This window comes from Pelophylax lessonae (assembly GCF_965119305.1).
Source record: "Pelophylax lessonae genome assembly, chromosome: 2".
In the NCBI taxonomy this organism is placed as follows: domain Eukaryota; kingdom Metazoa; phylum Chordata; class Amphibia; order Anura; family Ranidae; genus Pelophylax; species Pelophylax lessonae.
The window spans coordinates 461,617,872-461,675,126 of NC_138769.1; the positions used below are offsets into that span (position 1 = coordinate 461,617,872).

Consider the following 57,255-nt stretch of genomic DNA (forward strand, 5'->3'; position numbering starts at 1 on the left):
ACATTCCCCTCTGGGTGATTTATGTACATTACAAGGATTGTAACAAACTTTGTTGCAGATTCATACCTTTTGTCATTCTGAAGAAATCATTGTTTGTTCCTTTTGTGCCTCTGTGCTGAGTGGGTCAAATGGGAGTGGTTTCATAACTATCTATCAGCTGTAGCAGTTGCAGGACTCAAATGAGGAAAGCTGCTGGGCCTGCATCCCTTTAGACGTGTTTATATTGGGAGTATCTCAGCAAAAATGACATTTTTGTTGCAGAGGATGCCAGAAATCTGACTTGTATCTTAGTGCAGGCTTCTGGGAAAATTGGTGAGCCAATCACACAAGCAGGAAATGATGTTTCCGGGGGGTGTTTAGTATACATTCTGTGTACAGAACACCTCCATTTAGCCATATTGCATTGTATTTTCAGAAACTTACAACAGCTGCAGATTGAAAAGGAATGGTCATTTTTAATAACATCCAATTACAATATAATTTGTGTCGCAATTGTATGTGCTTTATTGCTTTTTTTATTTATTTGCTATTTTTATTCCCCCACGAAAGTGGAGTTACCCTTTAACAGAATGCTGCTTTTCTTGAAATAGAGATTAATCGTACTTTCCCATTTAAATCCAGAACTACCACGCATGTTTTGCAATTCCATAATTTTGTTAGAGGTTTGTAGAGTATGATTGCCATCATAGATAAAAAAATGAAAAAGTCACTAAATATATCTATATATTATATATATTTGTAAACGCTATACTTTTTTCGCAAACCAATCACTATTGGTCTTATTGGGATTTTTTTTTTAGTAAAAATTTGTAGCAGAATACATATTGACCTAAATTTATGAAGAAATTAGATTTTTAAATTGAATATGTTTTTTTAGCAAAATTAAAAAAATATATACTGGTATATATTTTTTTTTAAAAATTGTAGGTCTTTTTTTGTTTATAGTCCAAAAAAAAAAAAAAAAAAAAAACACAGAGGTAAACAAATATCACCAAAAGAAAGCTCTATTTGTGGGAAAGAAAGGACCTCAATTTTATTTGGATACAGTGTCGCACAATGGCACAATTGTCAGTTAAAGCAACGCAGTACCGTATCGCAAAAAATGGAAGGGGCCAAAACCTTCTGGAGCTAAAGTATGTTTTTTTGTTGTTGTTTTTTTCCCACTACTATTCCTTTATATTGGCTTTTGAAATTTACAAATGTAGCAATTTAGAACTAGGATCAATGATTTAGCACTGGGAAGCACTTTTTGAAAGATAAATAGTGCATTTTATAAACAACTATATAGATCAGACCAAAATAAGGGATACATGAGGAGGAGAGACATTGTTCCAAATCAAGGACAGTCCCTCATAGTCAGTGACAGTTGGGAGCTATGCACTTGTAGTCACTTCTTCCAGCCCCAAAACAGAAGGTCTGTTCCTCCATACAGATTGGGGCTAGTGTTATTCACTGATTGCCTGTTGCAAAGCTCTGCAGCTTCCTAGGCAAAAAAAACAAAAAAAAAAAATGAATTAATGCAAATTTTTAATGTTTGCAATATATATGCATCATTTAATATATTATAATTCTTTTTTTTTACTAATAGCAAAAAATGTATTTAACCACTTTACGACCGCCCGCCGCAGTCATACTGCGGCAGGCAGCTGCTCCTGTGCAAACCACCGTAGATATACGTGGGTCGCGCGCAGGCAGCTAAGGGGCGAGCATGCACTGCTCGTCAGCGGGGAAGCCGGTGCTCGGGCCGGCGGCTCCAATTGCCGCCTGACACCAGCGATCGTTCCCTGCTGAGAGAGAAGAATGGTCAACTGTTGTAAACACAGCCGACCGTTCTTCTCCCTGGAATGATCACAGAGTGCCTGTGATCCTGCTATTTAGGATCACAGGTCTCTATGATCATTTCACAAGCCACGCCCCCCACAGTTAGAGGCACGCCCCTAGGTACACATTTAACCCATTGATCACCTACAGTGTTAACCCCTTCCCTGCCAGTGTCATTATTACAGTAACAGTGCATATTTTTAGCATTGATTACTGTAGTAATGTCACTGGTCTCCCCAAAAGTGTCAAAAATGTCAGTCAGGGGTCCGATCTGTCCGCCACAATGTCGCAGTCCCGCAAAAAACAGCAGATCGCTGCCATTAATAGTAAAAAAAAAAAAAAAATCTACAATAAAAATGACATAAATCTTTCCCATAGTTTTTAGACAAGATAACTTTTGCACAAACCAATCAAAATACGCTTATTATGATTTTTTTTTTTACCAAAAATATGTAGCAGAATACAAATTGGCCTAAAATGTTAAAAAATGTGGATTTCTTTTTTTTTTTTGGGGAATGTTTTATAGCAGAAAGTGAAAATGTTGTTTTTTTTTTTTTCTCAGAATTGTCGCCCTTTTCTTGTTTATAGCGCAAAAAATAAAAATCGCACACGTTTTGCAATTCCATAATTTTGTTAGAGGTTTGTAGAGTATGATTGCCATCATAGATAAAAAAATGAAAAAGTCAGTAAATATATCCCATAGTTTGTAGATGCTATAACTTTTGCGCAAACCAATCACTTTTGGTCTTACCGGGACTTTTTTTTTTAGCAAAAATATGTAGCAGAATACATATGACCTAAATTTATGAAGAACTTAGATTTTTAAATTGAATATGTTTTTTAGCAGAATGTAAAAATATATATATTTTTTTTTTTTTTCAAAACTGTCGGTCTATTTTTTAGTGTATAGTTCAAAAAATAAAAACAGCAAAGGTGCTCAAATACCATCAAAAGAAAGCTCTATTTGTGGGGAAAAAAGGACATCAATTTTATTTGGGTACAGTGTCCCGCGACCGCGCAATTGTCCGTTAAAGTAACGCAAAATAGGGCCTGGTCATTAAGGGGCAAAATTTTCCGGTCCATAAGTATAAATATTATTGATTTTTTTGGGGTTTTTTTTTTTTTTTTTTACTAATAGTAAAAAATGTATTTAAGGACCAAAATGAAAACAGAGGATGACAACTATCCAGATTATAAAAAAAAAAAAACTTAGCCCCACATTTTAGCACTGGTAAGCAGCTAATGACAATTCTCTAGCTACCAATAAAGCTGTGCAATGAAAAAAAAAAAAAACGGAATCTGAGGAGGGGCGGGTTGTGAACGCGCACGGCCGCCCCTGACGTCAGGTAACAGTTCTGTTGCTGGGTAGCTGCGTAGGCATTGTCACGTGACCGCGCGACTACTCTGTCTGTCGAGAACGAGCTGCGCGTGCGTGTTGAGTGTGTAGTACCAGCGGGAGCTGCAGCCTGAGGTTCCATACTCCCAGTGTGATTTGAACACCTAGTGTCAGCACTCTGCTGCTTAGACATGGGCTGTGCCTTCTCTAAGAAAGCCAAGAAGAAGGGGAGCGCCAAGGACTCGGGACCCACAGAGCAACAGCAACAACAGGGGGAAGAGAGCAAGCAGTACAGCTGGGACAAGAGGGAGAAGGTGAGCGCTGTGATTGGTGATCTACCTGGGATTATGAATGGGCTGTGCTCTGATTGGATGTGTACATCCTGGATGATCAGACCTTCCCTACCCTGCCTAGGTGCACACAGATTTCTAGGTGGGTCCTGATTACTCCAGATTAGGAAGACACACAGTGCACCATTGTATGGGAAGTGTCTATATCTAGCCTGATAATCTGTGTGCTCATAGTGTTTATCCTCAAATCTGGACATCTGTGTGGGAGCACCTACAGAAAGTCTATCTAAAGCCCCCTTCTTTTCTTTCATAAGACTTGGATAGACTGGTATAGAACCCCCATCAGGTTTTCTTTGCAGGTTGTGTCCCCGATAGGAAGATTTACTTTACTTGTGGTGACCACCCTCATCAGGGAAGAGGTGGAAATGTTAATATGGACCTTTCCAATGAAACTGGGGAAAAAAGGGCAGGGGACTGAAACAGGACGATATCAAACACAGTCCATGCTTGTGTACATTATTTGATTTCATTAATCTTCCTGGTTTTCTTTGAGCACTGGTGACATCACCAATTCTGCCAGCTGTCCTGTAGGAAGGCTGCATCACTAGTGTCTTCCAGCTGTCTTCTGGGAGGGTTACGTCACTAGTGTCTTCCAGCTGTCTTCTGGGAGGGTTACGTCACTAGTGTCTTCCAGCTGTCTTCTGGGAGGGTTACGTCACTAGTGTCTTCCAGCTGCCCCCTGGGAGGGTTACGTCACTAGTGTCTTCCAGCTGCCCCCTGGGAGGGTTACGTCACTAGTGTCTTCCAGCTGCCCCCTGGGAGGGTTACGTCACTAGTGTCTTCCAGCTGCCCCCTGGGAGGGTTACGTCACTAGTGTCTTCCAGCTGCCTCCTGGGAGGGTTACGTCACTAGTGTCTTCCAGCTGCCCCCTGGGAGGGTTACGTCACTAGTGTCTTCCAGCTGCCTCCTGGGAGGGTTACGTCACTAGTGTCTTCCAGCTGTCTTCTGGGAGGGTTACGTCACTAGTGTCTTCCAGCTGCCCCCTGGGAGGGTTACGTCACTAGTGTCTTCCAGCTGCCTCCTGGGAGGGTTACGTCCCTAGTGTCTTCCAGCTGCCCCCTGGGAGGGTTACGTCACTAGTGTCTTCCAGCTGCCTCCTGGGAGGGTTACGTCACTAGTGTCTTCCAGCTGTCTTCTGGGAGGGTTACGTCACTAGTGTCTTCCGGCTGCCCCCTGGGAGGGTTACGTCACTAGTGTCTTCCAGCTGTCTCCTGGGAGGGTTACGTCACTAGTGTCTTCCAGCTGTCTTCTGGGAGGGTTATGTCACTAGTGTCTTCCAGCTGCCCCCTGGGAGGGTTACGTCACTAGTGTCTTCCAGCTGTCTCCTGGGAGGGTTACGTCACTAGTGTCTTCCAGCTGTCTTCTGGGAGGGTTACGTCACTAGTGTCTTCCAGCTGCCCCCTGGGAGGGTTACGTCACTAGTGTCTTCCAGCTGTCTTCTGGGAGGGTTATGTCACTAGTGTCTTCCAGCTGTCTTCTGGGAGTGGTTATGTCACTAGTGTCGTCCAGCTGTCTTCTGGGAGGGTTACGTCACTAGTGTCTTCCAGCTGCCCCCTGGGAGGGTTACGTCACTAGTGTCTTCAGCTGTCTTCTGGGAGGGTTACGTCACTAGTGCCTTGCAGCTGGCTCCCTGGGAAGGTTACGCCACAGTTGCCTTGCAGCTGGCCCCCTGGGAAGGTTACGCCACAGTTGCCTTGCAGCTGGCCCCCTGGGAAGGTTACGCCACAGTTGCCTTGCAGCTGGCCCCCTGGGAAGGTTACGCCACAGTTGCCTTGCAGCTGGCCCCCTGGGAAGGTTACGCCACAGTTGCCTTGCAGCTGGCCCCCTGGGAAGGTTACGCCACAGTTGCCTTGCAGCTGGCCCCCTGGGAAGGTTACGCCACAGTTGCCTTGCAGCTGGCCCCCTGGGAAGGTTACGCCACAGTTGCCTTGCAGCTGGCCCCCTGGGAAGGTTACGCCACAGTTGCTGTGCAGCTGCCCCCCTGGGAATGCTGGGTCACCAGTACCAATAGACACTGGTAACGTCACTAGTGTCTTCCAGGAAGATCTTGTGTAAAATACAAGATTTCAGGAATTTTTTTGTTGTTGTTTATACGTTGCCATGGCTGCAGAAACTTGAGTGTCGGGTAGCTTATTGATACACATGTTGCTGAAGCCTTGGCAATGTATAAAAAATATCAAAGTACACTAGATCTCATACAGCATGTACTTGAGATCTGGCGCTTATGTCACTGGTGGGCTGGCACAAAAAACACAGAAGAAGATCCTGTTCACCAATGACATCTTCTGTCTCATGGTCTAAAGCTGGATACACATTATCCAACTTTTGTGGTTAGATTTCCTTCAGATTTACCTTTTCTATGTAGTGCACGGGCCTGCCAGATTGCATACAAACTGAAAGTGTTTAGGTTTGACCTCATATTATATGGTTTTGGTAAGTCTAAAGGAAAAAGTCTTCAGAAAATCTTAGTGTGTATGGCCCATTAGTTGAGGAGGTGGAACGGAGCATTTGCATATGGGATCACTAAAAGAAGTGAGGCAATGGTGGCGGTTTTATGTAAGAAGTAGGAAGGGAAGGTCCACTTTAAGTTGTCACAGCAATAGAGGGGAAATATTTTGTAAATATTTTGATGACAACTACATCACAAATGGGACTTTTATCATGTCAAAAATAATCTAAACAGATTCCATACACTATATTGTCAATATTATTGGGACACCTGCCTTGACACGCACATAAACTATAATGGCATCCCAGTCTTAGTCCATAGGGTTCAGTATTGAGTTGGACCACCCTTTGCAGCCATAACAGCTTCATTTCTTCTGGGAAGGCTGTTCATAAGGTTTAGGAGTATCTATGGGAATGATTGACCATTCTTCCAGAAGTCCATTTGTGAGGTCAGGCACTGATGTTGGACGAGAAGGTCTGGCTTGCAGTTTCTGCTCTAATTTATCCCAAAGGTGTTTTTTTGGGTTGAGGTCAGGACTCTGTGCAGGCAAGTCAAGTTCCTCCACCACAAACTCACTCATCCAAGTCTTTTTGGACCTTGCTTTGTGCAGTGGTCCAAATTATTTGGTGAAGGGGGATTATGGTGTGGGGTTGTTTTTCAAGGATTGGGCTTGGCCCCTTATTTCCAGTGAAGGGAACTCTTAAGACGTCAGCATACCAAGACATTTTGCACAATTTCATGCTCCCAACTTTGTGAGAACAGTTTGGTAATGGCTCCTTCCGGTTCCAACATGACTGTGCCCCAGTGTACAAAGCAAGGTCCATAAAGACATGGATGAGCGAGTTTGGAGTGGAGGAACTTGACTGGCCTACACAGAGTCCTGACCTCAACCCAATAGAACACCTTTGGGATGAATTAGAGTGGAGACTTCTTTTTTTTTCTTTTTAATATTTTTTTTTCTTTTTAATATTTAGGGCCCCTTTCACACAGTGAAACTATGAGTTTTTTTGGCGGATCTGAACGGTCCCCCCCCCATGCATTCATATGGGGCATCGGATGTCAGCAGAGACATGTCCGCTGACATCCAATCCGTCAAATCTGGACGGAGGGAAATCATATTTTCCATCCGTCCAGCAGATCGGATCGGATTGGATGAGAACGGACCGACAGTCCGTTCCCATCCGATTTCCCCATAGAGATGTATGGGGAACTGACAGCTGTGTCTCCGCACACAGAGCGGAGACACAGCTGTCATCCTCCTGCTCAGCGGGGGATCGGCGGATCGATCCCCCACTGAGAAAAACGGAGTCCGTCCAACAGACGGAGTGTGTGAAAGGGGCCTAAAGCCCCATACACACGTACCGATCGTCGGCCGACCGATCGGCCGTCTTTTGTCCCCGGGCTGTCGTGTCCGCTGAAAAGTGCAAAAGACTGCACACGAATTTTGTCCGCTGACTGCAGAAGTGATGTCATGTGATGGTTAACTTTCCCTGTGTTTTTTCTTTTCTGAGCATGCCCAGTCTTGCTAATCTGCTGTCTGTCGGCCGAATTCTGTACTGACTGGCGAACAATCGGCCGTTCTGGTGTCGGCATACAAAAATTTTAATGCCTGCACGACAGATTCTGTTCGGCCGAAAGTGCGCTGTCGGAAGCACCATACTAACAAGCCGAAAATCGGCCGATCGGTCGTCGGCCGAATCTTTTCGGCCGACAATCGGTACGTGTGTACGGGCCTTTAGGCCCCTTTCACACATACGGTCCGTTCAGTTCATCAGTTCAGTCACATCAAAATGTATCAGTTGTTCATCAGTTTTTTTTACATCCACTACCAAAGCAAAAACGGATGAAAAATGGACCGTTTGTCCGTTTACATCAGTTTTTCGTCCGATCCGTTTTTTGACGGATGAAAAATAGGGCATTCATCATTCCAAAAAACGGGACGGTGACGGAAGCGGATGAAAACGGATGTTAACGGATGATCATCCGTTGTCATCCGTTTTTACATAGAGATGCATTGATGTCCGTTTTTCATCCGTTGACAGATGGATGAAAAACGGACAAACGGACCGTATGTGTGAAAGGGACCTTACACTTCAGGACTTATTGCTTTTCACTTGCACTTTATATAACCAGAGACGGTGTTACTGCACTAATATTACACTTTAGGAGATGTCCACTTTGGATTACATGTTTAATATTTTTAAATAATTTTACCACATTATATGTTATATAATTTTGCATTCTATTAATGTTTTCTATATTCATTTTGTAAGTGAATTGATTTATGATAGTGCTATCGTATTGTTTTGTACCAATTGTTTAGCTTTGCTAGAAACTGCCTGTTTTTCCTTGCTATCCGGCTGTCATCTCTAAGAACTGTATTATATAGGCAATCTTTACCTTGCATCAGGATCTCCAAGAGACCACTTGTCAGTCTATGAACTCATACCCTTCTTTGCGGAGCCAGTGAGATGTCATTCCCTCACCGTCTTATTGCTGGAAGGGAAAGACTGGGCATGCTTCATTTCTGGTGCCCTGTCTGCATCAAAACCACACTTATTTATTTATTGTTCTAGCTGCTGATCCCTTCTAGAACGTGTTGTTGTTTTATTTTTTTAACTTCCTTAAGTCCCGGTTCACATTTGTGCGATGCGGGAACGCTGCGAATATGCAGCGTGATCCCGAATCGCATCAGCACCCCTGGCAGTTCACACTGCCATATGCGATACGCAGGGGGTGTAAAAAGTTAACGACACCCCCAGTTGCGATCGCATATCGCAGTGCGATCTGCAAGTTCGCACAGAATCGGATGGCACTAGTGTGAACCACTATGCGATCTGATTCTGCTGCGGATAAAAAAAGGGTCATGTGCGTGTTTAGTGCGGATGCGGTGCAAATTCAGCCATACAAACTGTGGCTGAAATTTGCACCACACAGAGATCGCATGTAATTTAGGAGCAGTGCGCTCCAAATTACATGCGATCTCTGTGATCGCACTAATGTGAACCGGGGCTGAACAGACAAAGCTGTCCAGCAAAAGTGACAATTAAAGGTTTGACAAACCATTTTAATGTGTGCCCTATAAAACAAGTTACCCCTAATGATAATATCAGGTCTGAAAACCTGCCATGTATTTTCCAACTCATAGTTTTACTGATGCTGGAACCTACAAACAGGACAGCCATCAGAAATGTTGGGGCCCCTTACACAGCTTTAGGCCTGGGCCCCCCGGGCCTGACCCCTTTATTCACAGTTTACCCCTTTAATTAGGGTCCTCAAAGCTCCCTCCCTTACATCATGTTCCCCAGAGTCCTCCTCCTTTCATCAGTGTCCCCAGAGTCATCCCCCCTTACATCAGGATCCCAAGCGTCCCTTCTTCTTATATCAGGGTCCCCAGAGTTCCCCCCCTCCCCTTACATCAGGGTCCCCAGAGTTCCTCCTCCTTAAATTCGGGTCCCCAGATTTCGCCCCCTTACATCAGAGACTCCAATTTCATTAGGCTCCCCAAAGTCTTCCCTTACATTAGGATCCCAAAGTCCCCCCTTACATCATGGTCCCTAGAACCCATTTCCTTTCAATAGGGTCCCCAAAGTTGGAAGGGAAGAGCAAAGTGGGTTAAGGAGAGTGGAGAGGTTTAAGAAAATAGTTGGGGTAGTGGAAGGGGAGGAGGGAGCATTGTGAAGACCCCAGCTTACATCCGGATCTATTCCTTCTCATTGCAGCAGTGGGCTACAGGACAGGTAGACATTGGAAGGCTGAGCACTGGGACCAGATAAGTTTGGAGGAGGAACTTCCTCCTCCTCTGAATACTGGTGCCTGGAGGAGGGGCAAGCTCTGATTGCTGCACAGCCTGTGGCAGCAGGGACACTGACTGGGTATTTGGCAGGATGCTCTGGTGGGGTTTGGACCCAGCAACAACTGGTTGGTTGTGCCTGGGCCCCTTGGGACGTCTGGGCCCCCTACATGTGCACGGGCTGTCCCCCTCTGATGGCAGCCCTGCCTACAAATAGCACTATACTTTGGCACTGCAGGGATGGAGAGCTGCAGCTCCAACAATGAATGATTCTGTCATCTGCCTTCCTTTTCCTCTCTCCTCATCCATTCACAAAGCCTTGTTTCTGTTGAAGGCGTTCTTCAGCCCGCTGTCTGCTGAAAACGGGTCACACTGCACTTCTGTGATCCACTGATGAAATACAGCCAAACAAGCTTTGGCTGCACGTCTCTTTTAGAACTACACAGCAAGAACCCAGACCTGAGTTTACTATCATTAGTGTCGCCGTACATATTACAATCATTTTTAGATTTCCCAAAACTATGAGGACCTAACTAAACTATCCAATCAATCTGTATCCAGTCAGGCAGTTCTGTGAACTACATAGTAGTGGTTGGAGCTAAAGGAAATTGGAACAGTCATGTTGTAATGTGCATAGAAAACTATAGAAATGACATGTTTTTAACAGAGCACAAGGTAAAAAAAAAAAAAAAAAAGGTGGTAATCTGCACTTCTTTATAGCAGGGGCACGCATGCCATTATAGCAAAAGCCTGTTTCAAATCTCACAAATGCGTGTGTATAGTCAATTCTCAAATATATGCTTCAAAAATGTGCTTTCTTCCAACCCTTTTTTTAAGCCTCAGACCACAAAAAAAAATTATTTTAGATTTCAGGAAGATAAGTTGCTACATTTACAGTTCTGCTTTTGAAAAGATTGTTCCTCCCAGAAAAATGAAGTGAATATTTAATAATGGCTTAAAAGCTCACTAGTCATATCCTGTTAAAGTTCTGCAAACGGCAAAGGTTGTAGGAACAACTGCACTCAAACAAAGAAACATTGTTTTAAATGTTTTAATATTAATAATTAGTATTGAGGTTTTTCGTTTGTGTGTGTGTGATATATATATATATATATATATATAATATTATATCTATCTATTGTGAGGGTTAGCTCGGTGGTAGGTGTGGATGATCCCTTGGGGGGTGCGTTTTCACAGAGAGATAGCCGAGAAGTGCTTGCAAACAACAGTTTGGTTTATTAATGCATTTTCTTCACCAGACTGCAAGCGTCAAAAACAGCAAAATAAAATAAAACACCAAAATAAATCCTTGCCTCTGTGGGCAGCTACCTTCTCACACTGGAACCTACCTAAGAGTCTGTCCCCAACCTACTGCTGGCCAGACTTTCTTATCCTACAGCGGATACTCAACAGTCCATGTTTTATCTTCCCACAACAAATGTCCATTGAACACGTCCCTTTACTCTTCACAATGAGAATGTCCCTTTGCTTGTCTCTTCACATGGCAAACATTCCTTTATTTTTTCCACATAGAAATAGTTAGTTTTCTCACCTTGAGAAGTCTTCACAACTGGTTACCCTCCTTAGCGCACATCACTTCAGGGGGTCTTCTCCCATGCCCACACAGCTTGTCGGGAGGCACACGTCTGACTGTCCTCCTCTCCCAGCCCACACGGCTTCAGGAGACAGCTTCCGGAGGCAGCAATCCTTAGACTTCCTTTGGACAAATTATAGAGGCCTTCATTTCCTCATTCTGAACAGCTGAAGTCTGTTCCACGTCTTTAGACATTTCTGCTGGCTTCTGCAGCCGACACCCTATAGTAATTGGTGAATTGTATCTCCCATCTGTGACAACACTCACAGATTTACCTGACTTCCTGTCACATTTACTTGACGTCCTGTTATATATATTGTATGTGTGTGTATATATATATATATATATATATATATATATATTATAAATAATCAGAAATCGCAATACACTGATGTTCCCAGTAATGAGCTGTTCAGGGGGGTTTCATCACAAATCTGACCAATAGGGTACAGGCAGGCTGTGCTCTCAAGTAGAATGCAAAGAAGAAAATTGATGCTGGGATGGATGTGTTCCATGCCAGGCGTGGTCATTTGAAAATAGGAAGACAGGGAGACTAGCAGGATCACCAGGTATTTTACACAAAAGAAGCAATGAAAAGAGAAACAGATACTTTTTAGCACAAGTACATGGTACAACAGACACATACCGTGTTTCCCTGAAAATAAGACCTATCATAATTTTCTAGGATGGCTGCAATATAACTCCTACCCCGAAAATAAGCCCTATTTGAAATACTTGTAAAATCGTGTAATCTACACTGTAAAAGTATTATATTATATCCAGTGTTTGTCTGTATGTAACATGATTGCGGGAAATGCCTTATTTACAGCTGGTCGCTCATGTGACCCACCAGTGTTCTCCACCTTCTCCCGGCTGACGTCAATGGCCCCTTCCCCTGCAGTGCTCGGAGAAGGGCTGACGTCAGCGGGGATCCCGGCATCTCCCTCAGCAGTGTTTGGAGTGGGAAAAAGAGCTCTGGTGGGTCATGTGAGCGTCCAGCGACGCTGTAAATAAGGTTTTTCTATAACATTACATAAAGACACACACTGTATATTATATAATCCATTTACAGGGCAGTTTAAATGAGTTCCAGCCTAATCACACACTCACCTGTCCAACGGTCCAGCGATGTGGCCGCCCGAAAGCCTCGCTCTTCTCCCTCTCTGCTCTGCGGCGCCGGCATTACTGGTGTGGGCACCTGGCTGTGACAGTTTGCGGCTTCACAGCCGGGTATGCACTGCGCATGCGCGAGTTGAGCTACGCGCCGTGATTGGCCGGCAATCTTCTGGGACCTCTGACATGTCCCAGAAGATTGCAGGGAGGGAGGGGGAGAGGAGAACTTCCGCTCAGGGCTCCACGGCGCTCCGAGCGGAAGTGGGAGCGGGTACCTGTCAAAACTAGGTACCCGCTCCCCCCCCCCCCCCCCAAAAAAATGACATGCCAAATGTGGCATGTCAGGGGGTTAGAACTCCCTAAAGCGGAAGTTCCACTTTTGGGTGGAACTCCGCTTTAACTAGAGTTTATTTTGGAGATTAGAGATGTTGACTCCTGAGCTGACAGGGAGGCAGAGGGGGAGAGAAGACAGAGAACAAATAAGACATTCCCCGAAAATAAGCCCTAATGTATTTTTTGTACCTAAAATTAATATAAGACCCGGGCTTATTTTCGGGGAAGCATCGTACCAGAAATATGAAATGTTGGGGAAACATACATTTTATAACAGAATTCCAAGCAAAAATCAAAATTTCAGAATGTTTTCTTTTTATTTTACCCTTGTTGCAGCAAGCATCCGCCGTATGCACATTTGAACAACCTTCACTTGAAATCCTGGTTTTTGTATCTCCTCTCAGATGGGTTACCATAGGAAAGCATGGACTTCCACAGCTTCTATAAATGCAACATGATCTATGAATCGGAGGATGGTCAATTAACTAATAAGTCTGCCCCTTCCATTCATAGATCACGGTTGATTCATAGAATATGTAGTACTATGAATGGAAGGGTTGGTAGGAAAAGGATGGGCGTAGTCAGGGCCTGCCACAACGACTCAGCTCTTAGAACATTGCTTCAGAAGATTACAGCGATGGGGGTGGGGGGTTACAGAGGATAACAATTTCAATGGGAGCAGGAGCCTGCAACCCAAGGGACAAGTGATCAAGAGTGAGTAGTGTCCATTGTGTTATTATTATTATTATTATTATATATATTTTTTTTTTTTTTTTTTTACTAAGCCTGGGTATTAAAGGTGATTCGTAACTGCAATCTGCAAAGTAGCTGCTTTAAAAAATGCAGAACTGAGTTATTTTTGATTCATTTTTGATGTAGTTGTGACTTGTCATATGATGAAAGATATCTTGACCAACATTTTTACTGCTCACTTCCAGCCAGCCATTGACACTCCCTCTTCAGTATATATATATCACAGCATTTATAGACAGTGTGAGAGCAGTCACTCTGATAAGGGTTCATTGTAGTCATATGATGAACGAATTCTTGCCCAACATCTGTACTGCTCACTTCCAGACGTAGATACTCCCTCTTCTGTGTATGATAGATTATATATATATATATATATATATTAGGGCTGTCAATCGATTAAAATATTTAATCGCGATTAATCGCATGATTGTCATGAGTTAACTCGCGATTAATCGCACATTTGTATCAGTTCTAAATGTACCTTAAATTAATACTTTTCAAGTTTTGAATACATTAATCAACATGGGAGTGGACAAATAGACGCTTTATGCAAATGCATGTTTATTATTAGTGAAACCATACTTAACATAGGATGAAGACTGGACATCTATCAAAGGGACCATAGTATCAAAAGTCATATGTTTATCAAAGAACTTGTTCATGTCTATTATACACATGAAAAAACAACAACATAGAAATAAACGGTTCCCATTACTTCTCTTTCTTTACTCAATTTACTTACACAAACCTTACATTTTTGCACGATAGGGCAGCTTAGTCAGCAGTAATGTTTGAGGCTATTAGTGTGTAACATAGACAGTTTATTGATAAATTAAATATATTGGGGTTTAGTAACACCCGTGCAAGATAAGGTTGTTAGTGAATACAATCAGTGCATTAATAGGAAACAAGACAGACATAACATAAAGTGACAGATAACCGGCCGGCATATACTTCAAGTGATATACATATATTAATCACAACATGCTTTAATAGCCGTAAATGTTCTTGAAGGGGCTCCTTTTGGGCAATCGGTCGTCGATTTTAATTGGTGACTGTGTATGGGCAGTTGTTCTTATTGAGTTGCTCCGAGGAAATCGTTTAGGGGTGGTTTTATCTAAGTATTGAAAGCAGGGCTGTAAGAACTACCGCTCAAGATTTCCTTGGTTGGGACAGCAGAATATGGCTGTATTGCCGTTATTATATAAACGTCGGTTCAGTACCGCATATAAGTGGAAACAGTGCTCCGATGGCTAAAAGCCATTTCTTCACCCCTGTGTGGTGAATGCTTTATTATGTACCTTTCTGCCGATCTGTAGGTCAGTGCGTCTGCTTCCGCTGTCCGCTCTCGTGCTGTCATCAGTCTCCGCTCTTCCTCGTGGTTCCTGGCGTCCGATGCTTGCTTGGAGCGATGAGGGGGTGTGCCGCCAGGCTAACTTGCGTAGCTTCGTCTGGACGTCGTAGGCCACGGGTCAAACAGCAAACAGGTGATGCGCGCTGCATTAATCGCGCGTTAAAAAAATTATCGCCGTTAAAATGAATCTGAGTTAATGCGTTATTAACGCGCTAATTTTGACAGCACTAATATATATATATATCTATCACAGCATTTATGGGCAGTGCCTGAGTGGTCACTCTGATATTGGTTTAATTGACACTCTAGGCAATTGCAAAACACTTTTAGGCCCCTATAACACGAGAGATTTGATCAGTTTCATCTGTTCATTTATCAAGCAGACCCAATTGGACCCTCCATTCTCTTCTATGGACAGTCGTATGTAACTGACTTGCATCAGTTTACACCTGGCTACCTCCAATCTGAACCAATCTGGCAAAAACAAATAGAAGGAGATCCATTCCTCTCCATCTTGCCAGGATTGGAGGGCAGCGGGATGAAAATGGGCTGACTGCCCGTCACTCATAGGTGGAGTGGGACACTAACCTTTCATCCGGCAGCGCCGCTCAGTTTAACAGGGGATTGGTGGAATATTCCCTTGCTGAGAAAAGCCTGATCCGGCATGGGCCTTAAGGGAAACCTATAGGAATATTAATATGGGAGCAACCATTGCTGACATTTATTCTTTTTGGCTAGTTCGCGGCATATGACGAAAGAGTTCATAAGTAGAGGTTACCTGAAAAAGTTGAGCTTAGCCCCACATTTTTATGTTCTAAGAATTTCTATTGGCCAGTATGGCTACTTATCAAACAAGTATATCGGAGGGGTAAGGGAATTTAGATTTTTGATGAGCTGGTTTTCCTCATTTACCAAACAAAAACAGACCTACCTAGGTGGACGCAGTATAGATCTGATGCTACATCTGTCCCTTGCTGGCTCTGCAGTGAGAACTGAGCTATTAAACTGCTGATTACTCAGTTCTCCCCTCTGCTCTGAGCAGAGAGCAGTGACTATGCAGTGTGTGTGTGTGTGTATATATATATATATATATATATATATATATATATATATATATATATATATATATATATATATATATATATATATATTTCAATAGACTCCGGCATTGTATTCCTTGCAGCTGATGTTGACCTTGTACCCTTCTGCACCAAACTCCTATCCCCCAAGGAGACTTTTTCCTGATCCTCATGTTCATGTGCACAACTGGATCTCACACATGCGCAAACATACTGCGGACCTTTTTTAAGTCCCAAATGCTTGAATTGCCCTGGAGTGTGTGATAAATTGTCCCTCACTGAATCTTTTCCTCCTGGGATCTGTGCAGTGGACCTCTCCGAAGGTGTAAGCCTTGTAAGGCCACGCCACAATTAGGGCCATTTCACACAGGCATTCCGCATGTCCGTATATCATCCTATTTTTTTTGCGGATGATATACGGACATAATGTATGTCAATGGCATTGCGGATGTCAGCGGATGACCATCCGCTGACATCCGATTTTCATCCTTTCAGTTCTGTTCCGTTTTTTGGAACGGAACAGAACCCTATTTTTCTTCCGTTTAAAAAATGGAACGGATGCAAAATCGGATGTCAGCGGTGTCATCCGCTGACATCCGCAATGCCCATAGACTTACATCATGTCCGTATATCATCCGCAAACGGATGGGATGATATGCGGACATACGGAGCGGATGACACAAGTGTCATCCGCTCCGTGAAAAAAAAAAAAAGAAGTGCCGGAGCGGATCACAATGCGGTCCGCTCCGTGTGAAAGAGCCCTAAAGGTATTTACTCTGCCTAACATAAGACAATTTGCTACTGTTTGAGAGGGAGAAGCAGATGAGAGGAACTCCATTTCATGGGTGAAGGTCCACTTGAATTCATACAAATAGTATGTGCATAGCCAGTTTGGGTGGCTATCTAGGGCAGTGGTCCTCAACCCTGGTCCTCAGGGCCCACTAACAGGCCAGGTTTGCAAGATAACTGAAATACATCCCAGGTGATATCATTTGCTGCTCAGTGATTGCAGTACTCTAGTCTGCATCTCCCCAAGGTAATACTTAAAATCGGGCCTGTTAGTGGGACCTGAGGACCGGAGTTGAGGACCACTGATCTAGGGGACTGTTAAGAAAAATGAGACCTGTACTGGCACCTTGTGCTATTTAATATTGGGGGTTATTTAATGAGACTGGAGAGTGCAGCTCTGCAGAGAAACCAATCAGCTTCCAGGTTTTATTGTGAAAGCTAATTAAACAAGCTGAATTTAGAAGGTGATTGGCTATCATGCACAGCTGCACCAGATTCTAGGAGTTTTAGTAAATCCACCCCCATGTAATCAGCTCAGCAAGACTGAATTTCATCATTCCAGAATTACATAATGTATTATGATTTTTGTAATTGAACAAAGCTGTTTGCTCAAATACTGTAGGGACTTGTGTAACATTTTTATTGTTGGCTAATCTGCTATGAAAAGACGAACTTTTCAAAATTGGTGTCTTCCACTAGTGCAGTCTAATAATCAAACTCTGTAATGTGCATTAGCTCCGAGAGAGTCTGAGAGTTGTGCTGAAACACTCGTTTTATTGTGCTTCTGTGTTCTTATTTAAATATATCCTTTCCTATAAGGTAAGCTTCTTCTTGTATTCACATTTATGTAAATACAATTTCATTTATTCAAGCTTGCTTTACAAAATACTGCAGGGTTGCAAAGCACAAGAATGACTAAAATAAAATGGCTTGCATTATATTATTGGCATGTAAATACCAGGCATTTGTCATGAGTAATTATCATTTAACTACAGGCAATTAGGGTGCCTTAAACACCAATTACAAACAAGTTAAGGTATTACTACAAATATGCTGAAAATGGAGTACAATAACCTTTGGTTGTGGAGTCATTTTAGTGCTGAACTTGTCGCTGCACATGTCTCTAATACTGTAATGGCAACATGCTGATGGGACAACCCAGCCTATGTAAAAACCATCAGCTATTCCAGCTGATACTGGTTATCGATGTATGATGTCACTGGCTTTGGCTCCTCCCACTCATACCCATTACGCCCCCCTGATTTGGCTTCCTCAGTAGGCTCCCCATCCCTGACCCTAAAATCAACACAGGCCCTGGCAGTGACCAGGAAAGCATTGCATTATCTACATTGACTGGCTGTTTGTGAAGATGGTGAAAAGTATCCTTGCAGAATAAATGCAATGTATATCTATATCTTCAATTACAGTAGAATAATTGAATTATGCTTTGATTTCCACTTAGTCCCTCTGCAAGGTCCCACAAATACTTGTTAATCCTAGCAGTGAAGTCCACCTAATGAATCTTTCTGTGATGGAAAGGGGGGGGGGGGGGCGACAAAGCTGCACTGCTTCTGAATTTAGAGCACCATTGCCACCCTGTAGATTGTCAAATAGTACCTGGTCACTCACACTCCTAGTCTGCCCACTACTTTCTGGGTTGACCGCACTGCCTCTGTTATGAAAACCCTCCCACGGAGTTGAAGTGTCTAGGAGTGGAGAAATGGAGACCTAAATGAAGGATGGATTTAGTTTACTTTATTGGGCTAGTATAAGCTGGACTTGGGACTTGATTAGATTGTCATGCAGCAGCCTTTAGATCTTCTATCCCTGAAATAATTGCTTAACTGGTCTGTCCTTTTGACATATGTCACTGTTGTGCAATTATATTTATCAGCTATCACACTGAGATGATGCATGGTCCTGTATTAACCACTTACCCACTGGGCACTTAAACCCCCTTCCTAACCAAACCAGTTTTCAGCTTTCAGTTCTCTCACATTTTGAATGGCAATTATTCTGTAAAACACTGTACCCATATGAAATTTGCAACCTTTTTTCACACAAATAGAGCTTTCTTTTGGTGTTTTTTTTTTTTTTTTGTTCTATAAAAAAAAAAAACTAAAAATGTTGTTAAAAAATGCATTTTTCTTCATTTCGGTTTTAAAATTTTGCAAATTTTGTAATTTTTCTTCATAAATTTTGGCCGAAAGTTATACTGCTACATATCTTTGGTAAGAATAACCCAAATACATATATTATATTTGGTCTTTGTGAATGTTAAAGTCTACAAGCTATGGTGCCAAACATTGAAAATTGATCTCACGCCTTTCTCATTTCTTGAGACACTAACAAGCCAGGAAAGTACAAATACCCCCAAAACGACCCCTTTTTGGAATGTAGACACTCTAAGGTATTTTGTAAAAGTCATGGTGATTTTTTTTTTTTTTTTTTTGAAGTTGTTATTTTTTCCCACAATTCTTAGCAAAATAAAGATTTTTTTTTTTTTCACAAAATTGTCATATTACCAAGTTACTTCTCACACACTGTATAGGCATACTTGCAACTACACCCCAAAATTCATTCTGCTACTCCTCCTGAGTATGGCGATACCACATGTGTGAGACTTGCACACAGCCTGACCACATACAGAGGCTCAACATCCAAGTAGCCCCTCCAGGTGTTCTAGGAGCACAAATTACACATAAAATCATATCAATCACATAAAAGCGGTAGTAAACCAGGGGTTTTGTAAAAAAACAAAACAAAACAAAAAACTGCAATGCATTGGTTTAATGTGCTTGTATGCGTCGCATACTAGCACATTATGAAATATACACCTTGGAACGAAGCCCTCCAGCGCTGTGCTGTCACTGTTGAGTTGGCTGAAGTCTTTCCCTAGTCTTTCTTCCAGGTTCGTGCACTCCGGCCATGTGATTAGCTGGAGTTGTGATGATGTCATTCCCGCACATGTGCGCGAGAGCCCTTAGTTTCGGCACAAAGCTCTGAAGTTCCGGCAAGCTATGCTGGACCTTCAGAGTGCATATGCCAGTGACGTAACTGGCTACATCCAGGGTGAATATCTCAAATGGTGCATGTTAGGGAGGTATTCATTTTACCTACAAGTAAGCCTTACTATAGGCTTACCTGTAGGTAAAAATGACCAAGCGGGGTTTACTACCACTTTAACTGTGAATAATGGCCCTAGAATAATTTCTCACTCCAGCATGTGCAAGGATATAGAACGTGTAGTGCAATCGCCATTTTCATATACAGGCTCCCCAGCTCATGCATTTATGTATGGGAGGGTGGGGATAGGGGCTTAAAAAAAATCACTTTACCTTTTTTTTAATTTTTTTTTTTTTTTTACATCATTGTATTGGCATTGCATAGGGAACCAATACCCCCCCCCCCCATGTGATAGCATTTAGGTTGTGAGGGGTTTTCTTTATTGGGATTTCAGGGGGTCTATTAGATTCCCTTCACTCCATTGCAGCTAATGGAGGTGGTTGTGGAAATGATCAGACAGCTTTACAATCACCTGAAAGACTTCATATGAAAGATGACAGTCCGCTTGACAAAACTGTGTTTTAAGGCTATATATTTATTTTTATTCACGTATTTTCTGATTTTGAAAAGTCACAGCATAAAGGGGTACATAAAATAGAAAAAAAGGGGTAACCATTATCAAAGTAGCACAGAGCAGCACCACAATTGACAACATATCCTGTAAATCCAACAACTGGTGAGTAAAATCCAATTTAAAAAAGAAAAAGTAAAAGAGCGAAAGAGTAAGGAAATTTAGAATGAAAGGAAAGAAGAAAGTAGATGCAGCATCCTTTATAACAGTACAATGAAGTTTGTAAGGGTTGTATTCTCACAAGGAAAGTCTGTCCAAGCTGATGCACCTACAGTAGCTATGAGTCTAAGAAGGGATGGAGACAACTGAGGAAGTATCGTAGTAGGGCATATTCTGGTTATTAAGTCTCTTAGGAGTCTCTTACAAAATTTATCGGAAGTGGAATAATGGAGCCAAACATACCACAACTTATTATACTTTTCCCACGTGTCCATTTCTCTTGCCTACATCTCTTCCATGAGCATGGTGTTGTTAATAATATCCACCCACAAATTTAGAGGAGGGGTGATGGCGGTTTTCCACAATTTAGTAATGAAGTTGACGTGCAGTCTAAAGGAAGAATCTGAGCAGGTTTGTTTTCTGAGATTTGACTAATTTTGGGAGGATAGATAAAAGGGCAATTTTGGGGGAGAAAATGAGACTCGCCATAGATTTCACTATAAATATGGAAAATCTGTTTCCAGAAAGGGCTTATTCAGTTACATTCCCACCATACATGCAAATATGTTCCTCTCGTTCCGTCACCGCGCCAGCAAGTATCCAAGAAGTCTGGAAAGATCTGATTGATGGAAAACAGGGTCTTTATGTCAACGGGATAGTAATTTATAGTTTTTCTCTTGTGCATAACAGGAAATCAAAGATTTGTGTGTAAAAATAAAATGGTGTGCCAATCTCCCAACTGCAAAATGCAACTAATTGGATTAATTGAAAGCAGGTCATTAACATGATTGGGTATAAAAAGAGCATCTCAAGCCTGGTACACACTTTTTTTTTTTTCTTCCGCTCAACCCAGTGGGTTGAACGAAAAAAATTCTTTCCGCTCATCAGCACAACAAACCCCCCCTAAGCTCTTGCGTTCTGAAAGGGGGATGCCGCGCCCCCTGCCAGAACACGCCGATCATTGGCTGAAAGCGCTGATTGGGAGTCGGTCGGCTGCTGGTGTTACAGCATGCTTGTCCAACCGAGGCCAGCGTCAAGACTGGCTTCTGTCAGACCAGCTGACATAGGCATGGGCCGAATGTTGACCAGTTTTTATTGAACATTCGGCATTGGGCATTTAGCCCATGTGCACAGGGCTTTAGAGAGTCAGTGTCTCAGAAGTAAAGCTAGGCAGAGATTCACCAATCTGTGAAAAGCTGCATCTAAAAACTGTCAAACAAGTTCAGAATAATGTTCCTCAACATAAAATAGCAAAGACTTTAAATATATCATCATCTATAGTACAGTTCATAATATCCTCAAAAAATTCCAAGAATCTGGAGAAATCTCTGTGTGCAAGGGACAAGGCCGAAATGCAGTATTGGATGCCCATGATTTTCAGGCCCTCAGACAGCACTGCATTAAAACCAATCATTTTCCTGTGATGGGCATCACTGCATGGACCCAGGATTACTTCTGAAAATCACTGTCTGTGCCTTGCCATCCAAAAATGCAAGGTAAAGCTCTATCGTGCAAAGAAGAATCCATACCTGAACATGATCCAGAAACGCTGCTCTCTTCTGTGAGACAAAGCTCATTTAAAATGGTCTGTTGCAAAATGAAAAACTGTTCTATGCTTAGACGAGTCGAAATTTGACATTTTTTCAGCAACCATGGGCACCACATCCTCTGGATTAAATAGGAGAGACCTTCTGGCTTGCTAACCACGCTCCCTTCTGAGACTGCATCTCTGATGGTATGAGGGTGCCTTAGTGTGTATGGAATGGGCAGCCTGCACATACCATCAATGCTGAAAGATATATCCAGGTTTTAGAACTGCATATGTTCCCATCCATTCCTTTCTGGGAAAGCCTTGAAAATTTCTGCAGGACATTGCTTAACCTTATACTGATTCTATGTCCACAGCATGGCTTCGTAGTAGAAGAGTCTGGGTGCCTAACTGGCCTGCCTGCAGTCCAGGCCTTTCACCAAACCTGAAAATGAATATTTGAATGAAAATATTTGGCGAATTTTCAAAAGACAAACTACAAAGAAGACCCAGGACTGTTGAGCAGTTGGAATCCTATATCTGGCAAGAATGGGACAACATTCCTCTCCCAAAACTCCAGAATTTGGTCTCCTCAGATCCCAGACAGTTACAGAGTATTGTTAACCACTTAAGCCCCAGAAGATTTTTCCTGACCAGGGCCTATTTTGCGATTCGGCACTGCTTGACTTTAACGGACAATTGCGCGGTCGTGCGACGCTGTACCCAAATGAAATTGACGTCCTTTTTTTCCCACAAACAGAGCTTTCTTTTGGTGGTATTTGTATAAAAAATGTAAAAATCTTAATTTTTTAACATTTTAGGCCAATTTTTTTTACCATATGTTTGGTAAAAAAAAAATCGCAAAAAGCGTATTTTAATTGGTTTGTGCAAAAGTTATTATGTTTACTAACTAAGGGAAAGATTTTTGTCTTTTTTTTTTTTTTTTAACGAGTAATGGTGGCGATCTTTTTTTTTTTTTTTTTTTTTTTGCGACATTGCGGCGGACAGATCGGACCCTTGACTGACATTTTTGACACTTTTGGGGGTACCAGTGACATTACTACTGTAATCAGTGCTATACATATGCACTGTTACTGTAAAAATGACACTGGCAGTGAAGGGGTTAACTTTATTTGAGAAGGAGGGGTTAAGTGTGTCCCTAGGGGCGTGCTTCTAACTATGATTGGATGTGGCTGTGTGTGTAACAGCAGAGATCTACGGTCCTACATAGCAGGACCGTATGATCTCTTCTGTTACACAGGGGAGAATGACAGGCGGCATTGTTTACATTAGCCGCCTGCCTTTCTCCCGGTGTAACAGGTGATCGCGAGTGACCGGCGGACATCGGGTCTGCCGCTCACACCCGCGGGGGGCGTGAGTGAGCGGGAGCGCGCCTCCGGTGGCGCGCGCTCGCTCGCTCCCTAGAGCCTCACAGGCTAGCGACGTCGCTTTGCCTGTGAGGGGCTGGCAGCCGACGTAAATAGTCGTTAGGCAGTCGGCAAGGGGTTAAAAGAAGGCATGCAACAGCTGGCTGCTCCCACCCCCTCCACAGCTCAGTGCTCCAGAGAGCGAGGGTGGGGGGGCAGGATAAGAGAGCTGTGAGAACCGAGCGATCGGCGATGTTTGATGGATCGGTTCTCAGTGTTAGAGGCTGCATCCACCTAGGTAAGTATGATTCTCGTTGTTCGATTTTCCTTCAGATTTACCTTCAACTATATAGTTTTTTTTTTTCTTTTATTCCCCCCCCCCCCCCCCCCCTCATGTATTGAGCATCTAGCAAAAGACATTGAGATGTACACAAATGCCGACGTATATTCAAAAACCATAAATATTGTTATTCCCCAGTGTTGTATCTCATCTAGTCCAATGTTTGAATAATCTTTACTTATGAAGGAATGCATCTGGTCTAGTCACAACTCTGAGTTGGTGAATGTTGCCTTTGTGAAAGTCAATCCGGGCAGCTGAGACTGAGCACAAAACACACAGTTGCTGTTACAGAGCTCCCATAGCTTTAACCTGAGTGTATATAAGGAAGTTGGCAGCCAAATTTGCTCAACAGTGGCTTTCTTGTGTCTAAACCTCAAGTTTACAAACTTTCAGATGTCGCCTTTCTCTGTTGAACGAATGCATGAAATAAGAATTTTTATGGGAAATAACATACAAACTGCCTAAATATTTAGCAAACCAAATTAGGTGTTTTTGTATGTGGCACAAAAATCTCCATACCTTCAGGTTTTCATTAACTGGAACATAATTAATATTATAGATATCGTTTTGTTTGTATATATTTAGAACAATTTACACTTCTCCATGGTAGTACATAGAAAAAAAACTGAACTCTAGGCAGCTCTGCATTTGATGCAACATTATCTTTTTTTTTTTTTTGTTATAGTTTTAAGCAGTGTAAGTTCCTAAGTTTAAAGAGTTATTGAACCCCCAGCCGTGAAATCAGTCTATATAAAGTATCCTGTTATACTCACTGTGGAACCTAAGCTCTTAATCTTGTGCAGTGTTTAAAAAGAAAAAAAGCTGTTTGATCCTGTCTTTTCTCTAAACATCCTCTTCTTCCATAGTGCCCAATCCATCTCCTGATAGTACAGTACCTTGGGGGCACTCTGCACATGCTCAGTTTGGGGTGTATTGCTAGGGAGTTTTTATTTTGGGAGGGTGCATGTGAGTGGCACAGGGCCAATCAACACTGTCCAGACAGGGTCAGGGGTCCTGCAGCCTCATAGAATGCTCATAGAAAAATGAAAACTTCTACAGGCTTTAAATAGTGCTCGGCCAGACACTGATAGAAGTCGCAAGACTGCTCTATACTGCTGATGAGAGAAGGTATTTAGCAGGGTGGACAAAAATCAATGATTCTTTTTTAAAAATATCTGATTTTTTTTTTTTATTTATTTTCATCAGATTTTATTTTAATAAAATGCTTTTGGAGTAAAAATCTATCTAAAGATAGTTTTCTATTTAGTATTTTTAAATTAGTTTATTCAGCATGAAATGGAGCTTAGTTATGTTGCATGAGGCTGTATATTCTGCAATATTTACATTTTTATTTTTTCTTCAACTTATTCATTGAGTCCAAGCTCTGCAAGCTAAGATAACATGCACTGCATTAAAGCATTCACACAATTTCACACTACAGTAAACCCCCACTCCACCGCGGCTCAGTTTTTGCGGTCCCGGTATATTGCGTTTTTTTCTGTAATGTTATTTTACTATATAAATCATTGAAAATTTAATATTTTTGTGTTTTCCATTGCTCTTGCTCTGTCTCTCAGTATCTTTTATGTGTTTAAATGAGTTTCTTTTGTTTTTAAAAGTGTGTTTAAAGACCTTTAAAATGCTTTTAAAAGTACAGTGAGAGTAAAAAAACATGTCTGCAGTGTATTTTATTAGAGTTTTTCTATTTAGTGGATTTTCACTTTTCGCGCGTGGGTCTGAAACGTAACCCCCGCGATGGATGGGGGTTTACTGTAACTACCAGCAAGAATGAGTTCTTAAAATTAAAGAGCACCTGTCATTTCATATCCGTCCTGGTAGTGCCTGTTAGCGGGCATCCACTCACCTGCTGCCACCATGTCCCTCACCTTGTTGTCACTGCCGCATCACCAGCCCTCCCAATAAAGGGAATGGGACTGTTGGTGAGTCAACAGCAGGTCAGAGGAGGAGCCGCTGCAGGATAGAGGTGATAGTTTCTCTTTAAAAATTATAATTTAAATCAAGTTGATTTAATTCAAGCCTTTTTACTAGTGGTTTAAATCAACTTGATTTAAGTCAAATCCACCCTGGTATTTTTAGAAGTTTATATTTACTAAAATAATTGCAATTCCATGTTGTGTACTGTGAGAGACCAGATATAGTGAATGCAGGGTCCTGGGTTAGTAACACTTTAACTTGATGTCAGCCTTGTGCAAACCAAGAGGAGAAGCAGAGTGACTGGCTGAGCGATAGATGAGCTTATTCATTTGCTGCTTCTCCTTTCACTGTCCAGTCAAAGCTATGAGAGGGACAAGACCTGTAAGTGTTACTTAGAGTGACTCCACACTTGTTGAATAGAAAACAACCCCCTCTAGGTGATCAATGTGCATTTTAGTGATTTTACACAAACTTTGTTCCCTATTCCTGCCTGTTTCTGTTCTGAAGAAGAAGCTGTTTGCTCCACTATGTCTTGTGGATACTGATTCTGAAACGGAGGGTTTAGTTCATTAGAATCAGCTGGTGCACTCTGTGTTCTGAGGAGAAAAGCTGCAGGTTCAGCATCATTTTAGGAGTATTTACCCGTGTACAGTATCTCCCCAAAAATGACATTTATTTTACAGGGGGTAGTCTAAAGTTTGACTTGTTTCTTAGCGTAGACTTTTGGGAAAATCAGTGAACCAATCACACAAGCAAGAAATTACATTTCTGGGGGATTACTGTACGCCAACAACATACAGAATGCCACCAGGTTGCCATATTGAATTGAATTTTGCAGAAAATAACAATAGCGCAGATTGACAAGCAAGGGTAATTACACAATGGCTTGTGTAACAATTGTATATGCTATACTGTGTGTGTGTGTGTGTGGGTTTTTTTTTTTTTTGTTTTTTTTTACTTGCTAAAGTGGAGTTACCTTTTTTTAATTTCAATAAATTTTTATTTGGTTTTCAAGTAAAGAGAGGAACAGTCAAAAAGACAGCGTGACGCGCAGGTCAACGCAAAACATAATACAGCCTCACATAGGTCAGAACGGATTCCATGACAGAATTCAACATTAGGTACAAGCGGATATAGAGAGAAAGAGAGTAGGCGGGCTCCAGCCCCCCTTTCCACCCCCTGATCCTTCAAAGTGGTCGGGGAGACATAGGCCCAGGTAAGGCGGGTCCAGCAAGCTGGAGGGGACCGTCCCCCCCCCCCCCCACCCACATTAACCATACAACTAAACCATGTGTAAAATCATAGGTCTCCAACTTTGAACTATCAGTCAGAACAAGAGGGAAGGGAAGAGTAGGAGGGGGGAAGGGTATAAAGGGTATACAGTCACGAACAGGTAGAGGTGAATCAAGATGTCCAGGGTTCCCAAAGATTAGCGCAAGAAGATAGTCTATTTGTGGAGGAGGCAAACATTGGCTCATAGGAAGCATGAGTATGGATAATCTGGGTAGTTTCAGTTAGCTCAGGGGGGGTCTAGTGCTTTCCAATGACGCAAAATAGTTAAACGTGCTGCCAACAGAATATGGAGAACAACCACTCTAAAACGTTGGTGTACGCTCTCCATATCCAAGGAGCAGAGTGCCATAGCTGGGGACAATGTAAAAGGGAATCTCAAAACTTGAGTAATAAGCGCAGAGACTTCTTTCCAGAAGTGGGCAAGTTTTGGACAATTCCACAATACATGGAACTGCGAGCCTACGTGACCTCATCCTCTCCAGCAGAGAGATGACTGCTGAGGGGCAAATTTGGCTATTCTCGTCGGTGTGAGGTTCCATATAAGGTTTATTTTATGTGTCATTTCCCAAAGGTTCGAGTATTTGGTGGCACGAAAAGTAAGGGAGAGAGCTGTGGAGTTACCTTTTAACTGCAGCAGATGAAAATAAGGTCTCCTTCCCTGCCAGAAAGGACCATACTGTGAGGCAGAGCTGGTGAAAATCTTAGCGCTGGATTGATAGACTAAAATCCTTTGCAAGCTAAAACAACTGCCTTGTATATACTTCATCTGTTTATTTATCTGTTTGCCTGGTATTTAGCTTCAACATATAGGACAAATGTACATAGTTTTAACAAGACTGCATATATATACTAGTACAAGGTTCATAGCATATTATTATTTATTTATTTTTACAAATGGTTATAACATTGCACTGATGTTTGTGTTCATCTTGCATCACAGGTAGATCCAAAGGACTACATGTTTAATGGCTTAAAGGACCAGACAGTAGGACGGTTGCCAGATAAAGTCGCAGGCCAACAATTTGTAATACAGGAATGTGAGAACTGCAACATCTATATACTTGATCATTCTGCAACCATCACTATTGATGACTGTACAAACTGCCGCATCTTCTTGGGTCCTGTAAAGGGCAGCGTCTTCTTTCGCGATTGTAAAGATTGCAAATGCATTGTGGCCTGTCAGCAGTTCCGCACTAGAGACTGCAGGAAAATGGATATATTTTTATGCTGCACCACACAGCCAATCATAGAGTCCTCCACTGGAATGAAGTTTGGATGTTTCCAGTTCTACTACCCAGAACTAGCAGCACAGTTTAAGGATGCAGGACTAAGCATTTTCAACAACACATGGAGCAACATCCACGACTTCACCCCCGTGTCGGGAGAGACAAACTGGGGTCTTCTTGCAGGTGACTGTGCAGTGCAAGATTATGTGCCCCTCCCAGACTCTGAGGAACTGAAATCAGTACGCATTTCTACAGATGGTAATCGGAGCATAGTGCCAGTCACTTGGGGACAGCGTCCGAAAAAAAGCGATGAGTCGTGTTTGGTGGTTTTCTTTGCTGGAGATTACACCATAGCCAATGCCAGAAAGATGATTGATGAGGTAATAAGGAAGTTTTCACTATAAAAGTGCCTGGAATTTCCCGGGTTGATACTGAAGTATCTCGGGAAATGCCAACTAAATCTGGCAGCTTGGATATTTATGCAAACATTTGCTATAGTTTTCATAGAAATCTTTTCATCAATGTGTGTAACACATGACACCACTGTGTATTTTTCAGCTAGGCTTGACACTGCATGTCAGCACAAATATGTTCCTGACATGTTACAATATACAGCATCAGATTTATTTATCCAAAAAAGTTCTGTATTTTATTCATTAAACTGGAAGCAAGTGCCTTTTGCCTAGGTTGAGATGTCAGAGGAGAAAGCGGTTCCCACAAGTGGGGTACACACTACAAGAAAATCGGGCAAACAATCGTCTGATTTTCCTTGTTGTTTCTTAGCAAATTGGAACCAATGAAAGAATTTGTACGAAAATTCTGGTACGTCAAAGGCTTTTTTTCTTGTTGTTTGTTTCTGATCATGCACAGTTTTTCCTTTCTAAATTTCCCTGCACAAAAATCGTACGAAAACCATACACATTAAGCGAAAATAGTTTGTTCTGTTCCCGTACGAGAAAAATTTTAGAACTTGTCCCTTTTGGAAATTTTTATTTAGAAGGTCGGAATCGGCTGTAGAAAGTTGTGTACACACTTTATGAAAATCGTACGAAAGTTCTTTTGGATTAAATTTCTCGCCCAATTTTCTTAGTGTGTATGAGCCTTTAGCCTTCTTTTTCCCAGTGTTCAGGTAGCAACACTGTATATCTCTTTGTAATCATAAGGTGAGAGGCTGCAGCAGGGCCTGATCTGTGTCATAGATTTGTGAACACAGCAAGAATAGTACATTCTCCAGGATTCACATAATTATGAGCCAGCATCTCAACCTAGGAAGTAGAATCTGTTCCTTTTTTAAAGGGGTTGTAAACCCTTCTATATAAAAAAAATCTACTTACCTGCACAAAACACCATCGATCCTCTTTTTCTGGGGTGCCCCACCTGCGCTCCAGGCCCCTCCTCTTCATTGAGTGCCCCCATGGAAAGCCGCTTTCCCTGGGGGCACCAGTGCGATCTTGCTCCCAAGTCCCTCTGCTGTGTCCATTGACACAGACAGCGGGACTCATCCCCCGCTTCTGTGTCACTGGATTTGATTAACAGCAGTGGGAGCCAATGGCTTCTGCTGCTATTAATCTGTGCAATGAAGAGAGCAACAGTGGCTAAGGCTGCTGTGCTCGTGCGCATTGCTGGATTGGATCAAGCTCAGGGAAGAAAGTGGGGTGTCTGGGGGGGAGCTGCAGCACAAAAGGGTTTTTCCCCTTAATACAAAGATTTAAGCATTAGATAAAACCCTTGAGGCTTGACAACCCCTTTAATGATGTGTAGTTCCATTTTTGCACCCACATCACCCACATTGGGACAGCACCTGATTTATACAGTGGGTATAGAAAAAAATCCCCGTTTTCGTTTTATCAAGCTGTATTTACTAGTGCAACTTATAACATCCAAGTATATTTGCTGTGAAACAACGAGGAAAATCAGACGATTGTTTGCCCGATATAACACTAACATGTCCAAGAACAATAAAAAAAATTAAAAAAAAAAACCAGAATCACAGAGTTGGAAAAAGGATTACCCTCCTTATGTCAGTATTCTGTTGAACCGACTATTGCTTTGTTTACAGTCTTTAGTCTATTGGGATATGTCTCTACTAACTTTGCACATCTAGACTTTGCAATATTTGCCTACTCATCTTTGCAGAACTTCTCAAGTTCAGTTTGAGGGGTTGCATTGCTTGACAGATAACTGTACCTTTTTAGTTTTATTCTACCTAAAATGTGGTCTCCCTTCTCCAAAAGTCCTTCATTTGTCTGAATACATAATAACCTATGCGCTACCCCTGAAAAACCTAAATAAATTAAATTAAAGCTGCTGCTAACACCTATAATGTGTTCCCACACTGATAAATACAAATAAAAGTGACTGGGTCCAGAGCTGCTTCTAATGAATGCATATAACTATGACAAATAATAAAACAAACCGTACTAAAACCAATATCACAATGATCCTGTGTGCGCTAAGAAAAAATCCAAAATAAATCGCTTTATGTGATACCACAACATAAAACTTCACATAATTATGTGCTTCCAATCCTTGTTAGACATTGACTTTAATATAGTGTGTTGAGGGGCACACAGGATCACTATATTGGTTTTAGTATTGTTTACTTCATTATTTATTTGTCACAGTTAGGTGTTGTGTAGGAGCCTTTCCCTGTGCCTCCATTTTACTTGTTGAAGATCTTTGACATGGGACTGCACAGTGTTTTCACAGAAACATTCCTGGTTTGACAGCACAAGTGCAGTAGATTCCCTATTCACTGTTATGGGAAGGCTTTCAAATGATGTGGCCCCACAACAAAGTTTTTTGTGTGGATTGTGGACAGGTAAGTAGTGGACTTAACTGGCGGAAAAGGGCTAACTGTACTAAACTGGTCACTTAAATTACTTTAATCAGAGTCCACCCCAACCCATTTTGTTGCTTATCTTTAATCTGAGAGCACGTTTTGCTGACCTGTTTATAATACCCTAAAGGGCCAGTTCACACTATGTGCGGTGATGGACATTTTACTGCATTGTAAAACTTCTGTCACCACAGGGACACATGGGAAACCATTGTTTCCTATGTTAAACAAAATGGCGCCCCTTGTGTTTCTACTAGTGATTATCAGCTACTGCTACTAATTTTAGGTGCATGCCCAAACTATTGTATATTCTATATGTTGAGGCGCTAGCTCAAATACAGATTTGTGAATACAAATAACCATAAACAATATGTGTGTAAATGACCAAATCCGTGCAACCGATATTGATTACAAAAATGAAAAATTAATAAACCAATAAAATAAACCACATAAAAAGTCCTCAAAATAGTGACTATTTATGCAAGGCAAAATCTTCAAATCCACTTCATCCTTTTACCACATGTGCTTTAGTGATGCATGCTCTTCTTAATTTGCAATGCTCCGCTTAAATAATGTGTTCCACCACCTGATATAAGGGGGGCCACTCGCCAGATAGTGAGTGTACTGGCACATGTTTTTTAATAAGCTATCTTTTCATAAACGAATTGCGCAATTGTTGCGTTCTCTCATTGTGGGATTTTCCTGCTGGTGGCATTGGACAAAAGAGCAAAGGAAGTGAATGCAAAGCATACACCAAGTTAAGGATTTACTATTTAAGTGGTGAGGGTCCTGGTGGCTCAAAGCTGTCTGGTGAGTGGCCCCCCCTTATATCAGGTGGTGGAACACATTATTTAAGCGGAGCATTGTAAATTGGGAAGAGCATGCATCACTAATGCACATGTGGTCAAAGGATGAAGTGGTTTTGAAGATTTTGCCTTGCATAAATATTCACTATTTTGAGGACGTTTACGTTTGTTTGTTTTTTTTATTGTTTTATTTGTTTTTCATTTTTGTAATCCATATCAATTGCACGGATTAGGTAATTTATACACATATTGTTTATGGTTATTTTTATTTACCAATTTGTATTTGAGCTATCGCTTCAACATACAGAATAGGAGAGGGTGCTACCAAAACCACCTGGGTATATGGCCCGCATCCCGTACTGATGTAGCAACAGACAAATAATCCCTATATGATAAAAATAGAAAAAAAAGTTTATTACATATAAAAAAAGATAAAATCATGCGGAATTTACAACATAACAGCTGTTGGACATAAGTAACCCAATCCCTGTTAAATAACAGTGAAGAAGCACCCAATGCGTTTCGAGATATCGAACAATTTTCTCTTCGTCAGGGATGAAGGGTAATGAGTACAGTGGTATCCATAAAGACTATACTACCAAATGACACAACACATGTAATTTAAGAACCGGCCATCGGACTGGTTTGTTCAGGTGCTCAGACATACAGGGCTACCATGGATGAGGCCTGAATAACCCAACGGGAAACACTCTACCAAAATGGCCAGAGTAGAACCTAGAGGTTGCTGTAAAATGGAAATATGAAAATATGTAACCCGATACACAAGCTATATTTCAGTCTACCCTGTACAGATGGAACCAGACGTAAACCATAACGGTGGATTATAGGCAGAACAGGTGGTGCTGGTTGAGAACGTTCTTGTGTCTGAGCAAATAGAGACTGAACCAGGCTCCGGTTCAGTCTCTATTTGCTCAGACACAATAACATTATCTACCAGCACCACCTGGGCCCTTACCTGATCTGCCTATAATCCACTGTTATGGTTTGCGTCTGTTTCCATCGGTACACGGTAATAATGTAATAAGCTTTTTTTTTTCTATTTTTATCTTATACATTGTACCTACTCTTGCCCTATAAAGTCCCACCTCTTAGGGGCTTATTTGTCTGTTGCTACAACATATAGAATGTACAATTGTTTCCTATGTGTCACATTCACACTGCAACACAGCCTAGCTCTGTGCTAAAATGCAGACAAAATGCATGTTATCACAGCACACCAGCCCAAATCACACTGCAATGTCACGCAGTATGTTGCCAGGCATTGCATTGAATGAAGTCTACATTTTGTACACTTCAAATAAACGCTCATACAAAAAAAAAAAAGGAAGCAGTGCGATGAATCATGCACCACACTGCCCCTTAGCACAGCAAGCATCGCAGAGCGGCCACAGCTGTGAATTGCTCCTGGTGCTCTTCGGTGCAGTGTGAATTGGCTCTAAAGGTATTTCTAAACACTCCCCCTCTACCCCTTCCTGTGAGAAGAAAAAAAAAATGATATATATATATATAGATATTTTTATATATAGATATAGATATATATATATAGATAGATATACAGATAGATAAATACATTTATAAATACACTTATGTGTGTATGTATATATATTATAGTGTGTGTGTGTGTGTGTGTGTGTGTGTGTGTGTGTGTGTATATGTGTATATATAATATTTTCTTTCCTTTTTCTTCTGTGAATCACTTCCACTTACATTTCAGATGGTTGGTAAAGGTTTCATGCTCATTCAGACAAAAGAAGTTGCAATGAAACCAGAAGATGCAAGACGAGTCTTTGGAGACCAGGCCACAGAATTCATACCATTATTGGAAAAAGGTAAAACATTTGATTCATTCAGTTTTATAATAACTGTAGAACCCTGAATCTGGTGTGGAATCGTTGTGGAATTCGGTAGCCAATCAATCGAGTTGCTTGTTTACACAAATACTGTAAGCCAGACATTCTCATATATATATATATATATATATATATATATATATATATATATATATATATATATATATATATATATATATATTGCATAAAAAATACAGTTGTGGTTTCCTTTAATATGATTTAGCCCCTTCACTGCCTAAAATTGTGAGTTAATAAATAAATATTTGTAAAATGGTGAAAACTAAGGCTACATTCACATCTAGGCGTTGCTATTTTTACAGGTGTTTTTTCGGGGGGGGGGGGGGGGGGGGTTTACAGGCGTTTTTGCAGCATTTTTTGTGCAGACATTTTTAGGTTGACAAGTGACCAATGAAAAAAAATAAGCCTGTAATCTGCCAAAAAAGAAGCTAATGTACTTTTTTTGAGTGAGGAGCGTTTTGCTTATGGCGACAGAAAGCCCAGATGTGAACAGGGGCCGGTGAAATTATTGAGATTTGACTTTTTGGGCGTTTTTAGAGCTGAGGCTTCGAGCAAAAAATCACCCAAAAACGCCTAGATGTGAACGGAGCCTCAAGGTACGCAAAACGGTTTGAGCAACTTTTACCTAAAAAAACCTGGAGGTTTTAATTTTTTACTTACAGCTATCAAAATTATACATATTCTAAAAGCACGTGAACTATATAATAAAAGAAAATGCTGCTACTACTACTACTACTGATTTTTTTAGGCCCCACAATAGCTGTACAAATGTTTATCAAATCTTTAGTTTCACTAAAAATACACTAAAATCCTTATTAGGCCCAGAAACAGTCCCGCATCCGAGAATACTTGGAGGTGGCAGGAGTCCCTCCCCTGCCTACCGTGGAGTCAACAGTCCTTGAACGACCCATATTGGAGTCTGAACTGGCATTGACCCTGAAGAACCTGCCGAAAGGCAAAAGCCCGGGACCCGACAGGTTTACGAATGCCTACTACACTAGGCTTGGGTCTGTCCTCGCTCCGATGTGCACCTATTTCAATGCGCTGGCGAGGGGCTCCCCTGTGTCTGGGGAAGCTCTCCTGGCACACAACTGTTCTCCCGAAGGAGGGCAAGGATCACCCCCTCCCTAGTAGCTACCGGCCCATATCGCTGCTGAACACTGATATTAAGATCCTGGCTCGAATTTTGGCCGATAGACTTAAGCCCCTGCTCCCCTCCGTCATTCACCCAGGCCTGACCGGCTTTATAGCTGGGAGAGAGGCCAGGGACAATTCTAACAGGGCCATCCAGGTTATACACTGGGTACGGTCTCGGCCACACCATCCACCCTGTCTCCTGCTGTCTACAGATGCCGAAAAGGCGTTCGACAGGGTGGATTGGGTTTACATGCAGGCTGTTTTGCTGCGGCTGGGCCTGGGACCTAACATGCTGACGTGGTTGGCTGCCTTGTATGCTTCCCCGATGGCCAGGGTCAAAGCAGGGGGGTTTCTTGTCAGACCCGTTCCCCATCCGTAATGGGACCCGGCAGGGCTGTCCACTGTCCCCCCTCATTTTCGCTCTGATGCTGGAACCTTTTCTTTCCAGGGTCAGGGCGAACCCAGACATCGGGGGCGTTACTTTAGGCTCAACTGAACACAAATTGTCTGCTTATGCAGACAACATGTTATTTTAGGTCACCCACCCTCAGACGACACTTCCCAACTTTATGTCGGAACTCCGTAGCTTCCACCTACTCTCTAATTTTAAGATCAATCTGAGTAAATCGGAGATCTTACCCCTTAACATCCCTCGAGACGTGTGTACTCAATTGCAGTCTTAGTTCTCCTTCGCTTGGTGCCAGTCCAAGCTGAAATACCTGGGTGTGTACTTACCTGACCCCACGGCGGACCTCTACACTCATACCTATGCCCCCCTGCTGATCGTTATACGGCAGGACCTCTCGGACGGGAATAGGGCTGCGTTCACATGGATTGGCCGCGTGAACATTTTGAAAATTAATGTCCTGCCTAGAATTATGTTTCACTTACAAATGCTTTTTATCCATCTGCCGGGGTCCTTCTTTTCGAGCCTCAACAGCCTGTTTGTCTGCTTTATTTGGGGTGGCAGGAGCCCCCGTCTGGCGCTCTGCTTCATGAAACGCTCAAAGCAGTCGGGTGAGCTGGGGATACCAGATGTGAGAAAATACTATGAGGCGGTGGCCTTACAGAGGCTATTAGACTGGCACCACCATGTCCGGGATAAAATGTGGGTGCCAATGGAGAAAATCATGGCGGGTCGCAACCTCTCCCATGCCCCATGGCTCCCTGCGCCTTTTAGCGGTCTCTCTCCTCTGGTGTCGCTAACTACCACACATGCTCTGAGCACTTGGGACAGGGTCAATGGGCGACTGTCCTTATCCCTGCTGATCTCCCCCCTGACCTCCCTGGGGGGGGGGGGGTACCCGTGGTTCGCTCCTGGGGGGATCTTTCCTTCTTTGGGACGTGGGAGCGGGATGGGGAGATCCGCTGTGGCCGGTTTGTTCAGGGCGGGGCGCAGGTCCCCTTGGAGGTCTTGTGGGAACGGTATGGCAGGTTCCCCATGGATTTTTGGAGGTACCGACAACTTCATACGCCTCCTCCGGACTGGGGTACGCTCCCCGCCCTCCATGACCTCCTTTGAAAAACTCTGTATAGCCAAAGACCCTGTACCTCACGCCATTGCCTTATTGTACAGGCACCTGCTTTCTGGGGAGCCTGTGTCGAAGCCCTTCTACGTGCGGGAGTGGGAGAGAGACCTGTCCTATACCTTTTTAATGGACCAGCAGTTGTCATATGTACCTGCTGACTCATTCTAGTATGGTGGACATGAGGATGCAGGAGAATGGGTACAAACTCATGACCCGGTGGTATAGAGTCCCCACTCGCTTGGCTAAGATTTTTCCGGGCCAGTCGGATCTGTGCTGGAGGGCCTGTGGGCAGCGTGGAACCTACCTCCATGTGTGGTGGGAGTGCCCGCTGTTGCAGCCCTTCTGGCAGGACATCCACGCCCAGATCCGGTCGATTCTGGATGTAGACATACCCAATGATCCAATGCACTTCCTGCTGCATGTGCTCTCCATTCCTCTTCGTCGTTATAGAAAGATTGTCCTACCGCATCTCTTGAACGCGGCTCACCGCCTGATCCCTGTCTACTGTTGCTGTAGATATCTTTTATGCTTGGTTTTGGTTTTATCGCTCCTACGTGTTCCCTTGACATGTATGCTCCTCCTGAAATTTTTCTTTTTCTCTGCCTGTTGATTGGGGATGTTCCCTTCTTTTACCCCTGTTGCCTGTACCCCTGTTATCCCTGTTAATTGCTTTTTATGTGAAAATTTATAAAGATTACATTAAAAAAAAAAATCCTTATTAGCACACACAAATACAACACAACTTGCAAAATTCCTGTCGAATGCCTACTGGGGCCTACTAAAAGGTATGGCCGTGTTTACCCCCACGGGGATGCACAGGTGTTCTGTGTATCCCTATTCAGGCAGGCCTATTCATATTAATTTTGACACAGTGGCTGCATGGATGGAGCCACTGTTCCCCTATCTGACACCCCTGCAAGTGCTTGATCCCAATAGCAGACCGCGTGAGTTCATGGACATGCACTCACACATCAACAATGATGATGTCAAGTTTGGAGCAATGGCTGTGTCCCAGTTGACATAACTAGGACTGCCTGCACAGGGATAGACAGAATACCTGTGCACCCAATGCAGTAAACATGCCCTTGCTCTAGTATGCCCTGCCTCTTCTTTTTTTTTTTTTTTTTTAAGACCGAGAAAGGGACTGAAAACTGAGTCCTTATTCCCTTTTGTCTGCAGCCCCAGCTGTACTGCAAATGAATGAATAGCAGTCTCTGTACAGAGGCTGCTATTCATTCACAAACTGAAGCATAGTAAACATGGTTTACAATGCTTAAGTGATGAATAAACACAAGAGCAGTCAGTACCGATCGCTCACTGTGTTAACTCAGGAAAGGAAGGGGGCTAATAAACACGTTTACCAGTCCAAAAGTGACCATGAGCTTATAGCAGAAGGATGAATGCTAGGTCTGTATGGCATACACCCCTAGCCAGCTGAAAGTGGTTCTGTTGGTTCCTACGCTGTATAGACCTGGCAGCAAAAGTTTTAAATGTTTTTTTTTTTTTTTTTTTTTTTTTTATGTACAGCTAGAAAAGTACCTAAATCTGCATTGATATCAGGCACGATCTTGCCTTATACAACAGCTCTCAGGCTGTGAGAGGGAGCACAGCATTGGGAATTAGACTTTGCTATGCAGATGTACTGACCAGAAATATGCTGGTAGGAAGAGAGAGGAGAGCGAGAATAATTGCTTATTTACCAGGAGGTTGCTGCTGATTCATTGTCCAGTCAGCAGGCTGCAGCATGAAGGTAACACCACTTTGTTCCTTTTACTCTTATAGTGGTTTCGCTCTCCTTGCTATGCTCTCTGGTAAAGGTATATGAATCGCACACATGGCTGGACAGAATTACAAATCTTTTAAATTCAGCTTTAACCACCTGAAGACCAGGCCTTTTTCTGACACCTCTAACATACATGTGAAAAAAAGAGAGAGCTAGAGAGACTGACTGACTTAATGCAGCAGAAGATAGAGACACAACATACTTACTTTCCTTTGTCCGACAGAACCGGAATATGTCTGCTGATCTCTGCTAAACAGGTGGATTGCTAGTCCTTGTTCACTCCATTTATGCAGAGCGGACACAGCCCACTCTCCTCTATGGGCGGACGGATGTAAACATTTTACATCTGTCTGTCTGACAAATGGGAAATGTTTTTGGTGGATAGGATCTGATCCAATGTCAGCTCCATAGAGGGCAATGGATGGTCCGATTGGGTCTGCCTAAAAAAGTGACGGGCAGACCCGATCAGTTCACCTGTGTGAAAGGAGCCTTAGGTGTATATAACATATACTGATGCACCTGATACATTTCAAAGTATAGGTTGAGCTGGCGATGCAATGCTCCATTTTATCATAATTCCTGCTGAATTGCCCAAAATTGGCTTGACTAATTTTGCCTGAAATATGTAAGCAGCCAGATGGAAAATTGACAGCCTATCAGATGCAGTCACTGTTCCGGTATTCAGTCTGCCGTGGATGTTTGAATGCAGTGGTTGACGGGGTAGATTTCCCCATCTATCCTGTTAAGTTTAGTGGTTTCTCTCATTCAGCTTGTTGGGCTGAACAGGAGAAATCTTAACATGTATTGCTAGCCTTAGCCAATAGTTATAGCTTATGGTTAACCTAGAGGTATTTAGTTGGCTAATCAAAAGGTGATCAGAGATTGCTTGACTACAGTTTCCTAAATGAAAACTTATTGTGAAATACTTATGCGCTGCTATGTAAATACCTATACCTCCACCTACTCTATCAGTGAACTGCTGCAACCGTTACAATGTGAACTCAACCAGTATTAATAAAGAAATAGATTTTGTATAAATGGTGCGCTTCTTCATAGTGTTAAAATTATTATTTATGACCTGTATTTAACATTTCTTATAAAAATTCTATACATTGATTATTGTGACAAATTCAATAAATCCTTTTAATAGTCCGTTACATGCCCATATCCAATGCAGTGTTTTAAAGTGATAATCAAAAGCAGTCCAAAAGGTTATAACGATTCAGCAATAAAAATACAAATAAATCGATCACAAAGTGATCCTTTGTGCTGAACAAAATCCACCACCATCCACCAATGAGTAAATAGGCCACTTACCTTTTAGGTATGACAAAATAGCATGTAAACAGGATAAATCTCCGCTTAACGCCTCCTCACCGACTTCTGGGTCCTGGAGACACCGGATATGACGTCACAGGCCCCGCCCAACGCGTTGCGTCACTTGTGATGTCACTTCCCATGTCTCCCATACCAGGAAGTCGATGAGAAGGCGTTCAGCTGAGATTTATCCTGTTTACATGCTATTTTACAAGTATTCTTCTTGTGAGTTCATAGATTTATCTGATTAAAGAGGATTTATACTTTTGCATTATTTAGCTATGAGCCTTTTCTTTATATATTTGAGAAAACTGGAAGTGAGGGGAGTGGATCCAGGTAAACCAAGCAGAGGGACCTCCAATGGATCACATCGAGCCAGTTGGAAATAAACAGAATCTTAAGACCTTTTAAAAAGGCACTGTGTGCCCGTATGGCCATATTTAAAGGTGAGCTGCCAATTCACTCATTGGTGGATGGTGGTGGATATTGTTCAGCACAAAGGATAATTTTAGCACGGCTATTAGAGAAGGGGATCTCGTTGATCATTAAGAATGATTTGTATTTTTATTGCTGAATCGTTCTTATACCTTTTTTGGACTGCTTTTGATTATCGCTTTCACTGTATTGGATGTGGGCACATTATGGACTAATGAAGGATATGGAATTTGTTACAATATTGATTTATGTATAGAATTTTTATAAGAAATGTTATATACAGGTGATAAATATTAATTGCAACACTTTAAACAAGCGCACAATTTTTTCAAAATCTATATCGATTTTCGGACTGTATGTGCAAACCCTGTTTCTCTGGAGCTTGTGAATTGTAATACAGTATTGTACCGGATATGGAAAGTGGTTGAAAGCTCCGCAGTCTTTATTTATTTTTTTTCTATCCCTGGGCTACAATTGGGAGTAACATGGGACTATCTCTGCTGATTTGTCAAGATTTGACCCGTTTATTAAGTCAGTATTGCTATTACTGTCTAGTTAGAATAGAACGCGTAGACAAATATATCGACATTCAACCAAAAAATTATTTAAAATTTGTGCACTTAAAGTAAGAATTTTGTCTCCTAGAAATTATAACCATCTGAGTGCAAATTAGTTTTCACTTGAGTTTTAATTATTTCTTTTGTTATCTATAGGTCCTGTTGTTGCAATGGAGTTTAATGGAGATGAAGCTGTACAGACATGCCAGTCAGTAGTTGGAAACCTCTTTAGTGGCACCATGGTAAGTACAGAAATCAAAGTCTGGGCTCTACTGTCTTTGGTTATAAGTAAACATAATAGGAGTGATTGACAAGTATCAAAGTTGGAAATTTTAAAGTGCATGTTAACTCTAAAGCAATTTTTTAGTATATGTGGCATCGTCATCAGTTTTCTTAAAACCTTTTCCCCTGTTGTTGCTCGTGCTTTCCTACCTGGAGCAGATATGTACTCCATTTCTTTCCTGAGTCTTTATTCAAAGAAAAAAGTGAATGTGCATTTTTTTTTTTAATCACAGGCGTCATTCCCTGTGATTTCCGCTTTTGTAAGACTGGTGACTGCTATGTCCTCTGTTGCCCCTGCCACTGGTCTTGTAACTTCCCCGCTGTAGTTCTTTTTGGATCCTGCCAGTAACAGCACTTTGTACGCCACAGTGTTGTCAGTCTTCCTTCAGTTTACCTTTTTGGCTGCTTATCTGAAAGGCAGTTCAAGGGCCAACTGAAAGCGTGCAAGCAGCACTCTGAGAATGCTGCTGCTAATTTTAGGATGAAGGCTTAGTGTTTCCAGTCTGAAACCAGAAAAGCGCTTACTAGCAGGATCTCCAGGTAAGAAACTTTGCAGAAGAATTAGGAAAATCAGTTTGCCTAAGAAAATTGTAAACAGCGAGGCATGATGCCACACTTATTGAATAATTGATTTTGGGTTTACATACACCTTGAACCACTTGCTGACCGCCCGCCATAGTATTACTGCGGCAGGGCGGCTCGGCTGCGTCCAGTCACGTATTACTACGTGACTGAGTGCATGTGGTTTTGGCGGTGCGAAAGGCGGGCCGCGGGAGGGATCGTCTGAGAAACCGAAAGAAGACCCGCCTGCTTATGTAAACAAAGCGGGCGGATCTTCTGTCAGACAGGCAGGGAGAGATCAGCAGTTTCAACTAAGCTGAAACTGCGATCTCTCTGTGCCTGTCACAGAACCATCCCCCCACACAGTGAGTAAGCAGTTTAGGCATACATTTAACCCCTTTGATCATCCCCAGTATTAACCCCTTCCCTGCCAGTGTCATTTATACAGTAACAGTGCATATTATTTAGCACTGATTACTGTATTAGTGTCACTGGTCCCCAAAAAGTGTCCATGTCAGTTAGGGGTCCGATCTGTCCGCTGCAATGTCACAGTCCCGCTAAAGATCACTGCCATTACTAATAATAAATAAATAAAAAGTCCAATCTATCCCGTAGTTTGTAAACACTATAACTTTTGCGCAAACCAATTAAAATACGCTTTTTTGTATTTTTTTAACAAAAATATGTAGCAGAATACAAATTGACCTAAACTGATAAAAAAATTTAGTCAAAAAGCAGGTTTGATGTTGGGACTTTTAAGGTGCTGATAATTATTAAATAATGGAGAAAAAAATAATTTTTTTATGAAAACAATTTGACATATTAAGGACAATTCCACAAACATGAACATGAATTCTTTTAAAACATATAAAAGAAGGGAGAAAGAACTTGATTATGTCTGCTCAACATGTTTCACCATCTTGTAATGGCTTCTTCAGGAGACCGATGAACATCTTTCACAAGTATTGGAAAAAATATACAAAGTATATTCCCCGCGCCAAAGTAGGGACCTATAAAGGTATTATTGGGCCTAGTGATAATATTGCACTAAATTAAATGAATGAGTGAATGAATAAATAAATAAATTGCAGCTGCTATAGTAAAGTGCTAGTGATGAGATATAGTAATCAGAGGCAGGGTGATTACCTATAGCGCTTGCTGATAGTATGTCAAACAAAGAAGTTAATAAATATACCACTGTGTAAACACTCTATAAAAATGAAATAGTGCTACTAAATAAATACATTATGTGAATGCTGTGCTGCATATGATGAAAAATACCATTTGTGTATAAAAATTATATGTATACAATTAATAGTTAAAGTTCATGTGCAAAAAATTTATAAATGATTAAAGTTCATGTGCACAACTGTTTACTGAATTGATGATAGACAGTCCATATTATGGTAACATCCACCAAAAAGTGACTTCTGGGTGAAAAAAATATAATATAATATAAATAAAAGTAGTCCACAGAATATGTGTAGATAAATGGTAAAGTGCAGGTGCTCCTTTCTTTCTTCCCAAAATATCCCTTCACCGTGGGAAGTAGGTAAATTTCAAACTCACCAGAAAATGTGGGTCCTATATGCCTTACGACATTAAGACCAAACGTGCTTAGGAGACCCTCTCCAGGTCCGGATGCGTCCCTCCTGTCGGATAGAGCTATATCTTTGCAGTACCACTTCTACTGCTAGCGATCTCCGAAACGGGTAAATCTCCTTCAAAAACGATAACTCCTCCTTGCATAAAAAATTCCTCCTGTTGGGTCACCTCCAATCACGGGGGTATGTAAACGAATAAAAAAACCGTATAGTGCAGTGAAGTTTTTAAAATAGATTTAATGTTGCACACAACCCCGGTCACTCCAAACAAATAAAAGTCCCAATAGGTGATAAAAACAGGTGTAAAAATCCAAGGAGAATCAGTAAAAACAAATGCTATCAAACGGTGAGGCAAACGTGGGTAAAACACTATAAAAACGAGCAGAAACAACTGTCATACACGTGGGCTAGAAGTGGAGAGCGGTAGTTCCGGCTTGCGTTCCACTAAGCCCGTATGACGTCACAACGTGCGTTCCATCTAACGCGTTTCGTCATTGGCTAGACGTCTTCAGAGGTGACCCAACAGGAGGAATTTTTTATGCAAGAAGGAGTTATCGTTTTTGAAGGAGATTTACCCGTTTCGGAGATCGCTAGCAGTAGAAGTGGTACTGCAAAGATATAGCTCTATCCGACAGGAGGGACGTATCCGGACCTGAAGAGGGTCTCCTAAGCACGTTTGGTCTTAATGCCGTAAGGCATATAGGACCCTCATTTTCTGGTGAGTTTGAAATTGACCTACTTCCCACGGTGAAGGGATATTTTGGGAAGAAAGAAAGGAGCACCTGCACTTTACCATTTATCTACACATATTCTGTGGACTACTTTTATTTATATTATATTTTTTTCACCCAGAAGTCACTTTTTGGTGGATGTTACCATAATATGGACTGTCTATCATTTCAGTAAACAGTTGTGCACATGAACTTTAACTATTTATTAATTTTTTGCACATGAACTTTAACTATTTATTAATTGTGTATATATATATATATATATATATATATATATATATATATATATATATATATATATATATATATATATATATATATATATATATATATATATATATATATATATATATATATATATATATATAATTTTAATACACAAATGGTATTTTTCATCAATGCAGCACAGCATTCACATAATTTATTTATTTAGTAGCACTATTTAATTTGTATAGAGTGTTAACACAATGGTATATTTATTAACATCTTTGTTTGACATACTATCAGCAAGCGCTATAGGTAATCGCCCTGCCTCTGATTACTATATCTCCTCTTTCACAAGTAAACATTCTCAAATAACTGAACTTAGCCCATATATGGAAAAAGTTGTAAATAGAAACTGCCCTTAGATAGGGAAGAATGGAGCCAACCGCTAAGCATGCGTCACACCATAGAGGAGGAACGAGCCAAGCCACAGGGGAATCCTCAAATCAAGGATTTATAAAGCATTGTGTGCCTCAAGAGTATAGCTGATATAATGTCTTTTGGTGATATCCTAATGAGACTGGAGATCATCTTAATGGATTTCCACTTGTCCTTGGCTAGCTTGATAGACTAAGCATGAATAATTTGGTCAAAATAAGATCAAATTCTCATATTGAGAATTGCCCAAAGGAGTTCAATCTCAGGCAAAAATCCTGTGTGCGGTCTTCTTCCTCTTAACCGAACAGTCATGTTCATGTTTGTGGAATTGTCCTTAATGAAATATGTCAAATTGTTTTTATAAAAAATGATTTTTTCTCCATTATTTAATAATTATCAGCACCTTAAAAGTCCCAACATCAAACCTGCTTTTTCTTGACTACAATTTAGGGATGTGGTGCTTTTGATAAATTCACTCTCCAGCAATATATAAATTTAAAAATTAGATAAAAAATTTTAATTTTTAAAAAAAATTTATTGGGAATGTTTTATAGCAAAAAGTAAAGAATAAGGGTCCTTTCACACGGCCGCTCCGTGTGTCCGCAAATCATCCCATCTGTTTGCGGATGATTTGCGGACATAATGTAAGTGAATGACACTGCGGGTGTCAGCGGAATACCATCCGCTGACATCCGATTTTCCTCCTTTCAGTTCTGTTCCGTTTTTACGAATGGAACAGAACCCCATTTTTCCTTCCGTGTAAAAAACGGAAAGGAAGGAAAATCGGATGTCAGCGGTGTCATCCGCTGACATCCGCAGTGCCATATACTTTATATCCGCATATCATCCGCAAACGGATGGGATGATATGCGGGCACACGGAGCGGATGACAGAAATGTCTTCCGCTCCGTGGAAAAAAAAAAAAAAAAAGTCCCGCAGCGGACCTTTCACACGGAGCGGCCGTGTGAAAGGACCCTATGGCTTTTTTTTTTTTTTTTTAAATTGTCGCTCTTTTTTTGTTCATAGCGCAAAATCTAAAAAACGCAGAGGTGATCAAATACCACCAAAAGAAAGCTCTATTTGTTGGGAAAAAAATACATCAATTGTATTTGGGTACAGTGTTGCACGACCGCTCAATTTTTCATTAAAGTAACATAGTGCAGAATCGCAAAAAATGGCCTGGTCATTAGGGGGTAAAACCTTCCCCGAGGCTGAAGTGGCTAATGGAGATCTAAACCCAAACACTAAATTCTCATATAAACTATTACATGGTTATATATTAATGTAATTTAAAAATTGTTTTCAGTCTTTAAATCTGCATTAGAGCCATTTCAAACCACATGCAGCCCAGTGCATTTTTTTTTTCTGCATCACAAACGCATGTATAGTAGGTTAAATGGTTTCCAAAGGCATAGTTCACAATGCAGTCAGTTCTAGAGAAAAAAAGAGCATGCTGCATTTTTTCAACAATGAACTGTACTGTTCAAAAATGCATCGGAACACACATGTTCTTATTTAAAGTGAAGAAAAAAAGCACCGGAACGCACCAACAACGCAAATGCAAAAATGCATCCTGACTGCATTTATATGGTGTGCACCGGCCTTTAAAGAATACCTGGTAATCCTACCATAAGGAGCTTTTTCAGGCACTTTCTGTTGTGGGATAACTGTCACCCAGCTGTACTCATGCATTGAAACTTTTATCACATGCGCCAGTGGTGGGGATAAGTGGCTGTGCTGACGTATATTGTGCACACATGATCCACCATTGTCACTTTTTGGAAGTTGATCCAGATCCACAAGGTGCAACACTGGAGCTACAGCAATTACAAATGAGTTTGCTGAAAAAGGCTGGAGGGGATCATCAGTGCCATGATGGAAACAAATGAAAACCATATTTTATAGCGGTTGTATACCCAAAAAAGAAAAAAAAAAAAACTGCAGGACAATAGCATAATGTGCTAGAATACACCGCATACTAGCACATTTTGAAATACTTCCCTTAGAACGAAGCCCACTGCAGCGGCCGGTCACTGCTGACATGTTCCCCTGGCGTTTTTGTTCGGCGTTTGCGGGCTTCGGCGCTGTGAAGGGCCGGAGCCGCAATGATATCACTGTTTCGGCAAGAAGTTCTGAAGTTGGGCACGATATGCCAGACCTTCAGAGCGCATGCCCTACTGACATTAGCGGCTGCATGCAGGGTGAATACAGTGCTTTGCGCAAGTATTCGGCCCCCTTGAACTTTGCAACCTTTTGCCACATTTTAGGCTTTAAACATAAAGATATAAAACTGTCATTTTTTGTGAAGAATCAACAACAAGTGGGACACAATCATGAAGTGGAACGAAATGTATTGGATATTTCAAACTTTTTTAACAAAAAAAAAAAACTGAAAAATTGGGCGTGCAAAATTATTCAGCCCCCTTAAGTTAATACTTTTGCTGCGATTACAGCTGTAAGTCGCTTGGGGTATGTCTCTATCAGTTTTGCACATCGAGAGACTGAAATTTTTGCCCATTCCTCCTTGCAAAACAGCTCGAGCTCAGTGAGGTTGGATGGAGAGCGTTTGTTAACAGCAGTTTCTCTTACGTCCTCCGACAGTCGCCGTCTCTTCATATTCGTCACATATGGGGTATTAGACTTTGCTCCGAAGGAGTAGCTAGGCAACAGAATATGTTAACAATAAAGCTTTAACATATCCCACCCCCAAGGGGTGGTCCCCTCAGTCAATACCCTCCTACTTCCTGCAACCATATCTCAGTTTTAATGTCTAGCTTGTCAGGAGTGGCTGGCTCTCTCTGTGCTGGGACTTTTTGTCCCAGACTCTTTCTTCTTTTTAATATTTTGTTTGAGTTTTCTCTCTACCTTTACCTAGCTGTTATTTTTGTCAGCATTAGTTAGTTCTTCGGACGAAGAGGATCATGCGGACTGGGTCTCGGGCTGATCCCACTGATCGCAGGTCGTGGGTCAGTGGCTTCCCAGTCTGCCATCGAGCGTTCAGCCAGGTAACGCTCCTGGCACAGTGAACGACCCATCCCTGTTCGGTGCAGGGATGATTGGTGAGGTGGCTACCTCACCGGACGCTGTGCGGTTTCTTAACCGCCATTGTGTGCGTCTTGAATTGCGACTCTCCCTGCCTCATGTGCAGCGGCTTGTTCGCCTGTGCGGGTTCCCCACGCCATGTGAGGTAAGTGTATTTATGTGGGGACCTGTCTGTCTGGGGGGGGTCTCAGTCTGGGACTGTGTAACCTGCCTTTAATCACACTGCTTGTCTCCCTATCTCTCGGCTGCATGCTGTGGGCTGCAAGGGGGGGGGGGGAGCTGTGTGACACTGTGTGTGTCAGGCTGGGCAGTGTGGGAAGCTGTGTGCTGTGGGGCATGTTTTTTATGGCATGTTTGGGCATATACAGCGATCGCTGCGGCGATCTAACATGTATCCATATATTGGGATGAAAATGTGTGTGTTTTTATGCACTGTGGAGCGGCGTTTTCGGCGCCAAACGACGCCATTTTACCGGCGCCCGCTCCGGCCGCATGGTTTACATGCTCGGCGGCCATTTTCTTGTAGCCTCCATAGGCTTGCATAGAGCGCCCTGGCAGCATCACTTCCTCTTTCCTGGAACACCGATCGAGGCGGCAGCAGCAGCGGGGTCTCCTCAGGTTTTATCCTTCTATTCTTGCAATCCATTGCCTGTATTCAGTCTGTATATTCCCTGTGGGGGTCTCATTGTGCCTGAGCGTGGTGCGGTGGGCTGCGCTTGCCGCGCTTGCTAAAAGGGGGCAGTTAACCCTTGGTTGTCTGGCATTACAGGGGCATTGGATTCTCAGGAGGGCAAGTTTCCCACAGTATTGGTGGAAAGCCAGGGGACCGCTGTTTCCCCCCCAGGGGGGGATTTAGCCACTATTGTGGCTGGCCTTGCTGCCCAGGTGCAAATGCTGGTGGCTGCTCAATCTACTAAACGGCCCAGAGTTGCTCTGTCCTCCGATTCTGAGGGTGAAGGTGATGGGGCTGTTCTGGCAGGGACCCCCCTATCGGGGTCCCGCTCCTCTCTTGATCTAGTGGGGTCTGAGGTAGAGGCTGACGTTGAGGGGGTTGATAATTCTCCCCCTGGCTCGCCTGAAGAGCTTGCAATCATGGATGAGTTGATTGCTTCCATTAAGCAGACGCTACGTTTGCAGGACGAGGTGTGTCCCCCCGCTGCCTTGGCGGCTTATGGGACGCAGAGAAAACGCAGGACGCCGCAGGTTTTTCACTGCAATGCTGATTTTCAGCGCGCTGTTAAGGATCAATGGCGCGATCTGCGCAAGCCTTTTGCGGTTCCAAGTAAATTCAAGCTGCGTTATCCTTTCTCGCCTGCCACTGATGAACGGTGGTGTGTGCCTCCGCCAGTGGATCATGCAATTGCGGTTTTGAACAAAGCCACTGCGATTCCTGCAGAGGGTTCCCCTGTTTTCCGTGATGCCACGGATAGGAGACTGGAGTCTCTTGCCCGTCATACTTATTCTGTTACGGGTTCTATGCTTAAGGCTCTGTTTGCTTCTCTCATGGCGGCCCAGGCGATCGCAAGTTGGACGCAGATGCTTAGGCGCGTCCTAGTGGCCGATTCGGCCTCGGCGGCGACCCTGGATATGGTGGATCAGATCCACCAGGGTGTCATGTATCTGTGTGATGCGGACCTGGACCTGATTCCGTTGGCTGCACGTGTGCACAGCGTGGCGGTGTTGTCTCGCCGCCTGGTTTGGTTGAAATGTTGGTCGGTGGACCAATCTTCACGTAAGACCTTAGCCAATCTGCCTTATGATGGGTCTCGCCTTTTTGGGGAGTCCCTGGATGTGTTGATTAAGGGGATCACCGGGGGTAAGAGCACTCTCTTGCCCCATTTCCCCAAGGCTAAGGGGGCTTCTGGGAAGAAGCATGCAAATTTTCGGCCCCCTCAGGGGTCCTTTCGTGCCTTTCGGCCGCACTACAAGGGCAAACCGTTCAAAGGCCAAGGCTCTCAGAAGAAGCCCTGGTCTGGGAAACAGAAGTCCGGCCAATCCGGACCTGCGGCCCATAACAGTTCGGCCTGAAGGGGCGCCCTCACCCAGTTTTGGGGTGGGGGGACGCTTGCTCGGTTTTCTTCAGCCCTGGTTGGCCCGTGTGCGGGACAGATGGGTTCTGGAAATCGTTCGATCTGGTTACAAGATCGAGTTTCTCTCTCGGCCGGAGAGCAGATTTTTTCCCTCAAATCTACAACTGTCTCCAGAGCGCTTGCGGGATCTGCACCTGGCGGTGCGGGACCTGAGGGCTCAGGGAGTGGTGGTTCCGGTGCCTCATCGGGACAGATTTCGGGGGTTTTATTCCAATCTGTTCACCGTGCCCAGGAAGGAGGGCAAGGTTCGTCCGATTCTGGACTTGAAAGCTCTGAACCGCTCTGTGCGGGTTCGCAAGTTCCGCATGGAATCCCTGCGCTCGGTGGTGGCTGCCCTGGTTCCGGGGGAATTCATGGCCTCCATCGATTTGAAGGATGCGTACCTTCACATCCCCATATTCGAAGGTCATCAGAGATACCTTCGATTTGCCATTGCGGAGGATCACTACCAGTTCGTGGCGTTGCCCTTTGGGCTCGCTTCGGCTCCGCGGGTCTTCACCAAGGTGCTTGCACCGGTTCTGGCATTATTGAGGGCCCAGGGCATTTCTGTCCTGGGGTATCTGGACGACATTCTGATTCGGTCTGCGACCAGTCAGGGTCTGGAGAAGGACCTGTCTGTCACGATGCAAACTCTGCAGGAGTTCGGTTGGACGATAAATGTTCCAAAGTCAACACTGAGTCCGTCGGTTCGTCTCCCCTATCTGGGAATGATACTGGACTCGGTGCAGGCGAAGGTCTTCCTGCCGGAAGACAAACTCAGGACTCTTCAGGAGGAAGTCAGGTCCCTCAGGGACGTTCCACACTCGTCTCTGCGGACGTGTATGAGATGTCTGGGATTGATGGTCTCGGCCTTCGAGGCGATTCCTTTCGCGCAGTTTCACACGCGGGGTCTCCAAGCGGAGATCCTGTCCAAGTGGGACGGGCGACCTCAATCTCTGGATCTTCAGATCTCGTTGAGTCATCGCACCAGGGAAAACCTTCTGTGGTGGCTCCAGTCCCCGTTGGGGTCCGGGGGCAAGTCGTTTCGTCCGATCTCGTGGACGATAATCACCACGGATGCCAGCCTGTCGGGCTGGGGTGGTGTTCTGGGCGTTCTGTCCGCCCAGGGGACCTGGTCGGAGGGGGAGTCTTCCCTCCCGATCAACATTCTGGAATTGCGTGCGATAAGGCTCTGTCTTCATCGCTGGACGGACCGGCTGCAGGGCTGCCCGGTTCGGGTGCAGACGGACAATGCCACGGCGGTGGCCTACATCAACCACCAAGGGGGCACCAGGAGTGCCCGAGCGGCTCGAGAAGTGGCCGACATTCTGTCTTGGGCCGAGACTCATGTCCCGGCGATAACGGCGGTTCACATTCCGGGAGTGGAGAACTGGCAGGCGGACTATCTGAGTCGCCAGACCCTGGATCAGGGGGAATGGTCTCTCCATCCGGCTGTCTTCCAGATGTTGTGCGCGAAGTGGGGTCTTCCAGATGTGGACCTGTTCGCGTCTCGCCTCAACTACAAGGTGAAGAGGTTCGTGGCAAGGACGCGCGACCCTCGGGCAGACGCGTCGGACGCGTTAGTGGCCCCGTGGCATCAGTACAGGCTGATGTATGCGCGTCCACCGATTCAGTTGCTGTCCAGGTTCCTTCGCAGGTTACACTCGGAACGCAGCACGGTGATTCTTGTGGCACCGGACTGGCCTCGCCGGTCCTGGTACGCAGACCTCGTGAATCTGGCGGTCGACGCCCCCTGGCGTCTGCCTCTTCGAGACGATCTACTGTCTCAAGGACCGATTTACCATCCTGCTTTACAGTCGCTGGCTTTGACGGCCTGGCTGTTGAGACCGAGGTCCTGAAGGAGAAGGGTCTCTCTCCAGAGGTCGTTCATACTTTGATCAACGCGAGGAAGTCTTCCTCGGGAAAGGTTTATTACCGTACTTGGAAGGCCTATTTTGCCTGGTGTGAGTCCAGGGGGTTTTCACCCCGCACGTACTCGGTTTCCCGTGTGCTGTCTTTCCTTCAGACGGGTGTCGATCAGCGTTTGGCGCTGGCTACGATAAAGGGTCAGGTGTCTGCGCTGGCCGTTCTGTTTCAACGTCCCGTGGCTTCCAACTCCTTGGTTGGCACTTTTATTCAGGGTGTGCGGCATCTGGTTCCTCCTAGGAGGGATCCTTTGCCCCCTTGGGACTTGAATCTCGTTCTATCTGTGTTACAACGTGCTCCTTTTGAACAGATCAGGGAGATCTCGTTGTCTATGTTGTCCAAAAAGGTCGCCTTTTTGGTGGCGATCACTTCGGCTCGCAGAGTGTCGGAACTGGCGGCTTTGTCCTGCAAGTCTCCGTACCTGGTTGTTCATTTGGATAAGGTGGTCTTGCGACCTAATCCTTCTTTTCTGCCGAAACGAGTTTCGGAATTCCATCTTAACGAGGATATTGTTTTGCCTTCGTTGTGCACGAAGCCTAAACATCCAAAGGAGGTGAGATTGCACTCTCTGGATGTTGTTCGGGCGATAAGGGTTTACCTTAAATCGACTGAGTCTTTTCGTAGGACGGACTCCTTGTTTGTTCTTCCAGAGGGTCCTCGGAAGGGCATGGCGGCTTCGGCCTCCACCATCGCCAAATGGATCAGGCAGACCATTGAACAGGCCTATGCCTTGCAGGGGAAGGTTCCCCCTGTGCCTGTGAAGGCGCACTCTACTAGATCACTGAGTACGTCTTGGGCCTGCCGTCATGGGGCTTCTGTAGCCCAGGTGTGTAAGGCGGCGACTTGGTCGACCGTGCACACTTTCACAAAATTCTACAAAGTAGATGTTCAGGCATCGGCGGATGCTTCCTTTGGCCGCAAGGTTCTTAGTGCGGCTGTTCCATAGGGTCCCTTGTCGGGGACTCCTGACTGTTGGGATAGTTTTTTGTATCCCCTGTTTTTTTTGTCTTTTCCTGGGTTGTTGCTCCTGTTGAGCACTTATTTTTGCTGTTGCCCAGCTGGTTTCCTTCCTTTGGTAAGGTTCCTTTCTTTGATGTGGAGACTGCGTTGCCTTTCGGCGCGGATGCGTTTCCCACCCCTCATGTTTGCACTGCTTTGGGACGTCCCCATATGTGACGAATATGAAGAGGCGGCGACTGTCGGAGGACGTAAGAGAAAACGGAATTTTTGTAAAATCTTACCTGTAAAATTCCTTTCTCTGAGTCCTCCGACAGTCGCCGCCCCCGCCCCTCTTTTGGGGTTTGAATGTATACTCTACTGCTATTCCACTAAAACTGAGATATGGTTGCAGGAAGTAGGAGGGTATTGACTGAGGGGACCACCCCTTGGGGTGGGATATGTTAAAGCTTTATTGTTAACATATTCTGTTGCCTAGCTACTCCTTCGGAGCAAAGTCTAATACCCCATATGTGACGAATATGAAGAGGCGGCGACTGTCGGAGGACTCAGAGAAAGGAATTTTACAGGTAAGATTTTACAAAAATTCAGTTTTTTAGTTCTTTCCACAGATTCTCGATTGGATTCAGGTCTGGACTTTGACTTGGCCATTCTAACACCTGGATATGTTTATTTGTGAACCATTCCATTGTAGATTTTGCTTTATGTTTTGGATTATTGTCTTGTTGGAAGACAAATCTCCGTCCCAGTCTCAGGTCTATTGCAGACTTCATCAGGTTTTCTTCCAGAATAATCCTGTATTTGGCTCCATCCATCTTCCCATCAATTTTAACCATCTTCCCTGTCCCTGCTGAAGAAAAGCAGGCCCAAACCATGATGCTGCCACCACCATGTTTGACAGTGGGGATGGTGTGTTCAGGGTGATGAGCTGTGTTGCTTTTACGCCAAACATAACGTTTTGCATTGTTGCCAAAAAGTTTGATTTTGGTTTCATCTGACCAGAGCACCTTCTTCCACATGTTTGGTGTGTCTCCCAGGTGGCTTGTGGCAAACTTTAGACGACACTTTTTATGGATATCTTTAAGAAATGGCTTTCTTCTTGCCACTCTTCCATAAAGGTCAGATTTGTACAGTATACGACTGACTGATTGTTGTCCTTTGGACAGAGTCTCCCACCTCAGCTGTAGATCTCTGCAGTTCATCCAGAGTGATCATGGGCCTCTTGGCTGCATCTCTTATCAGTCTTCTCCTTGTATGAGCTGAAAGTTTAGAGGGATGGCCAGGTCTTCGTAGATTTGCAGTGGTCTGATACTCCTTCCATTTCAATATTCTCGCTTGCACAGTGCTCCTTGGGATGTTTAAAGCTTGGGAAATCTTTTTGTATTCAAATCCGGCTTTAAACTTCTCCACAACAGTATCTCTGACCTTCCTGTTGTGTTCCTTTTTCTTCATGATGCTCTCTGCGCTTTAAACGGACATCTGAGACTATCACAGTGCAGGTGCATTTATACGGAGACTTGATTACACACAGGTGGATTCTATTTATCATCATTCGTCATTTAGGTCAACATTGGATCATTCAGAGATCCTCACTGAACTTCTGGAGAGTTTGCTGCACTGAAAGTAAAGGGGCTGAATAATTTTGCACGCCCAATTTTTCCGTTTTTTTTTTTTTTTGTTAAAGTTTGAAATATCCAATAAATTTCGTTCCACTTCATGATTGTGTCCCACTTGTTGTTGATTCTTCACAAAAAATTACAGTTTTATATCTTTATGTTTGAAGCCTGAAATGTGGAAAGGTCGCAAAGTTCAAGGGGCCCGAATACTTTCGCAAGGCACTGTACTTAACATTATTAGTCCTATTCTGATTAATCTTTCTAAATCAATTAAAAAGCTATTTTCTGCTTTCTTATTTATAGTGTAAAATTCAACATTTCTAATTTGTCTGTGTGTGTCATAAATTGTTTATTTCTATAGTAATTTTCAATTTTTTATTTTAACAGGTGTTTGTTTCAGAAAGCGAGTCATCGGCCTCTCAAGATGTGGATAATTTTTACAATTTTGCCGACATGCAGATGGGAATGTAGAGTTCCGAGTTATGTTTGTGGCAGTGCTTGTTGCTGTTTTTATGCATAGAAGATATGCAGAGAGACCTTCTTTATATTTTTAATAATCGTTGCCTCTGTTCACTTGAAGCAGGCATCTGTTTAGAGATCTTGTTCCCGTGGTGTTTGTACACAACAATTTTTAAGATATTGGTCTTCATGTAAAATACTCTGTATGTAATGATTTTCTTAATATAAGTAAGAAGGTGCAAAATTTTATTTAAAAATGACCCAAACCAGATTATCATTTTATGTTATTGGCATAAAGGAGAAATATAAAAAAATATTTAAAACTTTTTCTATTTTTTTTTTTTTTTTTTGTATTTTGGATAGAGTAGGAGTTAAACTTGCTGGTTTTTTTTTTTTTTTTTTGGGCAGGATAGAAGTACTGCAGACAGTTTTTAAGGGTAGTATTGCAACCTGAGCTTCTTCTTCTTCTTCTTCCTTTTTTTTTTTTACCTTGCCTGCGGGTCCATATTAAAAATAAAGCCTGGCATTGGGCTTATTATTGTGAATAAATATGTTTTGCAAAATAAAACAGCAAATTAACTTTTGATTTGTGCTTAAAGTGGAACTTTACCCATATCCGTTTTGATATCAATTAATGTTCCCTAAAGAGCATATATTCCACATTAATAATTATGCTACCAACATGCTGTAAAATGCCTCCAGCTTTTCTCCTTTTCTTCAATTAAAATTAATATTTCTCTTTCGTTCATTGACGGACACAGTTCCTGATATTCCATTGGGCAGTCCCAGGGGGTATACTCCCTCTCTCTGTTATAGGCACTCTGCCTAGTCAGGAGTAAGGACCTAGTTCCTTGCTGGGCTCTTTGGTCCTGGCAAATTTATTTATTTTTAGTTAGAAATTTTTTCTCCTGGATTTTTCCTGTGAGATCTACAATCAACTGTGGGACTGGGTGATGGGCTGGATAAACTAGATCCAGTGGTCACCCCAGTCTGGCCAGCAAGCGCATGCAGACCTCAGCTCTGTGCTAGGTCGGCCGCGACATAGCCTCACTGGTCAGGGGCTGGACTGCGAATTAAACGCCTTGCGAGGTCGCATACGACCGAGTCTCGGCCCGAGTCGCAGCGTTCCTCCTGGCCAACAGCATTTGTTTCCCCTCTCCATGTTTCGATGGAGAGGGGTTCTGTCTGGAGTGGTGCCCACTTAGTTCCTGATATGGTGAGTAGCTGAGTGCCGCCGGCGACCGGACGATCGACTGTGTGCTGGGGGGGCGGGGGGGGGGGTTGTACCTGGTGGGGGCTCCTTCCTGGGTCTGTCCTTGAGGCCTGGGTTCCCTCCTGGGTCCCTGTAAGCCTCGTGGTGCCATACGGGGCTGCCATTTTGTTGTAGCCTGTGTGATTCTATGCATGGTGGCCATGTTTGTGTAGTTTGGCGGCCATTTTGCTGTGGTTTGTCATTGAAAGTAGCGGAGCCCATGACAGGGGAGCCCTGTGGGTTGGCAATTATGGCCGTGGGAGTCCTTCCTCATCCCCTGGTGCTGACTCTTGGATCCTTTCACTTCCTGATCGCCGCATGTGTAGTGCAGATTATCCTGGTGGCTGCAGGTGCCTGTTTCTGCTAGATGGTGATTCTGGTGTGGTCCTCTCCCTATCTGCTGAGGATCGCTTGGTGTGACTGGGTGGTGCTGCCAGCACGGTGGGGGTTGTCCCTTTGCAGTGGTTTACACTTTTTGTGGTGTCCCCTTGGTGACTCATGGAGTCTTTGGAGCACATCTCCCCACCTGATCCCCTCTCTGAGGCTACAGGGCTCTCTGGGTCCCAACCACCCATCAATGCACTGATGGCGGTCCTGGAGTCCTTTGTGTCCCAGGTGGAGGGGACTTTCGGGCGCCCCCTGCCTCATCTGTCTCATCAAATCCTGAATCTGATTTGGCCACCGTGGACGTGGGTCACCCTGCTGGGTCTGCAACCTCGTGCCTGGAATGCTCAGATAGTGAGGATGATTCATCCACGTCTGCGACTGTGCATGAAAAGACGCTGGTGGAAGTTCTGATTTTATCTGTGCGTGAGACCGAAGATGGAGGACGCAGCTGCGACGGAGGCGCAGTTTCATTTTGGCACTCACAAGCCATCTAGAGAGGCAAAGGTGTTTTCCTTTCCCTGCCTATTTTGGCGGAATTGTCGCTAAAGCGTAGGGACAACCAAAGCATCCCCATAAGGTCCCTAAGCGCTTTACTAGGCATTACCCCTATGAGGATTTTCTTCTTAAGAAGTGGACTGTTCCTCTGGTGGTGGACCCTCTGGTTTCCAGATTAAACAAGACAACCATGATTCTGGTTGAAGAACCCTCAGCCTTTAAGGATCCAGCTGACAGGAAGGCAGAGGCTGTGGCTCGCAATATGCACACTCTGGCTGGTTTGGCTTTGAGGCTGGTATTCACCATTGCCCTGGTGTCGCGAAGTCTGACTGAGTTGGCTAACGCCTCGTACACACGCAACGATTATCGGCCGACCGATCGGCCGTCTTTTGTCCAGTGTTGTTGTGTTGGTTGAAATGTGCTCTAAACTGCACACAAATTTTCTTGGCCAACAACAACCAACTTCAGAAGTGATGTCATGTGCTGGTTAACTTTCCGTGTGTTTTTTCTTCTCTGAGCATGCCCAGTCTTGCTCATCTGATGTTTGTCTGCCGAAATCTGTACTGACTGATGGAAAATCGGCCGTTCTGTTGACGGCCAACAAAAATTTTATAGCATGCACACCAGATTTTGTTCGTCCGAAAAGTCGCAGTCGGTTGTCGGAATCATCATACTAACAAGCCGATAATCG

The 57,255-nt window shown here is 43.2% G+C and overlaps 1 protein-coding gene across 1 annotated transcript; it reads left to right on the forward strand.

Moving 5' to 3' along the window:
• Positions 1 to 3,203: 3,203 nt before the first annotated feature.
• Positions 3,204 to 54,660, forward strand: RP2 (RP2 activator of ARL3 GTPase). The gene is made up of 5 exons (XM_082248371.1): positions 3,204 to 3,471; positions 27,964 to 28,629; positions 33,630 to 33,744; positions 40,698 to 40,783; positions 54,359 to 54,660. The coding sequence occupies exons 1-5, from the start codon at positions 3,349 to 3,351 to the stop codon at positions 54,440 to 54,442; spliced, it is 1,074 nt and encodes a 357-aa protein (XP_082104497.1). The 5' UTR covers positions 3,204 to 3,348; the 3' UTR covers positions 54,443 to 54,660.
• The last annotated feature ends 2,595 nt before the right edge of the window (positions 54,661 to 57,255 follow it).

Bases quoted from the DNA above. Each gene is read 5' to 3' on its own strand.
- RP2 (XM_082248371.1), top strand. From the start codon at position 3,349: ATGGGCTGTGCCTTCTCTAAGAAAGCCAAGAAGAAGGGGAGCGCCAAG. The intron at 28,630-33,629 runs GTAATAAGGAAG...CTTACATTTCAG, and splicing joins CCAGAAAGATGATTGATGAG to ATGGTTGGTAAAGGTTTCAT. The intron at 40,784-54,358 runs GTAAGTACAGAA...TTATTTTAACAG, and splicing joins ACCTCTTTAGTGGCACCATG to GTGTTTGTTTCAGAAAGCGA.